At 39.4% G+C, this 72089-nt stretch overlaps 2 protein-coding genes across 2 annotated transcripts; both read left to right on the plus strand.

Annotated features, from left to right (window-relative positions):
* Positions 1–25860: 25860 nt before the first annotated feature.
* Positions 25861–26214, plus strand: LOC138901281 (uncharacterized). Its single transcript, XM_070189033.1, has one exon. It carries the CDS (start codon positions 25861–25863, stop codon positions 26212–26214), a length of 354 nt encoding a protein of 117 aa, XP_070045134.1.
* Positions 26215–58040: 31826 nt separating this feature from the next.
* Positions 58041–58697, plus strand: LOC138901282 (uncharacterized). The gene is made up of 2 exons (XM_070189034.1): positions 58041–58312; positions 58379–58697. Exons 1-2 carry the CDS (start codon positions 58041–58043, stop codon positions 58695–58697), a joined length of 591 nt encoding a protein of 196 aa, XP_070045135.1.
* Positions 58698–72089: the final 13392 nt, after the last annotated feature.

Here is a 72089-nt window from a genome sequence, read left to right on the forward strand (position 1 = left end):
AGAGTTAGCGACCTCACTGGCCACCATGTATGAAAGTTGGTGAAGGCATTAAAGCTAACAAATCGGTCCTCCTAAACCTCTTTCTTCATTGACCTTTCAAGGCTGGCAGCTGTAGCATCTCCCCCTCTACCATCATCGGGGATATCCTGAACTAGTGTATCCTGTGGCTCAATGACAGGTGTAGCCGATGGCTCAGAAGCTTGACTAGCACTCTCCGAGTTCTCAGAAGTTCTATGAGATGAGTATGGCTCGTCCCTGAGCTGGTATCTCCCTAGCGGCCTCGACTGTACGACCGACTGCTCCTGAACAGAGGCTGTGTTGCCCTCTGATGCTTCCCTAGACGAGACATATGAGCTCGTCTCTGAGGGATATGCACCTCCTCCTCTGCCGGCTATAGCTTTGATTGTAATTGTCTTTTGTTGGCCAAGGGGTAAGGCACTCTTGCCTCGACACTGAGAAGGTTCACCCCTCCCTTTAGATGTGTCGCGTCGTCCCCTAGATCGAACCATTGTCTATATCAACCAAAGGCAATTGTTAGTTGCAATTGAATGTTCAAACATACCAAGGAGATATGGAATTAAGATATAAACCAGAAGACACAGTGAGGGTACACAGTCAAAGCATGCTTGCAGGAAACCAGATCTGCGGTCCACAAAATTTTCTTGCAGACCGCACAATTTTGACTTGCGGCCGCAAAACTGAAGTGCGGTCCGCATAATTTAACTTGCGGCCACACCTACGAATCCTAAAAAGTGCCAACTCTCTGATGATAGAGAATTGGCTGATGTGCGACCGCAACCTATTTTCTGCGATCCGCACAATTAGACTTGCGGCCGCACATTTGAGTCAAAAGGTGTAGACTCTCTGATGACAGTAAAAGGATTGTTTTGCAGCCGCGATGGGAAATCTGTGGTCCGCATGTTTTATCTTGCAGCAACAAATCCCTTCTTTCACTGTGTTGCCCTAAAATCTCAATCTGCGGACTGCACAATTTCAGGTGCTGCCGTAGAATTCAAAAACTATGAACAATCCAAATTTTTCTATCTAGGTTTTGCAATTTTATGCAAATTTTGACATGTCAACAACATAGAGGCCTATGGCTATGACCATAACCTAGGTGTTTGCCTAATAGGATAAAGACGTTAATGCTTGTTTTGTTGATTGGGTATCTTATAGCTCTCAACTCTACGTTACCCACTCAAATCCAAATGGGTATCAACCAAAACAGTTGATACGAGCTCATGTCGGGTTATTACTATCTTTAGTTTGAACCCTTTAATTAGGTTAATCAATCTCTCAAATATCCCAATTCCTTGTTAGCTATGTTAGCCTAGACTAGGTCCCTCTTTCTCAAGTAAAGTCTAAGTCAAGTAGGCTTGAATCAATGTTTGAAATTATTAATTCTAAAATTGAAGCATGAACTAAGCTAAATAATCAACACCCAATCATAAACAAGTACTAAATTAGATACCCATAACCCTAGTAAAAATCTAGTTACTCATAATAGAAATTGCAGTTAATATAGAAGAAAAGCTAATTAAACTTATAATGGAAGATTAAAATGATGAAATCTGATGTTAAAATACCAAAATAATGTAAAACATCCTAAAATAGTAAAGAAAAACGGCTACAACAACTTCAGATGTTCAAACATGACCTAATTTTGTAAAACTCATCTATTTATACAGGGCCAAAAGTCGCGGACAAAAATGCCTCTCAGGAGGTTCTGTGGCCGCACAATTCCATGTGCGGTCCACAGATTTCTTCCGCTGGCAGGAAGTGGAGTTCTGCGGCTGCACATTTCTAAACTGTGGCTGCGAGGCAATCTTCTACGGCCACACATTTCTGGACTGCGGCCACGAGGCAATCTTCTACGGCCGCACAATTCTTGTGCGATCTGCAATTCACAAAGGCTCCTGGACTTGGTCTTTTTGCATACTCTCTCATCTTTGACTCTTAGCCCAGTTCTGCGGCAGCACAATTCATGTGCGGTCTGCACATTGTAAAAAGGTATGTTAGATTTTTCTTCTTGGTTTGTGGCCGCAGATGGAATACTGCGGTCGCAGAATTCCTTCTGTGGACCGCACATTTGTGCTTTTATGCCATTTATTGCCTTGTTCTTTGGAACACTCCTTTTTGAGTCGGATTTCATCTCGGGAGACCAAACTTACAACATTCCTGCTATTTTGCACAATTTTATTTATTTCGGGAAAATAATTCAATAATTTCGGACTAAAACAAAAGCTAAAAGTTGATAATAAGCAGTCAAAATCCCCACTTATCAACTCCCCCAAACTTATGTCTTTGCTTGTCCTCAAGCATAAAAATTAGTTTCCACCTCCAAAAGTTAAGGGTCATTTCAGCGAGTCAAAAGTGAGCCATCCACATATCAGTTGGGACCAATAATTACCCACACTACTCATGTATTATCAACAATGCGACAAGTTAAACATTCATGCACATATAGTTCTAATATGACATTTGAGCATCAAGAGTTGACTTTACTTATCAAGGACTCTTACGGGATGTAATGAAGTCTTTTGGATTAGGGTCGAATACAATATGGGTGAGTGGTTACACCTTTCCTTAAGCACTCCATCTTTCATTTCTCGGCTCTCACTTTGCCAATTCTTAGAGGAGCTTTCTTTTCATTGAGGACTAGAGAGACTTAACATCGCTTTTTCTTTATCATTTCATTCTTTTTTTCTTTTTGATTTCTGCATGTTTTGTATCGTTATCCCTTTTTGAATGCATTCAACCCTTCCATTTATTCACTTTTTACATTTTTCTTTTTGTTCTTTCTTTTTCTTGCCTTCTCTTCTCATTGAGATCATTTCTTTTCTTTTTTTTGTGCCTTGATACCTTTTTTCAGTTCCTCGCCTCTCCCCCAAACATACGGTTTAAGCCATTGGTTTGATGAGAGTGTTAAGGAATGCTCTGGTGCCAAGAGAGGGTCACGACCAAATGGGTAAAGGCTTGTAACATGGTTATCAAATGAGAAAGGCTAGAGGATCAAAGGGGTTGACTAGGGATAATGACATTGGTTAGCAATAGAAAACTCAAACGGGACAAGGAGAGCCTACAATCACTTCTCAAACCAAGCAAAACTTAGGATTTCGTGTTGAAACACATTCGCGGCAAGTTCCAGACCCGTCGCACGGATACTTGGACTAGCAATAATTCATATCACCCCTCACGTAACCATATTGTTAAAGAAGACAGTGTCGAGGGCCCACAACGACCACATTCAAGTTTAAAGATCACTATGGTCCAATTAAACCACTCGATGATTGCCAAAGTCAACACAAGAGTCACAAAGTCACTAACTAGAGCTATTTCTTCCAAAAATCTTGTCTCTAACCATAAGCATGTAGTTAAGTGTGTTGATACCAATTGAAGCACGGTTGACTCTTCAAGCATGACTTAATTAGGTATTTTTATTCATTACTACTACCATTATTACCTAAACACAAAAACAGACTCATTCCCTTAAGAAGGTTGTCACGCCATCCATCGTTGGTACGAGTCACCCGGTTCACACAATAACTACCTATGGAAAGAACTATGGAATTAAGAAAACCAAAGGCTTATTATCTACTAAAACATAAAAAGAAGCTACTAAATCAAATAAAGAAAGCTACTAACTCAAACAAAGAAGGTACTAACTCAAATAAAGAAGCTACTACATCAAACAAATAACTAATAAAGAAACAAAAATAAAGAAGATAATAAGCAAAAACTATTGAAGATAGAATGAATATACATAAAGAGAGAAAGAGAGAGAATATATACATAATAAGAAAAGAGAAAAGAATATCTAGTTATTATAGGCCAAATGTCTTAGAATGTATCCAATATAATCAATAAACTCCACCTCCCGAATAAAGATAAGCATTGTCCCAAATCCTTAACAAAATAAGAGTAAAAAAGGGGAAAGATTGAAGAAAACGCCCTATATATCCTTGGACATATCTGTGTCCCCAGCAATGTCATCGCCCTCCGGCTCAGCCAACTAGATCTCATCATCCTCAACTCTAGGTGTGGCCGGGTTGGCGAACATCTCGCGCACTGCCTCAGCAGTGTCGGCGGCAAGGTCTGGCTAGTCAGACTGGCCAGCTGGTGCTGCAGGATCTGGTGTCGACTGATGCGGGTCAAGTAACATGTCAAATGGAACATCTCCGGTTGTAGAAATTATGTGCACCTCTTTCCGATGCTTATCCACTGACTTCTTGCTGGCCTGGGATTTTCGCATCATCTTTACTTCCTTTCCCAGCTCTTCAATCACTGACCCGTGTTGTACCAAGGTAGCCATAATAGTGTTCTGGTTCTCTTGGAGCTTCTTCAATGACTCTTCAACTATCGGGGAAAACTGAGGTGCCAGAATAGAAGATTACGTTTCAACAGTAGTGGATAAGTCAGAAAGCTTTGCAGTGGCTGTATGCATCCAGTTTTTGAGGCTCGCCAATGTTTAGGAGACTCGCAGCGCAGAAAGTGGGATAGTAGGCATGGACACTGGCTTCAAAGATGAGGTGGGAGCTATGGCAGGAACTGCAGTAGGGGCTATAGATGATGGCAGAGGCATAGCTGCGGCACTGGAGGAAGGCTCTGCTGAAGTGGATAGAACATCATCTGCCTCAGCAACTACCATAGCTAGCTCATCAGACTGGCCCGTAGTGGTAGGAGGCTGAACTTTCTTCTTTGGATTGTTTGCATCCATCAATGAATACCAAGTAAAAGGCTTCATCGGCCTCACCTTTGTGTCATAATCCCTCGACTCTACCCTTGCATCTATGAGATATTCTATAATAGTGTTGGGATATGGGTAGGACGAGTCATCTTGCCGAGAAATCACTGAGATGTTGGCCTACATCATGACCCCCACATTGATAGGGTACCCGACCATAATAGAAGCAACCAGAACTGCCTAAGTCTCATTCTGGCTCGGGTCCAGTCTGCTACAAACAAAGGTTTGCCACCCCTTCGCCTCGAAACACAAAGTGCTCTAGTGGTTAGGAACCCCATCGGTAATCCATAGAGGTGGTGGCCCTGGTGCTGCTAGAATCTCCGCTATCCAAGGTCGGGCTGCGTCTCCTAATGCACACTTCTCCAAATATTCCCTTGGCTTAACATCTTCGAAGCGCAAGTACGTGTTGAGTGTATGCTGATCAAATCTCACTTTTAAGTTACATAGTTTAGTCACTTTTGTCCCCTTTTTGATGTGAACTACATTTGCATAGAATTCAGGGACCGGTACTCTTTGGCATCCACTATACTATGAGTGAACCACATCCACCCCTTGCATTCCCTGAACTGTCTCAATGATGTTGGGTTGTTCCTCTCCAAATCTTACAACTAAATCTGTCACTCAAGAGTTAGCGACCTCACTGGCCACCATGTACGAAAGTTGGTAAAGGCATTAAAGCTAACAAATCGGTCCTCCTAAACCTCTTTCTTCATTGACCTTTCAAGGCTGGCAGCTGTAGCATCTCCCCCTCTACCATCATCGGGGATATCCTGAACTAGTGTATCCTGTGGCTCAATGACAGGTGTAGCCGATGGCTCAGAAGCTTGACTAGCACTCTCCGAGTTCTCAGAAGTTCTATGAGATGAGTATGGCTCGTCCCTGAGCTGGTATCTCCCTAGCGGCCTCGACTGTACGACCGACTGCTCCTGAACAGAGGCTGTGTTGCCCTCTGATGCTTCCCTAGATGAGACATATGAGCTCGTCTCTGAGGGATATGCACCTCCTCCTCTGCCGGCTATAGCTTTGATTGTAATTGTCTTTTGTTGGCCAAGGGGTAAGGCACTCTTGCCTCGACACTGAGAAGGTTCACCCCTCCCTTTAGATGTGTCGCGTCGTCCCCTAGATCGAACCATTGTCTATATCAACCAAAGGCAATTGTTAGTTGCAATTGAATGTTCAAACATACCAAGGAGATATGGAATTAAGATATAAACCAGAAGACACAGTGAGGGTACACAGTCAAAGCATGCTTGCAAGAAACCAGATCTGCGGTCCACACAATTTTCTTGCGGACCGCACAATTTTGACTTGCGGCCGCAAAACTGAAGTGCGGTCCGCATAATTTAACTTGCGGCCACACCTACGAATCCTAAAAAGTTCCAACTCTCTGATGATAGAGAATTGGCTGATGTGCGACCGCAACCTATTTTCTGCGATCCGCACAATTAGACTTGCGGCCGCACATTTGAGTCAAAAGGTGTAGACTCTCTGATAACAGTAAAAGGATTGTTTTGCAGCCGCGATGGGAAATCCATGGTCCGCATATTTTATCTTGCAGCAACAAATCCCTTCTTTCACTGTGTTGCCCTAAAATCTCAATCTGCGGACTGCACAATTTCAGGTGCTGCCGTAGAATTCAAAAACTATGAACAATCCAAATTTTTCTATCTAGGTTTTGCAATTTTATGCAAATTTTGACATGTCAACAACATAGAGGCATGAAAATATGCTGATCTAGTCCCCATAGAGCACGTATTAGTTAACCCATTACAGATTTACCCCCGTATGAATGCACAATTGAATTCTATTGACAAATGGCCTAAAAATGACTAAAACTCTACAAACTAAAAGAAAAATATTAACAAGAAATCGAAGCCTACCAGATGAGTGTGACGAGTGACTGAACAAAGATGTGTGTGGAGAGATAGATTAACCAAGAATTTTCAAGAGAGTGCTATGTTTGTGCTCAGAGAGTGAAAACCGTAACCCTTTCCCCTGCCCTTCTATTTATACTTATGGTCTATGAAAGGGGAAGAAGGTTGAGTGTGGCCACACATTTTCATGCTCAGTCCGCACTCTGTTACTTGTGGCATTATCTTCATCATCTCATCTGCGATCTACACAATTTTGTGTGCGGTTGCACATCGACCTCTTCTCTGATAGGCCCAAACTTCAGAGAGTTTATATTTTCCATTTCTCATTTGTGCGGTCCACAAGGTAATTGTGCAGCCACATTGCTCTTTTGATATAACATTCCTAATTCTGCGATCTGCACAAATCAACTGCGGTCCGCACTTCCTTCAATACTTAACCACATTTTTGTCCACAGTTCCTGTAAGTCACACTCAGCCCTGTAGCACATATCAAATCTAGTTATAACAAAAATAACACCTAACTACCAAAGGAAAAAGACAAGAAACCTGGGTTGCTGTGACGCCCCGAACCTGGGGGGCGAGACCGGCACCCGGTGCCTCACCTATTCTTGCGTACCAACTTGAGACTAAGGGACTCTGAACATACAATGTCATAGTTTGGCCATGGGCCACATTGCAAGACAATTGCGAATGCTGACTAAATATCAATACAAAGCTGGGCCGACAAGGCCGTCATAAATACTACAGCTGGCAAACCAACAAAATATACATAAAAGGCCTACAAGCCCAACATACTGCATTAACTGACAGGATATGTCTACAAGCCTCTACTGATGGATATATTGTGATCAGAACAGGGCCCTGACCTACTCATGACATATAACACAAGATTTACATAAAGCTCTAGACCCGACAACTTCGAAGAACATGGAGCTTACCGATCAAGCTGGACTCGGGAAACACCTAATAAGGAGGTCGTCTATCCGTCTATCTATATGAACCTGCATGCATGAAATGCAGTGCCCCCAGAAAAGGGACGTCAGTACGAAATAATGTACCGAGTAAGTAAGGCATTATATTGAAAGCTGAAACTGAATTGATAATATAATAACTGAAAGTAACTTGGAGTCAAAGATAATCTGAAGATATGCTCACCTGCTGATACTGTCTCAACTCTCTCAATATAGTAAGTAAAATAGCTGTCCGGCCTTATAAGGCTCTGTATATATAACTGCGCTGCCATAATAGGCTCGCTCATAGGCGCTCGGCCATACTAGGCTCTGTATCTCGGCCAACTAGGCTCGCTCATAGGCGCTCGGCCACAGTAGGCTCGGTATATAACTTTCTATCTGATCAGAGGTTACCCAATAGGGGCCTGCCCACCGATTATAGCTCGATGGTGGTGAAAATACTGTATATATATATATAAACCCTCTGCTCTCTTGACTGGAAGAAGACAATACTCAATTGAATATGAAGTCTCGATAAGGGAGAATACTGTAACTTATGAGACTAGAAAAATGTACATAAATTCGGGAGTATGATCTTCTCTTTATGGCTCGTTATCAAACACATGTAATTACGAGATCATGCCAATATGAAGGAAGGGCTTAGCCTTAACATACCTGAGCCGATTCTCTTGACAATCCTTCCAACACACGTCTTTTGTGACAACTCACGTAATGGCGGATCGAAGTAGGGGAAAATCCATATGATATTCTTAAGAAATATTGCACCGTGCTCCCTTAGAATCGCAAAATCCCGTTGCTATTACCTTATGAAATCTCGTATGAATTTGTTGTAGCTTCATCCATAACTTAGTAAATATAAGCATTCCTCTTTGAAGTTTATGAACAATATTATGAATTTGAAATGGAACATTTGCTTACTACAAGCAAGGAAGTGATTAGTGGCCGTAACATTTCTTGGCTTTCTTGATAACTCTCTTTAACCAAATGAGGTGAAGTACCTATCTCATTAAAGTTTGCCATCTTGCACATTTAATTAAGAGGCACCTAATAGCTCTTATATGGCTGCCACGTTGGGGGATATTTCCCATTCAACAATTATCCACTTAATTAATTTGTTAATTTCCATTAACCAATAATTACCCGATTATCCACATAATTAGGAATTATCTCAAATTACTTAAAATAATACTCACTTTTAATACACTTCATACATCTTACTATCATGGTCATGTGGTACCTTGTATGTCACTAGTCCATAAATACCGGGTATTATAGCTCGGACCATATTTTATCCCAAATCGACAAACTTCGACAAAACTCACTTTCTTCGATTTGCTTACCCTCTCACCTTCACGAATTTACTTATCACTTGTTTGAAATATCATAATACTTATAATCTCAAATAATCTCATTCTCGAACTTACGTCGATTTACTTACGACGAAACTTTAACGTACGAAAATGCGGGATGTAACATCTCATTTCCGAGCTTATATCAATTTACTTATGGCGTACTTCCACGTACGAAAATATGGGGTGTAACATCATTCCCCCATTCGGAATATTCTTCCTCGAATATTGACTGATATACTTATCATTTTCATAACTTATTTCTTCCGAATACTCTAGTACTTTCCTTGCCATCTAGGCATGTGCTCGGCGAATAATTGCAAAGGCCAGGGCATTCCCCCCTTTTGGCCTCTTTCTCACACCACGACTTGTGGTCGGAATCCTTCCAATCTCATAATTGTTGCTACCTTCTGTCATGTAGCCTGTATGACTCTGACCTTGTAAATGCGCCTATGTGACTCTTCTCTCCTTTTTCCTCCAGCATTTTAGCCAATCTCGAGGCCTCGCTTTGTAAACATATACAGATCTTGATAAGATGTCTCTCTGGGCATCTATGGGTATACCGAAGTTCTTCGCTCGGTACTTTATAGAACTTACGACTATTGCTATATCTTGTTTCATAGGCTCGGTTATCCATCTGTGTGACTTTACTGCATCTAGGTAGGTCATATTATATCATAACTCTTACTTCGATTTATCATTACCGAGGCCTGCTACCAAACTCCAAGTTACTTTCGTTGCTTATCCCATATGTATAAATCTAAGTCCTTTAATGCTTCCTCATTACTATTCATCTTAAGAATGACGGCCTAATATCATCTCATACTTTTTAACTTTTATCGATCCATTGTTGACTCACCTTAATACCGATAACTTGACCTCTTATGTAACATTACCGCTAGGGCTCACGTCTTATCGGGAAACATCTGAAATGATTAGACTGATCCACCTGGGGTAATACCATGCTTCCATAATAGTATTTCATAGCATCCCAATGTGATTCACCTTACGTGGGTATTTTAGTTCTGTACAATTCATGAAATCCCCCCTTTTGTTTTTGTTTCTTCAAATCATTACTCGATCGAAGGCCCAAACGTCGTCCTTTATTTATCACAATTACACCCGCATTCTATTATCAGGGCAACATTCCATATTTTCTAAATGCTACTAGTCTTAGACTCCTTTGAGTTCATTCATGCTATATTGAGCTTCGTATAACTTAGAGAAACCATCAGCTCTTCTTATTTTCATGGGTTTAATCCAGAGGACTTATCCATTTTCGTCACCTTCTCACTTGCCTTCTCCCTTTTTTTATCCTTACTCCTGTCTTCCTAACACCTTGTCGCTCTACCATACTTTAGCTTGCGACCTACACATGACCTACACATATCTATTAATACTACTCGCAACCTTCCTTCAACTTGCTTGCACCATAGATTTCCTTATGTTATTCTAGAACATCAAGCGAGATATCACATTGTCTCTAACTCTTCTGGACTCTCTTAACTAGACCTCTATCATACCTAGAGACCATAGGCTGGAAGATATGCCACTGACGACATCGCAATCATTTCTGGATACTGAATCCCTACACTTTTAGCCTTCTATCGGAAGTATGGACTATTCACAACCTTCTGCATTTGAGTATCTCATACGTTGTTCACCTTTACCTTACTTACCTTAAAATCTCGCATCACATCTTCTATATCTTTCGTGACCTCCCTTTCACACAGGTATAATTCATATCCCCAACTTGAAGCTCTCTTATAATACTTGCACCTCTGGTGTATACATAATATGGTGGTAGCTCCATGCTGACTTTTTACAAGGCTGGTACTCTTCTAACTGGCTCTATCGTAAGGCCATCATAGAATATGGTGGTTTTGTTGTACTATCTCTCTTATGCCTCTGATATTAAGGATGATCCTGCAAGGTTCTCAATCACGATTTCTATAATTGTCTGGGCCAATAATCAGACTCCTGATTTACTTGGTTGTCGTCTTTAGTTTCCTCTTCCTTCTAATCCGCCTTTATGTAGGCTTAAGCTATCTTCTGATCTGGGCTCATGGCATTTAATTATTACTTTAGCCTTTCATGGAATCTATGGAATAACCATGATACAATCTTTTTAATAATTCAATCCTTTGTCTATGACCTGGACTCAATTCTTTCTTTCAACATATATGATGCATGGATAATATTCAAAAATGTTAAGTGCGTTCATAACGTAACTAACTCTGCATCATTGATCGAATAATTCCTTTCGTTCCTTCTCAACTTTCTTTAAATGTAAGTAATTATTTTTCCTGGTCGTTCTGCCTCTTAATGCATGAATACTTGGCTTATATTAGTGCCAACACATATTGGAATTCCGTACAACCCATATGATCTTGAATATCACCTTTTGAATTTTTTCTTCTTCCCGTTCATAGCCACGATAGGTGTCACTTTCTTATGGAGTACATACAATGTTGTTCCAAGACCATTTCTTCTTCAAGTTACTATGCTTAGGTTGAAGCCTTCTTCCTTATTTCCTCAGCTAGTCTTTCATTGTAGTACTTAGGGAGGATCCTATGACTCTTGTAAAGCTGCGAGCTTATTACACCGAATACTCGACGGAATATTTGATGTCCTACCTCGCCTATAATTATCCGTAGTTTACGCTCATGTGCTTGTAGGGTTGCTTCTGAACTTGATATTTTGACTTTCTTCCCAGTGTCATTCTTTTGCTTTTAGCTCCACTTGCTCCATCCACTGGCTCTTCGAATTGCCTAACATTCTTTCTCTACTAGGGACGGGAGCCACACTAAGGTAATATTTATCCCTTCAAGGCTTCCAGTGCCTATCTTTGTAGTACTCATATCTAGCTGTACTATTTTAGAGTGCATCATCTGGGTGTCTAACAAGGAGATCTATTAGCACCTTTGTAATATCCTTCGAAAATGTCAACTAATAATAAACAATCCATTCACCATTTTGGGTTACTCTAACCCCAGTCGGATCCTGATATCCCGTCCTTTTCTTAAACCATATCTGATAGCTCCCATAGGGCATAACTGAGATCGGTGTGGTTGATTATATATACATCTGTTACTGTTGAAGGTAACTCAAAATGCTTATATCTATCTTCTTGAATGATAAATAATGATAATCCTCATTAACTGGGTATGTCCTACCCTTCTTTACTTTGTTTCTTTTACTTGCTGAAACTTGTGTCTACCTTCTAATTCTCTTATTCATTTTTACCGTAAGCGTGGATAAATATTCTTGCCTTAAAGCTCCTTATCAAGAAGCTTATACACACATGATCTACTAAGACCTTACATTTACTCATCATAAGCATGATGCAAAACCGAGTTCCTCTGACTCAATTCTTCCACAACCATATTCAATCCCTTACCAACCGTCTTTCTAGATGTCGATATCGTTGTATTATGAACATAATAGAATTTAGGAATCTGAATTCTTATGAGTGAGCTCTACCACACGATCTAGAGTAAGAAGAAAGAGTAATATTCCTAAATGCCCTGTAGCTTCCTGCTTATAAGTGTGGTGCATGATACACCCATAAACAAGACTCTACTAGACACGACTTGTAGACTCCCTAGGATAAAACTACTCTGATACCACTTTTGTCACGCCCCGAACCTGGGGGGCGAGACCGGCACCCAATGCCTCACCTATTCTTGTGTACCAACTTGCGACTAAGGGACTCTAAACATACAATGTCATACTTTGGCCATGGGCCACATTGCAATACAATTGCTAATACTGACTAAATATCAATACAAAGCTGGGCCGACAAGGCCGTCATAACTACTATAGCTGGCAAACCAACAAAATATACATAAAAGGCCTACAAGCCCAACATACTGCATTAACTGATAGGATATGTCTACAAGCCTCTACTGATGGATATACTATGATCGGAACAGGGCCCTGACCTACTCATAACATATATATATATATATATATATATATATATATATATATATATATATATATATATATATATATATATATATACATACAAGATGTACATAAAGCTCTAGACCCGGCAATTCCGAAGGGCATGGAGCTTACCGATCAAGCTGAACTCGGGCAATACCTAATGTGGAGGTCGTCTACCCATCTGTCTGTATGAACCTGCACGCTTGAAATACAGCACCCCAAGAAAAGGGACGTCAGTACGAAATACTATACCGAGTATGTAAGGCAATATATTGAAAGCTGAAACTTAACTGATAATATAATAACTGAAAGTAACTGGGAGTCAAAGATAATCTGAAGATATGCTCACCTGCTTATACTGACTCAACTCTCTCAATATAGTAAGTAAAATAGCTATCCGGCCTTATAAGGCTATGTATATATAAATGCTCTGCTGTAGTAGGCTCGCTCATAGGCGCTCGGCCATACTAGGCTCTGTATCTCGGCCAACTGGGTTCGCTCATAGGCGCTCGACCACAGTAAGCTTGGTATATAACATACCATCTGATCAGAGGTTGCCCAATAGTTATAGCTCGATGGTGGTGAAAATACTGTAAAACTGTATATATATATATATATATATATATATATATATATATATATATATATATATATATATATATATATGTAGACCTTCTGCTCTCTTAACTGGAAGAAGACAATACTCAATTGAATATGATGTCCCAATAAGGGAGAATACTGTAACTTATGAGACTAGGAAAATGTACATAAATTCGGGAGTATGATCTTCTCTTTATGCCTCGTTATCAAACACATGTAATTACGAGATCATGCCAAAATGAAGGAAGGGCTTAGCCTTAACATACCTGAGCCGATTCTCTACACAATCCTTCCAACACACATCTTTTGCGACAATTCATGTAACGGCAGATCGAAGTAGGGAAAAATCCATATGATATTCTTGAGAAAGATTGCACCGTACTCCCTTAGAATCGCAAAATCCCATTGGTATTACCTTATGAAATATCGTATGAATTTGTTATAGCCTCATCCATAACTTAGTAAATATAAGCATTCCTCTTTGAAGCTTATGAACAATATTATGAATTTGAAATGGAACTTTGCTTACTACAAGCAAGGAAGTGATTAGTGGTCGTAACATTTCTTGGCTTGATAACTCTCTTTAACCAAATGAGGTGAAGTGCCTATCTCTTTAAAGTTTGCCATCTTGCACATTTAATTAAGAGTCACCTAATAGCTCTTATATGGCTGCCACATTGGGGGATATTTCCCATTCAACAATTATCCACTTAATTAATTTGTTAATTACCCATTAACCAATAATTACCCGATTATGCACATAATTAGGAATTATCTCAAATTACTTAAAATAATACTCACTTCTAACACATTTCATGCATCTTACTATCATGGTCATGTGGTACCTTATATGGCAATAGTCCATAAATACCGGGTATTATAGCTCAAACCGTATTTTATCCCAAATCAACAAACTTTGACGAAACTCGCTTTCTTCGATTTGCTTACCCTCTCACCTTCACGAATTTACTTATCACTTGTTTGAAATATCATAATACTTATAATCCCAAAATAATCTCATTCCTGAACTCACGTCGATTTACTTAGGATGAAACTTTAACGTACGAAAATGCGGTATGTAACATCTCATTTCCAATCTTATATCAATTTACTTATGGCGTACTTCCACGTACGAAAACATGGGGTGTAACAGTTGCCTCTCAAGAAACACCTGATTTAATGTCGCGGCACGACGCAGAACACCATTAATTGAAATGAATAACCACCAAGACGTGGCTATCTCCAACTTTTCCTAAGTAGTGCTTCACCCGGTAACTATTGACTTGGAATACTTTATTGTTTTTGTTCTTCGAGTCCAATGCACCAAAAGGTGTTACACCCACAGTTTCAAATGGACCACTCCATTTAGACTTTAGCTTCCTGGGAAACATCCTCAACCTTGAGTTAAAACAATAATAGAAGATTGCCCTCCTTGAACTCTTTGTTCCAAATATATTTGTCATGAAGCTATTTCATCTTTTCTTTGTACAAGGATGAACTTGCATAAGCATGGTACCAGAACTCATCAAATGTGCAACCCTCAAGTTAGCGGCTACATCCCAATCAAGATTCAACATTTTTAGAGCCCACGTGGCCTCGTGCTCAAGTTCCACCGAAAGGTGACAAGCTTTCCTAAACACCAACCAGTATGGTGGCATTCTGATAGGTGTTTTGTTAGCCGTCCGATAAGCCCATAGTGCATCATCATGTTTCTTGGCTCAATCCGTCCGATTAGCATTCACCGTTCTGGACAAAATACTCTTTATCTTTCGGTTGGAAACTTCCACTTGACCGCTAGCTTGTGGGTGATAGGGAGTCTTGATTTTATGAGTAACACCATACTTGCTAAGTAAAGCGTCAAAATTCTTGTTGCAAGAATGTGACCCCCATCACTTATAATTTCCCGCGGAGTACCAAACCTTGTGAAAATATTCTTCTTCAAGAACGCGACCACACTTCTCGCCTCATTGTTGGGTCGACCCACAACCTCAACCCATCTGGACACATAATCCACCGCGACCAAGATGTAGGTGTTTCCACAAGAACTCACAAAAGGACACATGAAGTAAATACCCCACACATCAAAAATATCAATCTCCAAAATGGTAGTGAGAGGCATTTCATTTTTCTTTGAGATTCCACCACCCCGTTAACATTCATCACATCTTTTCACTAGCTCACTAGCATCCTTGTAAAGAGTGGGCCAATAGAAACCGTAACATAGCACTTTGCCGTCCGTTCTTGCTCCACCATGATGACCACTATATGGCAAAGAATGACATGCCTCAAGAATTTCACCTTGCTCTTCTTCCGGTACACATCTTCTAATCATCCCATTCTTACAAATTCGGAAGAGGTACAGTTCATCAAAATAATAATCTCGACAATCCCGTTTGAGCTTCTTCCTTTGGTTTGAAGAGAACTCATCCGAGATGATTCCACACACAAGGAAATTTGCTAGATCAACGAACCATGGCACCTCTTTCATTGAAATAGACAAGAGTTGCTCATCAGGGAAGGAGTCATTGATTTCAAGGCCATCATGCAACATCCCCTCCTCCTCCAAACGAGACAAGTGGTCTGCCACTTGGTTTTCACTCCCTTTTCAATCTTGGATATCAATATCAAACTCTTGCAACAAAAGAACCCATCTCATCAACCGAGCTTTGGAGTCCTTCTTGCTCATAAAATAATAAAGCGCCGCATGATCCGTGTAGACAATGACCTTTGCACCCATCAAGTACGGGCAGAACTTCTCAATTGCAAACACAATGGCAAGGAGCTCTTTCTCCGTAATGGTGTAGTTGACTTGGGAACCATATATGGTCTTACTAGCATAGTAGACCGGATGAAAAATCTTGTTGATGTGTTTCCCCAAAACAGCCCCAACCGCTACGTCACTTGCATCACACGTGAGTTCAAAGGGAACACTCCAATTTGGAGCAGTGATGATGGTAGTAGTTTTCAACTTGAAATTCAACAATTCAAAAGCTCTCATGCAATCATCATTGAAGTTGAACTTAGCATCCTTCTCAAGAAGCTTGCACAATGGATTCACCACCTTAAAGAAATCTTTGATGAAGTGCCAGTAGAAACTCGCGTGGCCTAAGAAACTCTGCACACCCTTTACCGAAGTTGTAGGTGAAAGTTTAGAAATCACCTCAATCTTTGCCTTGTCAACTTCGATTCCATTCTTTGAGATTTTGTGGCCAAGGACAATGCCTTCCTCGACCATGAAATGACACTTCTCCCAATTGAGCACCAAATTTATTTCTTCACATCTTGCCAACACTTTATCCAAATTGGTAAGACAATCATCAAAAGACTCTCCAACCACCGAGAAGTCATCCATGAAAACTTTAAGGTAGTCCTCCACCATGTCCGTGAAAATAGCCATCATACACCTTTGAAAAGTTGCCAGTTCATTGCACAAACCAAATGGCATCCGATTGAAGGCGAAAGTACCATAGGGACATGTAAAGGTTGTTTTCTCTTGATCCTACGGAGCAATAAGAATTATGTTGTAGCCCGAATACCCATCAAGAAATCAATAGAAAGTAAGACCAAACAATCTATCAAGAATTTGATCTAAGAAAGGAAGTGGGAAACGATCCTTTCTTATGACTTTATTAAGCTTGTGATAGTCCATAGACACCCTCCATCTGGTCACCGTTCTTTTAGAAATCAACTGATTCTTGTCATTGGTGACTACCGTCATGCCCCCTTTCTTTTGGACACATTGAACCGGAGAAGTCCACAAACTATCGGAGATGGCGTAGACAACCCCGACATCCAATCACTTGATAATATCCTTCTTGACAACTTCTTGCATAGCCTCATTGATTCTCCTTTGATGTTCAATAGATGGTTTGGCACCTTCCCGAATATTTGCCAAAGTCCACCCAATAGCCTTCTTTCTCTTTTGTAGCACCGCCAAACTGTAGTCTACCTGCACGTTAGTCAAACAAGAGGAACGAATAACCGGTAAAATAAGACAAGGACCAAGAAATTACTGAAAATGTGGAGGAAATGGCTTCAACTCCAAGGTAGGAGGCTCTTCAATAGAAGGCTGTATAGGAAGGCTGTATAGGAAGGCTGTATAGGAGGAGTTGTCCTATTTTCAAGATCTAAGCACAATTTTTGGGGTGCATAGTTATACGACCCCATTCCTTGAAAAAAGTTCACACATTCCATGAAGCCACCCATCTCGTCATCATCAAAGTTGAGCAAGACGGCCTCCAACATATCACCAACATTGATCATAGCACTTGATTCATCAACAATAATATCAGTCACCAAGTCCACAAAAGATCACACCTCGTTGCTATTTGGTTGCCGCATGGACTTAAACACATGGAAGACCACTTTTTCATCACCAACCCGGAATGTACGTTCTCTGGCTTCAACATCACAAAGAGCCTTCTCCATAGAAAGGAAAGTCCTCCTAAGAATACTTGGCACCTCATAATCAACTTCAAAATCTAGAATGACAAAATCTGTTGGAACAATGAATTTATCAACACGAACCAAGGCATCTTCAATCACTCTCAAATATCTCTTCATAGTATGATCGGCCATTTGCAATCTCGTAGAGGTGGGTCATGGTTTCCCAATTCCCAAGGCATTGAAGACCGAATAGGGTATCAAATTGATACTTGTCCCAAGATCACAAAGACCTTTTGCATACTCGACACTTCCAATTGTACATGGAATCATGAAAGCGTCGGGATCCTCCAACTTAGGAGCCATTGAATGCACAATTGCACTCACTTGATGAGTGACTTTGATGGTTTCAAAATTCATTGACCGCTTCTTTGTCACGAGATCCTTCATAAACATTGCATAGCTGGGCATTTGTTCCAAATATTCAACTAATGGCACATTGATTTAGAGTCTCTTCATCATTTGAATGAACTTCTTGAATTGATTCTCGCCATTTTTCTTGGCAAGCCTTTGAGGGTATGGAGGTTGAGGCTTAGGCAATGGTGTTGTAGCCTTTTATACTACTGGCTCTGGTATGTAAATAATGTGATCCCTAGATGGGTTTGCCTCCTCTTGAGTCCCTTGCACACTATCATTAATATCAATCCGAACTTCATCCTTTGATTGCACCACATTGTTCGGGACCTCTTCTTCTTGTACCACTTGCTCATCATCCATAAGTTGCCTTTGACATGAGGTAGGTGTATTCCCACCTCTTCCACTTGTTGTAATAACTGACATGGCATGCCCCGTGTTGTTTCCACCCTTTGGGTTTACTACTGTGTCACTTTGTAGTGCCTCATTAGGACGAGAATTTAGAATTTGAGAGATTTGCCCCATTTGCATTTCTATGTTGCGGATCAATGTGTTGTATGAGGCAAGTTGGGCATCCGAATCGGCATTATTTTCTATGATTTGCTTGAACATATTCTCAATATGCTCCATATCATTTTTTGAAGAACTTGGACCATAGGAAGGATAAGGAGGCGGGTTGCTCAGTTGTTGATACATCGAGGACCTTTGAAAACCCGACCCCGGTTGTCTTGATTGTTGTTCCATCCGCCTTGATTGTTATCCCCCCCCCCAATTTCCTTGATTATTTTGACTCTAATTTCCTTGATTGTTGTTTTTATGCCAATTTCTTTGATTGTTTCCACCACTCCAATTTGTTTGGTTGTTAGAATTACAATTGCCTTTATTATTTTGAGGTCGCCATTGTTGTTGGTTTGGGCGTTGGAAGTTGTTTCTTTGCCCTTGAAAGTTGTTCACATATTGCACCTCCTCTTCTTTTTTATAATAAGAATCATCTTTATCAAAACCACTATCTTCTTGCATATAATTCTCCACTCGATTTTGCACTTGTGGACCTTTCGTCTTCCTCTTGTTCACCATCATGTTCACCCCCTCCATGTCATTGACTTGCTTGTGATTTTGCACTTGATTTAGTTAGGCCTTTGCTATTTGCGTCATGGTGGTTGTCAACTCGGAAACGACATGACCATGGTCTTGCAATTCTTTGTGAATGTGAATCATGTTTGGGTCACCTTGTGGAACATTGTCCCATAATTTCCAAGCCGATGACATTTACGCCATCTAATAAAAAATCTCACACGCTTCCGCATAAGGCATAGTAATGAAATTCCCACAGGCAATTTGATTCACTACACATGGGTTGGTTTTGTTAATCCCACGATAGAAAGTTTGTTGAATCATATTCTTTGTCATATCGTTGTTGGGACATTCCTTAACCATAGTTCTATAGCATTCCCATATCTCGTGTAGTGGCTCGTTTGGCTCTTGTTTGAATGCCAAAATCTCATCCAGAAGTGTAGCCATGTGCTCCGTAGAGAAGAACTTAGAAATAAACATTTCCGCCAACTCATCCCAAGTGTGAATGGAATGGTTTTGCAATCGTTCCAACCAATTTATAGCTTTCCCCTGTAAAGAGAAGGGAAAAAGCCTTAGCCTCAATGCATCCTCAGAGACATTTGTTTGGTTACTCCACCAACAGGTGTCCACAAACCCCTTCAAATGTTTGTATGCATTTTGAGTTGGCGCACAAGTGAAGAAACCCCGTTTCTCAAGCAAAGTGAGCATGACATTGGTGATTTAAATGTTGCCCACCCTAATATGGGGAGGGACTATTGCACTTGCATATCATTCATTGGGTAATATCCGATGTGGAGCCGCTCGTGGTGGAGGTGGGGGTGGAGCAGGGACATTGTCATGAGGTACTCAACCTCTTCTATTGGCTTGAGGTTCAAGAGGAACCTCATCAACTTGATCATCCTCGACGTCCACATCCCTCAAAGGTAAATTTTCAAGCTCATTGTTTGCCATGATTGTACCTACAATTTCTCAAACAAGTTAGTAACATGGAAGGAAAAGAAGATATTCTAAAAACAAACTCAAATATATGCTAACACCATTTTAACTCCCTAGCAACGACGCCAAATATTGATCACGTCCATAACACCCTCAATAAGAGATATGACATGGTCGTATGCAATAATAATTAACCAACTAATAGTCAGGGTCGAATCCACTGGGAGTTATGATGGGAGTTAGGATTATATATTTGAAGCAAGCAAATGGGTTATCTAAGATTGCACTTCCACGATAAGGTTTTGTTTTCTTTTTTTACTGTTACTCTAATGAATGCAAGATAAAGAAAATACATTATAAATACATGTTTTTGAAGTTTTTCCAATTGGATTAAAGGCTTAGGGTTGTGACCATAATCTTGGTATTTGCTTAATGGGATAAAGACGTTAATGCTTGTTTTATTGATTAGAGTGTCTTATAGCTCTCAACTTTACGTTATCCACTCAATACCTCTCGGTCAGAGAGTGAGTTTGCCCAATTTGGCTTTCTAGAGTCCAAATGGGTATCAACCAAAACAACTGATAAAAGCTCAAGTCAGGTTATTACTATCTCTACTTTGAACTCTTTAATTAGGTTAATCAATCTCTCAATTAATCTAATTCCTTGTTAGCTAAGTTAGCCTAGACTAGGTCCCTCTTTCTCAAGTAGAGACTAAGTCAAATAGGCATGAATCAATATTTGCAACCATTAATTTTTAAATTGAAGTACGAACTAAGCTAAATAATCAACATCAAATCATAAACAAACACTAAATTAGATACACATAAGGTTTACACACAAGGGTTGGGTCACAACCCTAGTAAAAGCCTAGCTACTCATAATAGAAATTGCAGAAAATAGAGAAGAAAAGCTAATTAAATGCATAATGGAAGATTAAAATGATGAAATCTAATGTTAAACACCAAAATAATGTAAAACCTCTTAAAATAGCAAAGAAAAATGGCTACAACAGTTTCAGATGATCAAACTTGACCTAATTTTGTGAAACTCATCTATTTATACAGGGCCAAATATCATGGACAAAAATGTCCCTCGGGAGGTTCTGCGGCCGCACAATTCCATGTGCGGCCCGTAGATTTCTTCAGCTGGAAGGAAGTGGACTTTTGCGACCGCACATTTCTGAGCTGCGGCCTCGAGGCAATCTTCTACAGCCGCACAATTCTTGTGTGGTCCGCAATTCACAAAGGCTCATGGACTTGGTCTTTTTGCATACTCTCTGATCTTTGACTCTTAGCTCAATTCTGCGGCCGTACAGTTCATGTGCGGTCCGCACATTGCTGAAAGTTCTGTTAAAAATTTCTTCTTGGTTTGCGGCCGCAGATGGAATTCTGTGGCCCGCAATTTCTTCTGCGGATCGCATATTTGTGCTTATGCGCCCTTTATTGCAATGTGCTTCGGAACACTCCTTTTTAGTCGGATTTCATCTCGGGAGACCAAACTTCTAGCATTCCTGCAATTTTGCACAATTTTCTTAGTTTCGGGAACACAATTCAATACTTTCGGACTAAAATAAAATCTAAAAGGTTATAATAAGAAGTCAAAATCCCCACTTATCATATGCCCTAAACATGGCTAAATAAAGTTATATTGAATTCAGTATATAGTCTCCATGACTAGCTTAACCCTTCATAAAGCTTGTATACTTTTAAGTCTATAGCTCTACAATACCCAGGTTGAAATCATGCCCTCATATCTCTTATGATATATCTCTAATTTATATTTTTAAACTTAAATACTCAGTATATTCTTCATACAGACGCCCTTCTCTTTGGTTGGTGTATTCATGCCCACAGGTGCAGATAGACCCGGTGATACCCCTCCCCAGTTGGTGTGAATAATTCAGCTGTTGGTTGTTGCTCTCCACTTCTTCAGAGTAGTTATTTAAAGGTCGATAGGTACTGAAGCCTGTGTTCTAACTATTTTGGGTACGGTGGGGCCCTTTCCCAGCTAAGTTGTGTATATGTTTTAACTCTTTTGATCCTGTTAGAGGCTTGTAGACTAGAATGTGGTTGTATGTAGAGAGGTGAAAGTATTACTGTTACAGTTGTAAATATGTATGAAATGTCAATGTTTCTTTTGCTAATCAGTTGTACGTATTATAAATCTCGAATTGTTACTTGGAGGCCTCAGTTGCCCATGATTGGATGAATACAAAGATGTAATAATAGACGTCGATTCGCATGGACCTATGGGCATCCTTTTCCCATCGTACCTCCCAAGGTTGGGGTGTGACAAATACTACATACTATGAGTCTCCTCAGGGATCAACCCCCTCAAACTGTCAACTCTAGCAACACAAGTCCGACCTTGAAGCCTCAATTCACCATTATTTCTAATGACAGCCTCCTAAGCACCACCTTGCGACACTGTGTCCCTAAGTACAAGCAAATAAAGATAATCATGCTGACGAGACTGAATACGCTTAGACAAGTATGACTGCGCAATCTTACAAATAAGAATTATATGGAGCTCAAAATATCCAATCTAGAAAATCTATTAGCCAAGTCTTGAACATCCATAGCCAAATGGCTCCCTCTCCGCCCGAGCAAATGCCAAACTCCAAATCATGAACTAAATAATCCTTCTCAGGGGCTTCAACAGATGCAACACATAAGTAATTACCCTAGCATTCTGCACCGACGCCGGGCAAAGGTTAATGCGTGAAGCATCAAAATACACTGTATATAGCCCTGAACTTGCAGAAAACACCAACACTGGGCTGAAATAATTAAAAACCCCTCCACAAGGCAAAGATAGTAGTCTACCCTCATAATATAGGGGAATAACACTTGACCACACATCTATAGCATCATCACACCCATCAGTGCCCAACTAATATCGAGTACTCAATATTACATGCGAATGAATAGGAAGGAATTGGAGATATAGGCTTCAAGCCAAAATAAAGTTGCACGATAACAAATCAAGAAAGGAAAGTTTTGTAAAGCGCTATAGTCTCTCGCAGATCGATAGTGACACCTCTGTATCGACCCACAAGACTGAACAAGGCTTGCTCGTGATTAGTGAGGCTCTTAGAACCTAGAGCTCTTATGCCAACTTGTCAGGACTAAAAATCCAAAAAAGTGCGTGATGGATCCTAATCCGCTTGCTAGGAATGCCAACACGTAATAACTATAAGAGAATCCAATTACTAAACCATTAACTATTTCATGATATAAATAAAAATGCGAAATAAATCATAATTCAACACTTTAATTATATAATCAATTATAAGGTCTAATCACGACCTCAACCATCTACAATGCCCAAAAATTATTATCACTATATCACGAGCATCTAATAAGAGCAACTAGAATCAACTGAACCAATACATCTATCCGGAAATAAATGCTTAGATAAAAATAGATAAGTAGGGAAAGGGAACTCCATGTACTGCGAATCAGGTCATGCCAAGCAGCTCACCATGAAGTCTCCAATAGCAGTCCTACTCATCTTAAGGGTACCGCAAATACCAGTCTCATAACATACACAAAAATATACAGAAGTATAGCATGAGTACAAATCACGCTGCCCAGTAAGTATCAAATCTAGCCTCAACGAAGTAGTGGGGTGAGGGGTCGACGCCTTCACCGACTAACAACTCAATGAGCATATGAAGTATGAATAGATCATGAAATAAAGCATGATATCATCAATCAGGTCTGTTAACAAAATCAAAGTAGACAAATATTTAGACATGCTTTTCAGGAATATCAAACAAGGCATCAACTTTTCCATAGAAATTACTTAGATAGAGATTTATCTAGGTAAACTATGATTTCAAGCTCTAAACATATAGTACAGACACAAATTACCAATTATTATTAGGAAAATACAACTCTATGCCTGCATTTCAAATATACTTACCAAAACAACAATTGTACAGTCTAATCAACAAGTATACACAATCCCAACACTTTTATAGTGCCTGGCACAAGTACCCCTTAATCACACTCTCTGCACTCTCATGGTGCCTAGCCAAATGCTCCTGAATCATCACAAATACACACACATAGATAATTGTGGGAACATGTCCAGATAAGCAAATGCTAATAGTCCCTGGTATGAGTATCCATTTTCGAGAAGAGCGTAAGGAAGCTTAATTCAAAAGGAGATAATAAGAGAAGCATAGCGCATTTCTAGATATACATTAAAAAGATGAGACTTCCCTTCCAAGATACCTTCTTCAAATGGGGAATCAAAAGTTGAATGGGACAAAAATGTCAGCAAGTTAGTACTGCTACATCTACGAGGGTAGATATAATCCACAACATAGTTTAAGTTTTACTAAGAAGGATGCTAATTTGAATTTTTTGCAAGTTTTCAGTCACATGCTAGTTGGTGCATGCTCCTAAGTGGGTCACTTTCAAAGCGTAACTACTACTAAAGGAATGTTAAACACTAATGATTAAGATATAAGAAGGGTGGTAAATTGAAATTGTTGCAAGTTTTTAGTGTGACGATCAGATAGGTCATTTTGAGTACTAGCCTTAATTTTCATGTTCCAAGAAATCTCATATGTTCATTTGATATTTCTTAATTTGCGTGCATAGTCCGTGTCACTTCTCGGAAAATTTTATGTGAAATTTTGAATAAAATAAAAATTTTAACTAAAAATGAGGATAGAGTTGACCACGGTCAACATTATAGGTAAACGATCCCGGATCGGTGTTTTGATAATTTTGGCAGGTTCGTATGATGGTTTTTTGACTTGTACGCACGTTTGGTTAGGGTTCGGGGTGACCTGGACACATTTCAGGCATTTTGTGTGAAATTGTGAAAATTGCATTTAAGTTGAAACAAATTGAGTTTTGATGATCAATTCTTGTTATTTGATGTTATTTTTATGATTTGAGGTAGCGAGAAAGTTTGTATAATGTTATTACACTTGTGTGCATATTCGTCTTGCATCCCGAGGGACTCAGGTGAATTTCGAATGTGTTATAGAAGAGTTTAGTTGATTTTTGAACCGCTGGTGCATTCTAGTTCTGGTGTTCAGCCGAAGATCTTGAATTTACAAGGACTGACTTGCATTTGCAAGCCTTTATTTTGAGGTCAAGAGATTGTATTTGCGAGCATAGGCCAGGCTAGGTGACCTCGCATTTGCGAGGAAAATGTTCGCTTTTGCGAAGGATGGACAACCGCTTTTGCGAACATCTTGGTCGCTTTTGCGAAAATATTGGTCACACTTTTCAGATCTTGGAGTACATGTTACGCTCCTGTGTTATGGATTTCGGAGGTTCACGGGACAAGTTTTTACCTCTAGCACAACTTGCCTACAACAACAACTTCCAGTCAAGCATCTAGATGGCTCTGTACGAGGCCTTTTATGGAAGGATATGTCATTCGCCGATTAGTTGGTTTGAGCCCGATGAGGCTAGTTTGTTGGACATTGATTTTGTCTGTGATGCCTTGGAAAAGGTTAAGGTGATTTAGGAGCGACTTCGTACAGCCCAGTCCATACAAAAATGTTATACGGACCGTAGGTTTGAGATGTGGCATACATGGCGGGTGAGAGCGTTCTTCTTCGGGTGTCGCCTATGAAGTGCGTGATGCGGTTTGGGAAGAAGGGAAAGTTTACCCCGAAGTGTATTGGACCATTTGAGATCTTAGTGAGAGTTGGGGAGGTTGTTTATCAGCTTGGATTGCCTCCTAGCTTAGCAAGGTTACATCCGGTATTTCATGTGTCTATGCTTCAGAAGTACCATGAGGACAACTCACATGTTTTGGACTTCAGCAAGGTGCAACTTGATGAAAATTTGGCTTATGAGGAAGAGCATGTGCCTATTCTAGAGCGGCAGGTTCGTAAGTTGATATATAAGAGTTTTCCTTCTATTGAAAGTGCAATGGAGAAGTGAACCTATCGAGGAGGCTGCATGGGATTCCGAGTCCGATATATGGGGTAGATACCCCCATCATTTTTCCAGTCCACGTACTTTTCTATGTCCGTTCGAGGACGAACGTTTCTTTTAGAGGTGGAGAATGTGAAGACCCGATAAGTCAGTTTGAGTATTTCCCTTAATTTTCGTGTTCCGAGACCTCCTATAGCTTCGTTTGATATATTTTGATATACGTACATTGTCTGTGTCGCATTTTGGAAACTTTTATGTGAAATGTTAAAAAAAATGAAAGTTTTGACTAAAATAAGGCTAGAGTTGACCACTGTCATCATTTTGGGTAAACGACCCCATATCGGTGTTTTAAATATTTTGGTAGGTTCGTATGATGATTTTTAACTTGTATGAACGCCTAGTTGGGGTCCGGGGTGACCAGAATGCGTTTTGACGCATTATAGTGTGAAATTGTGAAAGTTGAGTTTAAGTTAAACATTTTTGAGTTTTGATGATCGATTCTTGTTATTTGATGTTATTTTGATGATTTGAGGTAGCGATCTAGTTTTTATAATGTTATCACAATTGTTTTTGTGTTCGGTTTGGAGCCAGAGGGGCTAGGGTGAGTTTCAGATGTGTTACTGAAGAGTTTGGTTGATTTTTGAACTTCTGATGCATTCTAGTTCTAGTGTTCAGTCGCAGATCTCACATTTGCAAGGTCTGGCTCACATTTTGAGCATCTCCTTTGCGGTCAAGAGATCGCATTTGCGAGCATGGGCCCGAGCTGAGTGACCTCGCATTTGTGAGGAAAATGTTCGCTTTTGCAAACATAATTGTTAGCTTTGCATTTGCGAGCGAAATGTTGCATTTGCGATTTCACTAGTCCTGATGCACTGATCACTATTGCGATCAGTGTGCTGCATTTGCGGGCATCGCATTTGTGAAAAAGAGTTCGCAAATGTGATACCCGCATCTAGGTAAAAGATAGGAAAAACGAGATTTATCTCATTTTATACCATCTATAATCCACAAATACTCTAGAGGTGATTTTTGAAGAACTTTTTCTTGTTAAAATCATTGGTAGGCAACTCTAATTAATTTTCTATCACTTCCCCAATACATTACATGAGATTTTACCAACAAATCTTTGAATATTATGGTAGAAATTAGGGATTTTGTAAAATTGATATTTAAACCTCAAACTGAAGTCGGTTTTTGAAACAAATCACATAACCGGGATCGGAGATGAATGGGTAAGGTTTTTGTCTGAATCTCGAGTTTTGACCAAGCGAGCTTGGGGTTGACTTTTGTTGACTCTTTTAAAAATGATCAATTGAATCTTTTTCATTTGTGGGAAGTTTCTAAAGCTTATTTTGAATTGTTTGATTGATAACTGGCTAGATTCGGTTAGTTTGGAAACTTGTTCGAAAGGCAAGGTTGTGGTCGATTGATTTATTTAGTTGCAGAATGAGATAAGTGTCATGTTTAACTTTGACTTAAGAGAAATAGTACCTGATGGTCTATTTGCTATGTGAATTACGTGTGGGGACGACGTATATGCAAGGTGACGAGTATATATGAATCGTCAAGGGTTAAAGCAGGCGGGTGAAAATTTATATATTGTACCATGTTGCTTCTTTTACCATGCCTTCTATGCTTTAGTTAGATTGTTATTCTTTGATAGTTCGCTTTGTGCTTATTGATTTATTTGAAGTTATTGGAATATCGGAAGTTCAATTTGTTTATCATAACGCCATGATTGAAGTTGAATTTGATTTCCCACCTTGCTTGATATTTTGTATTATTGTTATTGCTTGGTAAGGAAGAGTGAAAAGCACGAAAGGTGTTGCCGTGCCATATTTGCATATTGTTATCATTGAATGAGCGAATGTGAGGATTAAAGAACAAAGGGTAATGTCGTGCACTTGAATGTTTTACTATCATTTATTATATCACGTGTGGATGAGAGTAAAGCACAAAGGGTGATGCCTTGCCATTTAATTTATCACATCATTATTGTATGGTGAGGATGAAATTAAAAGAAGGGTGATGCGGTTCTATCTGATGATTTCATTGCTTTACTTGATTTCCGGATTTGTGAATTATTTGGCTGCATTGTTGTTTATATTGGAAAGAGGCTACTTGGTGATTTTGTACTTACCGTTTACTATCTTTTTACATGTTCTCTCCCCGTTATTATTTTAAATGATCTACTTGTTATTTGTGTTTGTTACACCCCGTACTTTCATGTTAGAATTCATCTTAAGTAAATCAATATAAGCCGGAGAGTTGAAGGACCTTTACAAAGATAATGATGGGTTAAGACAAGTTTTAAGGAAGTATCGTGAGGGTTGGAAGGTTATGACGCTAATCAAATCGAAAAATATAAGTTTCGTCGAAATTCGGCAAGTTGGGAGTGTTATAACCCGTACTTGTGACATGATACTAGGGTGAAACAAAAGTCGGCGAAAGTCGTCACATGTTTCGTACATATATTTTTATGAAGTTTAGATCAAATATCACTAAGCTTTTCTCTCAATGTACTTTAATTTACGGGTTATCTACTCGCCATATTGAAGATCTATGAGTCTAGTTTCCAACGCACTAAATCGTTCGTTGATACGATGTAGGAGCAGAGAGATATTCATGTTTTTCCGAGACTGCGCAAGTAGCTCCTTTTGGGACCCACTTGAGACGGCCACCGACCTTACTTCTTTTACAAGATGTTTCAACCTCATTTCAGGTCATTTCTCTCCCAAAATTCGTCCAAAAGCTCTCCAAAACCCTCTCTAACATATCCCAAGATTCCAAGAACCAAACCTAAGGGAAATCAACTCAATGCATCATCAAAATTGTTAAAGACTACAAGAGAATGCTTCTATGATGTTGTGATGTGATTGAGGACTATTGTGAGCTAAGATGAGATGGTGTTTCGAGTTGAAGCTGCTGTCCAAGGTATGTATAACATCTTCTTGATTGTTCCTAAGGTTAATCTTGTGTTGGTTGTGTTGTTTGAGTGAAAATCCGTAAGATAGCACTTGAAAGAACATGGGACATGGTTATCTTTTTGGTTGGACTGTTTTTTGGCCACATATATGGTTTGTGGTGGATGTAAATTATGAGAAATGATTTAATAATTTTGTGGCTGCTGTTGTTAAGTTTTTCTAGGTGTTAACTAAGTTTATTGAAGAAGAAAACATGAAACACAAGTGATTGACAATAAAATATAGGGTGCTAGGCATATGAGGCTGTTTTGGAAGTCATTCTGTGGATGTATTAAACTAGGAATCATATAGTACGTATAAGTATGATGTTATGAAGGTTGTGAACCATTTTATGGAATATGAGTTGGAATCAATTTATCTTTTGTTATTAGTAAAAACGAGCTTGCCGCTCAATATGATTGTTAAGATAATCGGGGAAGCTCATATTGGATTATATTATTGTTGTTGTTATTGTTGGTTATTGTTGTTGTTGTTGGGCTGTTGATGACCCTTGATGATCTTTGGTAGTACGACATTATAGGTTGACGACATTATAGGTTGACGACAATATCATTTCACTTGTTATAGATGCAAGAAGTTGTGTTGATCTTGGTTGAGGAATAAGTAAGAGATCATAGAGGTATATTACGGCACTTCCTTCTTTCTTTTGGCATGATCTAAAATAAAATGAACGTAAACGATATGCTATTTCATAACGATTCTATTCCTAGCAACTAAGGTTGCCCATGTTCTTCTTTCCTTATAAAGTTAATCTAAGCATGTATGTATGATCCTTGAATCCTATTGAGGTCCATATTGATGGTATGGATGCCCATAACGTTAATCGAAGGTCCAACAACTCTACGTCACTCCGAAAGGTTTAGAATGTGATTCCATAAGTCTAGTATGCATTATATATATGTATCTATTTTACTATATTGAGCCGCACTATAGTAGGCTAGGTACGACACCTATTGTGCAACCACTAGTCAGTTGGGTTTTACCGAGCTCCACGTGGACGGGTACAATTCTACCGAGCCTGATGCTGGCCGGGTACGTTTTTACCGAGCCTATTACGGCGGGGTACGATACGATGATGATGATGCCCACATAGGCGACTATTTTGAAAGCTTTTATATATATATATATATGTATCATGCATTTCATGTAAGTAGCCCTTAGAGGTACTCAGATGTTACGGGTTGTATCTTCCCAATCTCTCTTTACACTACTATTCTTATTGATGCTTTCCATCCTTACATACTTGGAACTTAATTCGTACTGATGTCCTTTTGCCTGGGGATGCTGCGTTTCATGCCTAGAGGTTCCCATAGACAGGTTGACAGTCCTCCTAGTAGTCTATCAGCTCAGCGGAAGGTATTGGTGCACTCAACTTGCTAAGGAGTGGCCTATTTGGTCAGCATGCCTTGGATATGTATTGATTGGTATGACGGGGCCCTGTCATGAGCCTTATGACGTTTATGTCCTATTGGAGGCTTGTAGACAAATGTCATATATATGGACGTTGGTATGTCTTTATCGGCATATGTTTTGAGCGTAGAAATGGTCATGTCAGCCTTATAGGCCCGTATGTCACATGTAAAAGTTTGTATATCATGTTGGGCTGTCCTATGTTGGGTTTTCCCTTATGTTTTATTATGGTTATCTCATGACGGCCTTCTGGCTCATTTATGCATGATAGTATGATAAGAAAGATATGTTATGTTGGTACTCGGTTGAGTAAGGTACCGGATGCCCGTCGCGACCCTTCTGTTTGGGTCGTGACACTGTTGCTTTATGTATATATCTGCACAAGATTTTAGTAGGTGTCTTGTCATAGACTCGTCACTACCTTGTTGGGCGTTAGTCTCGATACTTAAGAAGTACATTGGATTGGTTGTACTCATACTATACTTCTGTACTTTTTGTGTAGATTCTGGTGTTTGTCCCGGCGGTGTCTAGCAAAGTTTCTGCTCGAATTTTATGGTAGACTTGAGGTAGACTTGCACGATGATTGCAGTCATCAGAGTCCCCTTCCTTATCTAGTTTTGCTGTTTATTTTGCTTCGAACAGTTGTACTTTCATTCAGACATTTGGTTGTAGCCCTTTTAGTTTGCTCATGTACTTGTGACACCAGATTCCGGATTTCTGGCTAGTCAGTGTTGGAGTTATTATATCTACTTTGAAATTATACATCCTTAGTTATAAAAAATTATTAGTTGTGTACTAATATTGGCTTGCCTAGCAAGTGGACGTTAGGCGCCATCACAGCCTCGCGGTTGGGATTTCAGGTCGTAACATTTAGTCACATGCTAGTCGGTAGAGTGCCAAAGCTTAACTACTACTATAAAAATGTTTTCTTTCTTTGGATTTACTACGACAAGTCATATAAATGCACATATTTTACACGATGGGTAATTGCGAAGATAATTTATTTCTTTTTGGAGTAAAAAAATTTAATTTGAACAAAACTAAGGGAGAAAACACATTTAATGCAAATATATCTTGCAAGACAAGAGGCAAAGTTAATTTCTAAAATAAACCTAATTGAAAGAGGAAACTTAGACATGCATTACAAAGCCTCGAAAATAGATATTTCTTGTCTAATTCGAAATAAGAAACCCATTATATTATGGGTCGCAAGTCGCTCCATGTGGGTAGACATGTCTGGTTAGGAGAGATAAGTAAGTAGAGTGGTTAAGAAAAGTTAGTATTGAATGTGTAAGCGAGTGAGAGTTATATTCCTTAATTGCTTCTACCCGGTTTATAGAAACACATAACACTCAACAAGAAAAAGGGTGAGATTTATATTCCTTAATTGCTTCTGATAGATCTTATTCTCACTTATCCTCTCAACAAGAAAAAAGGCACACATATCAGGGTATTTAGTTGGTGAATGATTGACTATGTCTCCTAGAAAAACATATTTGGATATCTATACTTTTAAAGAATGGTGGAAACATGTATGGATAAACAAATGCTAATTGTCCTTGGCATGGGGATCTATTTTCGAGTAGAGCATAAGGAATACTTAATAGAAAATGAGTAAATAAGAGAAGCAAAGCATATTTCTAGAAACACATTAAAAATGGAGACTTACCCTTCTAGTGTACCTCCTTCTTATGGAGAAGCAAAAGTTTAATGGGATAAAATTTCAGCAAGTTAGTACTACAAAGAATCTGATGACATCGGTCCAGAAAATCTTGAGCATCCTCTTACTCTCCTCCACTGAACTATTGCGGATCAAGCTTCCTAAACCGCTCCAACCTTTTCTGCTCTTCATCAGTCATAGGTGGGCCAACTTCAACCCAAGCAGCAATAACTAGCTGAACTGGTAACACCCCTAGTGTATGATGACCCTGAGCTAGCTGCTCTTGAGTTCGGCAGTAGGAGTGTAGGCACCTCCCCCAGCTTGTGAGGTAGCTAGTGCAACTAGTATAATAACCGCCTTAGCCAAAGATTATGCACACACTCAAGTTTATGAGACAAAGCCACCTGAGGACCAGGTATAACAATAGGTACCATCATTGTCTGAGCTTGTCCTACCACCTCAACAGTATCTGGAACCTGTTCCTCAGCTGGAGCAACTGGTGCCTCCACAGTGTAATGATCCGACCGGTCGTTTTAAGCATTTGCACTTCGCTCGGTAGTTTACGGGCATGAGTAGCTCCATATGATGCATTATGACTTATGTGAATAGACGGTTTTGATTTTCAGGTTATTCAGAATCGAATTGGAAGAATGGATTTCATTGTCGAAGCTTTAAATTGGGAGAGTTGACCAAGTTTGATTTTTTATGAATTTAAACCCGAAACAGAATTTTGATGGTTCCGTTAGCTCCGTTGGGTGAATTTTGACTTAGGAATTTGGCTTGAAATGGCGAAAGTTAAAATTTTGGAAAGTTTGACCGGGAGTGGACTTTTTGATATCGGATTCGAATTGTGATTTCAGGAATTGGAAAAGCTTTGTTATGTTATTCGAGACTTGGGCACAAAATGTGAAGTCATTCCGGATTGATTTGCTATATTTCGGCATGAGTTATTGAATTTGAAAGTTCAAAGTTCATAGATTTCGATTTGAGGTGTGATTCGTCGTTTGGATATTGTTATGTGTGTTTTGAGGCCTCGAGTAGGTCCGTATTGTGTTATGGAACTTTTTGGTATATTCGGACGGGGTCTCGAGAGGCTCGGGTGAGTTTTGGACGAGGTTCAGATCATTTCATTGCATTTTGGAGTTTTCCTAAGATTGTTGGTTCTGGTATGACAGCACCTGCTGCTGGTTTGCGTAGGTGCGAGGGTCACAGAAGTGACGAAGGGGTTGCAGGAGCGGAAATATTGCTGGGAGCAGGGTTCCGAAGAAGCGGAGATTTCTTCGCATCTGCGAAGCCGCAGATGAGGTGAGTTGAGTGCAGAAGCGGATTGGAAGCGTAGAAGTGACAAGAGGGCGCACACCTGCGAGTGCGCAAATGCGGGTATTTTACCACAGGTGCGAAGGCATACCTCCGGTGCTTCTCCGAAGAAGCGTGTTTTTGGTCGCAAATACGACGTCGCAGAAGCGGCTAGTGTGCCGCAGGTGCGGAAGTGCTGGGCAGAATGATAAATACAAGGGTTCGCGATTTTGGCTTTATTTTAACATTTCCAAGCTCGGATTGAGGCGATTCTTGGAGCAATTTTCATCTTGTGGACTGGGGTAAGTGTTCTCTACTCATTTTGGATCTTATATCACGAATCTACCTTCGTTTTGGTAATTGGATTGTGAATTTTATAGAGGAAATTGGGGGTTTTGGCCTAAAGTTTCATAATATGAATTTTTGAGTTTTGAACATCAAATTGGAGTCGGATTTGAGTTAAACTAGTATGCTTGGACTCGTAATTGAATGGGTTGTTGAATTTTATAAAAAATTTCAAGTTTCGAGGTGCGGGCCCGGGTTGAGGTTTTGGCCGATTTTGGGCTTTTGATTCAAGATTTGATCTTTTTCGGTCGGGATTGGTTCCTTTAGCATTGTTTGATGTACTTGAGTTATTTTTGGTTAGTTTCGAGCTGTTTAGAGGTCGGAACGCACGGGATTTCATCTTTGGAGCACCGTTTGGCTTTCTCGGCATTGGTATTGGCTTGTTCGAGGTAAGTAACTCTCCTAATCTTAGTGCTGAGGGTATGAAACCCTGAAATACTTGTTTTGTGATTGGTATAGAGGTGACGCACATGATAGGTGACGGGCGTGTGGGCGTGCACCATGTGAATTGGGACTCTGTTGTTTCCATGGCACTGTATAGTGGTCCTACTTTGTTGATATTCGTGTTTTCACTATGTGATAAAGTAGTTAAGCTATCAATCATGCTAGATATCATGTTTAGGCATTACGCCGATGCTGTTTGGACCCATAGTGGTCGTTTCTTACTGTCACCTCACTGATTTCATTGATATTTCATACTCAGTCATATCCATGGATTCATGCCATATCTCAGTCTTAGTTATTATTTATTGATACATCATATCATTATTGCCGGGCTAGTTTCATGACATTGTGAGCCCGTGAGTGAGATTGGAGAGATTGATGACTGGGTAAGTCTGAGGGCCTGAGTGAGAGTGATAATTTGGGATCGAGCTGCACGCCGCAACATGATATGTTTATTACATTTATGGGACCGTGTTGCACGCCGCAACGAGCCTTAGCACTGTATATGTATATGGACCGGGTTGCACACCGCAACGAGCCTTATGGATATTTATATATTATGGGATCGGGCTGCACGCCGCAGCAATATAGCGCTTGGGCTGAAAGGAGCCCCTCCAGGAATCTGCACCCCCCCTAGTGAGCGCAGTCGACTATAAACAAGGATCGGGCTGCACGTCATAGCGGCTATTGTACACCGCTGAGTGATTGAGTGTATTGAGCGTAGTGAGAGAGAATGCAAGACAGTGAGATTGAGTACTCTGAGAGTGTGAGTACATGAGCTCATAATCAAGATGCATTGCCTTTGACATGCGTACTTGAGATACATGCATAGAGGTGCATTTCCTTCTGCTACCCAGTTTTGGGGACATTTATGATTCTACCTGTATCTTGACATGTAGGCATAGAGAAGAACTTTCCTCATGCTAAATGAAAATGAAACATCTTACTATTTGTTGAAAGGAATTTTGGGGAAAAAAACTACAGTTTTCAAACTTACTCGTATTTTGGTTTTTCCGGTAAAAGATTTCGGTTTTCACCGAGATACTTGAAAAGAAATGCATATTTTTCTGGAACTGTGAACAGACTGAGCCTTTTAAATTATGAGATACTCTTTTGTTACGTGTACTATGTTGTTATGAACTGTTGGGGAATGTTTATGTTGGACCCGACCTTTATGTTAGCTCGTCACTACTTTCAACCTAAGGTTAGGGTCAATTGTACTCATACAACACTTCTGTACCTTGCGTGCAGATGTTGGCTGTTGATGTTGCTGTGTTCGATAGGAGCTAGATTTGAAGATGTACCTGTGTCCCGGCGGTAGCTGCCTCTTGTTCGTGGTAGCTTTAGATCTGTAAAACTCTGTTTATATACTATTCAAATAGATTATGTATTTATTCCATTTCCGCTTTGTAAACTCTATTCTTAGAAGCTCATGATTTGTACTACCAGTTCTTGGGAAATGTATAAGATTAAGATATTTCATTACTTAATTGTTTTATAAATTGTTATTGGAATTGGTTAGTGGTTAATTAGCTTACCTAGCGGGTTGGGTTAGGTTCCATCGCAACTAGTCGAATTTTGGGTCGTGACACACAGGTGCTGCTCTAGGTGTAGTGCGAGCCCCACCTCGACCTTTACCTCAGCCCCGACCTCTCACGGATCTGCCTGGTGGTACTGATGCTCATCCCCTTGATCCGGCTGCATATGTCCTCACCGTCTATGAGATAATAGAAGAGCAAAGGTTTAAACTTCAGAGATAACAAATCCGCACGACAAGGATCCAAGAATATGAAGTTTTTCCTAAAAATTTGGTAGACGTCTCTGTGTCGATCCGCAAGACTCTACTAAACTTGCTCATGACCTGTAATACCTATGAACCTAGGGCTATGATTCTAACTTGTCACGACCCAAAACCACCAATTGGCCGTGATGGCGCCTAACACACTTGCTAGCAAGACAAACATATAAAGATTAAACATAATAGCAGAATGTACAAAGTGATACAAGTCTAAAGCCTTCAATATAACATAAAAACTCCAATACATGACAAATCCCCCAGAAATGGTAAATACAGAGTCATAAGCTCTAAAATGAAAATACAGGTTTGATAATCTAAATAACAATATTGTCCGAAGTAAAGACAATAGTACAAATGGAAAGAGACACCAAGACTACGATCTAGATGGAGCTCTACCTCGTCTCTCAGACAACTCACCAAGCAAACTCAGCTACCGATGGCTCGGTCCAGCATTTGGATCCGCACAATTAAGTGCAGATTGTAATATGAGTACAACGAACCCCATGTACTCAGCAAGTATCCTAACTAACCTCAGCGAGGTAATAGAAGCAAGAATTATAAATGATACTCGCTATAACCTGTACAATTCATAAATTCAACAAGTACAGAATAATAATGTGATCAAGTCATAAAGCACATAAAGAACCATCTTGGTGCACACAACTACTAAAGTAATCTGCTCAATCAATGATCCATCATATAAAGATGATATGTAAGTAAATCATGTAGATAACCATGGAAATTTCAAGTAAATATGAAATGCAATAACCAAGTAATACTAGCCAGATTTTCCTCAGAATTTCCATACCGAACCATTGATCAGTTTTCTACAAATCCGTGTGTACACCATCAAGAAGACATATGAGAGGGTGACCCTAGGGGGATAGATCCATATCCACACACTGTACGAACAACTCATGTGCTGCATGGACAACTCACATGCCAATAATATCAATATCTAGATCTGCATGGACAACTCATATGCTACAGGGATAACTCACGCGCCAATAATACCAACCGCATAGACAACTCACGTGCCAGTAAATCACAAACTGGCTGACGTGGTCACAGGTTCAATATTTCATTCTGCCCAGCATGGTCACAAGCTGACTATTACAAATTCGCTCGGTGTGGTCACGGGCTACCAGTGCAAACCAAATCACACATAAAGCAGATATGCACTATTACGTGTACATGATCAAAAAACATCAAATTTCGTAAATTATGGACTAGTATAAGTGACACGCTAAGGTGTATGCATGCGCATGTGTGATATCATAGCTCAAATTAGGCGAATACATCACAAAATAGCAGTTATCAGGATTAATAAAGAGATTAACCTCTATGCAACCTCAAATATGGCTCAAATAGCTCACACTGGGGTACACGTATAAGAAACATCATAACATGAAGCTTAGAAATCAATTCAAGGCATATCATAGTCTAAGCACAAACCCGGGCATGAAACAATATCCCGGTGCATGCATATGGGCTCAACCCCGCACATGTGCGCCACTCATAGCACGTAGCTATCACAAATAATTCAGGCAAATAGTGCCTCAACCAAGTTTAGGCAAGATACTTACTTCAAGCAAGCCAAATCAATCCTCTAACAAGCCATTCCCGCGGAAATCAACCTCCGGGCGGCTTTAATCTAACAAAAATAACTTAATATCATCGATAAAAGCCATAGGAAATGGTTCCAAATGATAAAGCTAAGATCTTTAATCAAAATAAAAAAAAGTCAACCCAAAAAGTCATACCTGGGCCCGTACCCCAAAACCCAACCAAATTCACAAATTCCGAACACACACTCAAATACGAGTCCAACCATACCAATTTCTTCTAATTCCAACAACAAATCAACCCTCAAATCATCAAATCTCACTCTCCAATAATACTTTACTGGAAAATGGGCCTATGGCAATGCTAGGAAGACCATTGCAACAACTAGGTAAACCATTGTCATAGAGCTATTACAGCGATTTAGCGCTCGTTCCATCAGCCCGCATGCCAAAAGGAACGGTTCTTGTAACGATTCACATAATCGTTGTTATAGTTGTAACGACCCAATCAGCCATTTTGTGCTTTAGCATTCCATTCGGTGGTTTGAAACTTTGAGTAGCTTAATATTATGTATTATGACTTGTGTGTATGGTTGATTTCGGTTTTTGAGCAGTTCGGGATTTATTTGGAAGAATGATTCTCATTTTAGAAGCTTTAAGTTGGAAGAGTTGACCAAGGTTTGACTTTTGGGTAAACGGACTCGGAATCGGCTTTTAATTATTCCAATAGGTTGTATGATGATTTTGGACATTTCCACAAAGTTTGGTTAAATTTAGCTGAGTTTTGGATAAGTTTGGGTTGTGTGGTGATTGCTTTCGGTTTCGACGTCGATTTGAGCATCAAGGTTACTATATTGAGCAAACGGCCTTTGATTCAATTTGCAACTAGGACAAAATATCGAGGGTTTGTTCAGAAGCAATTTTCAGAATAGTTTGGCCTAAGAAACGAGCAGAAAAGCTCGGCAGAAGCATATAATATTGAGGGTTTGTTCATTTGGTCATATTTTGAGTTGGGGAGCTCGGATTTTGGCGATTGTGGAGGTGGTTTTCATCACATGGATTGGAGTAATTGTTCTATACACGATTTTGGTAATATTTCATAAATCCATCTTCATATTTGGCATTTGATTGATGATTTTAAAGTGAAATTTGGGGGTTGTCTAAAATTTCATAAAGTACATTTTTGAGTTTTCAACATTGATTCGGAGTCGGATTTGAGTGAAACTAGTATGGTTGGACTCGTAATTGAATGGGTTATCAAATTTTGTGAGTTTTGTCAGATTTCTAGGTACGGGCCCGAGTTTGACTTTTTAGTTGACTTTGGGCTTTTGATTAAAGATTTCACTTTTATCGATTAGGTTTGTTTTCTTTAGCATTATTTGGTATGCTTGAGTTACTTTTGTATAGTTTCGAGCCGTTTGGAGGTTGGTACGTGTGGGATGGCATTTCTAGAGTATTGTTTGCTTGCTCGATATTGGATTCGCCTTGTTGGGTAAGTAACACTTCTAAACTTGGTGCTGAGGGTATGAATCTCTGAACATAGTGTTATGCGTTTGGTGTTGAGGTGACGCACATAATAGGTGACGAGCTTGTGGGCGTGCACTGTGTGATTTTGTGGTATTGTGTAGTTAACAAATCTTGTTTCTATCCATGAAATTTCTACGTGCTAGAGTAAGTGAGTTGTGATCCATGTTAGAAACCATGTGTAGGATATATGCTTATTCTGTTGGGACCCACTGAGGTCATTTCTGCTATTGAGTTATTTGCTTAAATTGCAATTTCATACTCAGTCATATTCATTCATTTGCATATCATATCTCAGGCTATGTTATCATTTATTATTACATCATGTATCATTGTTTAGGCTGATTGGCATGACATTTGTGAGCCAGAGAGACTGGAGAGATTGATGACTGAGTGAGGCCGAGGGACTGATTATGAGTGATATTTAGTGGATCGGGCTGCACGTCGTAGCAGGTTTTATTGATTCATGATGGGATCGGACTGCATGCTGTAGCATGCCGTGATTGGCTTATATTAGTGCTTGGACAAGATCCGCCCCTCCGGAGTCTAAACATACCAGCAATGAGTGCAAGTATCGATAAGTGTGAGTGCGAGTGATTGAGAGTGTTGAGTGATTGGGATGTGATGAGTGATTGAGCATGTGAGTGAGATTGAATACTCCGAGATCATAAGAACATGAGTTTATCACTGTGGTGCAATACATTTGACATGCATACTTTGCATGTAGGCATAGAGTTGTATTTCCTTATGCTATACAATATTGTGATATTTATGACTTGTCATATATATTTACATATAGGCATAAAGGTGTAATTTCCTCATGCTATTTGATAATAGACCATCTTATCTGTTGTTGAATGTTTTTGGAAAAAATCATAGTTTTCTGATATACTCTTACTTTGGCGAACTCGGTGAAAGATTTGGGGTTTTATTGTTGTACCTAAAAAGCATGCAGATTTTTCTGTAACTGTGAACTATCTGAGCATCATATCTTTGAGTTAGTACTTGTGTTGCTTTTATTATAGCGTTACGAATTGTTCTTGGCTATTGGTGCTGGACTTTGAACATTGTCGAAGCTTGTCACTGCTTTCAACCTAAGGTTAGGTTTGTTACTTATTAAGTACATGAGGTCGGTTGTACTCATACTACACTTCTGCACCTTGCGTGCAGATTTTGGAGCTGATGTTGTTGTGTATGGCAGGAGCTGGCATTGAATATGTACCTGTGTTCCGATTATAGCTACTTTTGTTTTTGGTAGCTTTAGATTTATAAATCTGTTTATGTATGTTTCGAATAGATGATATATTTATTTCATATCAGCTTTGTAAACTATAAGTCTTAGAAGCTCATGATTTGTACTACCAGTCCTTGGGGAGTCGTATAAAATTCAGTTATTTCATTTTTGACTCTTATCATTATCATTATATTGTGGTTTATTGTTAATTGGCTTACCTAGCAGGTTGGGTTAGGTGCCATCACAACTAGTGTGATTTCGGGTCATGACAAGTTGGTATCAGAGCTCTAGGTTCATAGGTTTTATGAGTTATGAGTAAGTGTCTAGTAGAGTCTTTTGGATTGGTATGATGACGTCCATGCCTATCTTCGAGAGGCTACAAGGCATTTAGGATAAACTTCCCATCTTTCTTTTCTTATCGTACAACATTGATTCGGCTTGAAGCGTATCTCTTTAAAAATTTTCCACTTACTCGTATGCGCATGTGAGCACTCGGTATCAGCTGTAAATTGATGGCTTGTGCAATTCCATGGATGAGGTGCGAGATGTGTCTTCTGTATTTTGGTGATGGGCCAGTCTAGAGGGCTTGAGGTCGGGTTTGGACCGCATCTTAGGCTCGGTAATTTCAGTATTGTGAGCATGTGTTTTGGACTTCTATGTCCACTGGTGTCCCTATGAGTGGGACTGGTGGCTCGGTGAGTGGTTGGATGGCTATTTTGTAAGGCCCCGTAAAATTTCAAAAAGGAAAAATAATGTTTCATGGTGCCGGATTAGGCTTCTATGTACAGTTGATGTTAAGGGTGTTCTTTCGTCCTAACAATATAATGCTTATGAAGCCACGGTTGGTGTTGTTCTTATGTTATATTGCCTTATCGGATTATGCATATGTTGTTAGAATTGGTTTCTAGGATTCTCTGACAGATGGATAGTCCCAGTTACAGGGGAGATTCTGGTGAAAATTTTGGAAATTTAGGGAGTTAGTAAAATTTTGAAACTACTAGTGTGTGTGAATTAACAATTGAGTCACATTGAATGCTAATGACAGATTTTGACCCTTATTCGAGGACGAATGATCCTAAGTGGGGGAGAATGTAAGGCCCCGTAAAATTTTGCAAAGGAAAAATAATGTTTCATGGTGTCGTCCTAGGCTGACGTGTTTGGGTTGAACAATGCACTGGAAAGTAAAGGAAAACTTTTGGCAGCGAAATGCATTTATGCGGTCCATTATGCGATAACAGAATCACTCTGCGGGCCGCATAATGGACGCAGAGTGAGGCAGACAACTAGGGAGTTTTGAAGTCATTTCGTGGTCCATTATGCGACCGCAAATCCATTTTACGGGCCGCACTGTGATCGCATAATTAGTCTTGGGATTTTGCGGAGGGAGTTTCTGCGGCGCGTTATGCGACCGCAGAACAGGTCTGCGGCGCATTATGCGACCGTAGAACTGGTCTGCGGACCGCATGACGGTCGCAAAGTGAGGCAGGCCAGCCGAGTTTCGGAGGGCCATTACGCGGCCTATTCTTCGGACCGCATATCAATTATGCGATCGCAGAACCTGTTCCGGGGCTTCATTTTTGGGTTTTTATAACCCGACCCTACTTCGTTAAATAGACGATTTGTACCATTTTTGACCAAAAATCTGACACTTTTAGAGTGAGAGAGTGCCCTAGAGTGAGAAGGTGTTCTTCAACAACTTACTCTTCAATTCTTGCTCGAATCTTGGAAGATTAACAAGTAAAACTCACTAGGTCTTTATCCTAAAGGTAAGATTCTATACCCTAACCCTCAATTTCGAATTTTATCTATAATATTTGGGCATGGGAGTTGTCCATCTTGCATGCATGTGTTATCAAATGGTGTAGGAAGATTGTTGACTTAAAAATGGTAAAGAATGGGTTGTGCGATGATGGAACCCTCCATAAAAGGACCTTGAAACCTTAATGCACACCTAGTGTATGATAAAATGCTCAAATGAGCTAGAACCATGATCATCTTCCTAATTTTGGTTCAATTTGTTATATTTCTAAAATAGATTGAAGTTGCTAAGAATTCCGGAACATTTTAGAGTTTAAGGAAGCACCATTGAGGTATGTTGGCTAAACTCTTCTCTTAGAATTGAATCCCACGATATTCATGTAATTTATGTAAGACCCGAGTGGTACATGATAAAATCGGCTATTCCGAGTAAGTTTGTGTTAAAAGATATATGTTCAATAAGTATCCTAAATGCTTTATTCATGTTATGTTATCAATGAAGGATGTGTTCAAGTATGGGCTGTGCATTAATAATGTTTTGACTTCAAGTCAAGTTCAAACGAAGGCTATTATGCCAAATTTTGTGAAATATCTCTATGTGCCTTAGACTTTTAATTGCTTACATGTGTACTACACACCTTGATTTGAATTGTTGTTATTGGTGATGATGATGTTGATGTTTGAAAGTAAAAAGGTGAGCATGAAATACTAAATGCGGCCAACGTGCCAAGAATAATTTTATAATTATGGCCATTAGTGCCGATGAAATGAAAATATGTGAAAGAAGTATGAAATGCGATGATTGATATAAAAGGTTGATGTCTCGAACAAGACAGCCTTGCCGATCGGGTCGTAATCAGACATCATGTCGCACATATGGTGGTGATTGTGCTAGAAATTGTAATTGAAATTGTGATTGTGGTCGATGTCTCTAAAGAGATAGCCTAGCCGATCGGGTCGTGATCGGACTCCGTGTTAAAGGTACAGTGGTATTGATATTGAGAGAGATTGTGGTTGATGTCTCTAATGAGATAGCCTAGCCGATCGGGTCATGATAGGACTCCGTGCTAAGAGTACGGTGGTATTATTGTTGTGAATAATGGTATTGTGAATGATGGTATATCGGTACTAAGAATCTCCTGCTTAAAGATATGGAAATTAATTTGAACATTGTCTTGATCCTAAATTGAGGTTTGATGTTGTTTAAGGCTTCCATTGATATTATGATATTCTTGTTTGTGTTATTTATCATTCTATTGAGAGGGTGTTTTGTCATTCATACTAGTACTATTCCATATGTACTAACGTTCCTTTTGACAGGGGCGCTGCATCTTCAATCAATGTATGTGGTTCCACATCAGGAGACATTGATTATTGATAGCGGTACATCCTCTTCCCAGCTGACTTGATGAGCCCCACTTCATTTCGGGGTAATGTATCTTTTGTTCCTCGTGTATTGTGTTTGAGGTATAGCCGGGGCCTTGTTGCCAGCATTATCATAGTACTCTTTTGTATCTATCAGAGGTTCCGTAGATATAGTGTGGGTTGTATATTGGTGCTAGGGAAGTCAAACTAGTTATGTTATGTTTGAATTACTATTTCTATTTCAGACTATGGAATATGTGTGTGAAATTTGAGACTTTAAAATGAAGTAACTAAGGGTAAGAATTGGTATTGCAAACATGATCACTTTATTGTTTGATTCATGAAAATATATATTCTCTTCTTCATGAATGAGTTTGGGTAGAAGGAAATCTAATAGGCTTGCTCGACCGGGTTCGCTCGGTTGAGCGTCGGTCGCGCTCCTCGGTTTTGGGGCGTGACATATATGATGAGTAGGATGTGACAGAAAGATGTGTTCAGATGGTTTGAAGGTGACGAGAAGAGTTTGCTTGAGATGTGAAAGGACTATTGGATGCTCAATTTCTGTGGATGTGCCATACAATCTTGAGTTATGAAGGTTTTTGAGAGATTTTTTTTGTGTTATTTCACTTTTGGAATGATGTAGATTTTCATGTCTTGTTGATGAGTTCAGACTCAAGAAGATTAAGTGATTGCGTAGTAGTTTTGGAAGTGAAAGGGTATAGAGAGATATCAGTTTGAGGCTAAGCAGGTGGGTTGTCACCTGCGGGGTAATCTACGGATGTGTGATCTTTATGATGTTGTGTGAAGGGTTTATTTTCTACCAGTGAGTTATATGTTTTGTGATTTTAGTTTGGATCGATTGAGAAAGTTGACCTGATTGTCACGAGGATGAATGCGGGCTTAGCGGATGATTTGAGGTATTTTATTGGATGTGTTGAAGAAGCTTGTGAAGGATTTAGTTAAATCTCACTACGGGATTATGGCAGTAATAGAGTATGAGTATTGTGAGTTATCAGATGTTTGATTCTATGGTGTTGAGCTAAGTGGGGGAGCCTGCCATCGGTGATTTTATTGCATGGTTATGTGTTGTATTGGTTTCGGTCTGAGGTATAGATGTGGATCGATTATGACTTGAAGAGGTTGGTTTTGAGGATGACTTGAGTAAGGAATTTCTGTATGCATGATGTATTACACCTTATAGATATATAGGAGTGTTAGAAATGGTCTTGGGTTGCTGTTTGTGATGGATGTAATGTGTCTATAAAAGGATTCACTTGGTTGCTTAGATGTGTGGATTACTTCTTTGGGTATTGTTGTGCTAATGGGGCATAGGTCGTTCGGCCCGCTTGGATGGTGCAATGAGATTTGAGCAGAGTGGATGACGCTTGAGTGGGTTCTAATGGATTCAAGATTTATATGTGGCAATTGAGAAATTTTTGGATTTGTATATGGCTAGAATCTGAGATTTACATTAGATGGTGTCGACACTCGCGATATTTTGATATCATTATGGATTCTACATTTCAATATCAGGAAGTTAAACGAAACGATTTTAGATTCACATAAGGCCTCTACATACTGGGTATCTCGGGTGCGGTAATTTGAGTGTTTAAATGGAAATACAATGGTTATGGGCCTTAGGACGATGTGATTTTATGCTAGGATCTCTGGTGGTAAGTGTTGAGTTAAGGTTCGTAGTGTGCTAGCAAATAGAAATGTTAACTTGAAGGCAATTCGGAAGAAACTCGGAGGAAATCGGCAGCTTGGTAGCTGGTTGGATCAGTATGGTAGTGGTATGCTTCATTCTTTTGGTTCATATGATGTGATGAGGCTTTACAGGTGTTTTGTGGTAATACTCTTGGGTTTGGCGACCTGTGTGACATGGTTATGTTAGAAGAATTCAATTCTGATGGCTTGGTTATGAGCAAATGGGTTTCGTAGAGTTCTCGATGATTTCTACCACGACTTGGGATGGATCTTTTCTCTGACATGGGGAGTTTGTGGTGCATTGCGATTTTCTCCTAGATGGGATCAAGTGAAAGGTTTCTAGCTATTTGAGTATGTATTCTGCTTGTGATTCAGAGTTGGTAATGAGGTTCTCATGTTTTCATATGATGGCCTGATAGAGGTTGCGCGTCGTGTGAGATTGAGATTTGCACGTGCAAGTATACGGTTCAGTTTTAAATGGGAGGTCATGAGTTACAGACGGCATAGACAGTTTTAGATATTCAGAAGAATGATGGCACTATCTGGTATCCCTGAGAAAATTGCGCATTTCAAAGGGGCACCTTATGTTTTGACTTACAGATGTTTCATTGGTATTGCGGTACTCGCCTGGTTGATCGACTACTGATGTTCGTATTTTTTTATGTGGCACGGAAGAATTATGGAAGTATTTATCGTAGAATGATTATGTATGAAGGATGTTTCAGTCACTTGAGTGGTGGAGATGGGATCAGATCTAGTGATTCTCTTGTATTCTGGTGATTTGGAGATTGGGAGTCTCGGAGGCAGATTGTTGCTTGGTTACGGACTGTGAATGTATGGCCAAAGTTAGATATCTAATAGTAGGTGTTATGGTTAGGCCATTGAGGAATTTTGGAGGGTTACTTATCTATGACTCAATATAATCAACGTTGTCGTTGAATATTTTGAACCTCTTTGCCTTCTCTGCATCATCTCTGTACACACGTCCGAAGCGAGCCACCCAGTGCTCGTATTTCTGGACCATTGAGGCTTCGTTCAAGTCACGAGATGTGGTTTGAGAAGCCCACATTCCTAACACTAGTAGAGCTAGAAAAGCAAGCTTCCAATTGGATATCAAAGCCATTTTTCACTACCTAAATTTTTCTGTTGAATCTAATATGTCTGTGTTTGAATGTTGTGGATGAAATGCTTGGAGTGACTACGCTATTTATAGTAGTACTAACATTGTGGTTGTATTAAGGTAACATCAATTTTTTTTTATCATTTTTACTTGCTGATTGAATTCAAAATAGTTTAACATTGTAAAAATATAAAAAAAATGCTACTTTAGCATAAACAATGTAATAAATGTAATTAGGTACAGAATATAGGCTATTATTACAAAATTGTGTAAATAGCTTAAAATACAAATGTAATTATATATAATAAAGTAAAAAATGTTATAAAACATACATGTTGGTATAAATAATAAATTTGGATTATTAAATCATCCCAAAATAATTTGAAGGGATAATCACTAAATATTTGAATAATTTAAATGCGAGAAAATCAATTTTAAAGCTTTAAAAATTATAGAAAATAATAAAAAATACTTATATGACTCTTGTAAATCGGGTAATAATGCAAAATGATATTTTTAAAGCATATAGAATATTTTATAAAATATGAGAGCAAAACTAGGTATCATCAGGTATGTTAGATTCCGGAGGGGCAGATCCTGCCCAAGCGCTAATATAAGCCAATCATGGCATGTTGCGGCGTACAGTCCGATGCCATCACGAATCAATAAAGCATGCTGCGGCATGCAGCCTGATCCACTAATATCACTCATAATCAGGCCCTCAGCCTCACTTAGTCATCAATCTCTCCAGTCTTTTGGGCTCACAAATCTCATGCCAATCAGCCCAAACAATGATACATGATGTAATAATAAATGATAACAGAGACTGAGATATGATATGCAAATGAACAAATATGACTGAGTATGAAATTACAATTTAAGCAAAAACCTCAACAGCAGAAATGACCTCAGTGGGTCCCAAGAGAATAAGCATATAGCGTAAACATGATTTCTAACATGGATCATAGCTCAATTACTCTAGCACATAGAAATTTTATGGATAGAAACAAGATTTTGTAACTACAAGTACCATAGCATCCACCGAGTCATAATTCATACCATGCACGCAGACATGCCTGTCACCTAGCAAGTGCGTCATCTCAACACCAAACACATGACACGTATGTTCAGGGATTCATACCCTCAACACCAAGTTTAGAAGTGCTAGTTACCTCGAACAAGTTGAATCCAATATCGAGCAACCCAAACAATACTCCAAAAATGCCATCCCGCTCATATCAACCTATGAACGGCTTGAAAGTAATTCAAAAGCAACTTAAGAACATCAAATAATGCCAAAGTAAATAAACCCAATCGATAAAAATGGAATCTTTAATTAAAAGCCCTATGTCCACCAAAAAGTCAAACCCGGGTCCGCACCCCGTAATCCAATGAAACTCACCAAAATCTAATAACCCATTCAATTACGAGTCCAACCATACTATTATCATTCAAATCCGACTCTTAATCGATGTTCAAAACTCAAAAATTCACTTCATAAAATTTTAGATAAAACCCCCCAAATTTCACTTTAAAATCATCAATCAAATTCCAAAAATGAAGATAGATTTATGAAATATAACCAAAACCGAGTATAGAACACTCACCCCAATCCTTGTGGTGAAAATCACCTCCAAAAGCGCCCATATCCGAGATCCCCTACTCAAAATATGACCAAATGAACAAACCCTCGATATTATATGCTTCTGCCCAGCTCATCTGCCTTGTTTCTTGTGCCAAACAATCCTGAAACACACTTTTGATTTCTTCAATAGATTCCTCGTGACATTCTAGTCAATTTAGGCTTTTGAATCATTCCATTTGACTTTATATTTAAGGAGATATGTTGGTTTCAATATTTGAAAATAGTATAGATTTTTAAATACGAATTCAGTGGCAATTGGGTAATTAATCTGACAAATCTTGCAACCTAATTCTTAGTAAAATGACCACAAATTCCTCATACAATGTCGAAACTTGATGATTCTAGCTTCTATGATTCCAAAATTACGATACGGATATAATAGTTTAGTCAAAACCCAAATCAAAAGGCTGTTTGATCAATATGGTAAGCTTTATACTCAAATCGACGTCGAAACCGAAAGCAATCACCATACAACCCAAACTTATCCAAAACTCATCGAAATTTAACCAAAAATTGTGGACATGTCCAAAATCATCATACAACCCTATTGAAATAATTAAAACCCGATTCCGAGTTCGTTTACCCAAAACTCAAACCTTGGTCAACTCTTCCAACTTAAAGCTTCTAAAACGAGAATCATTCTTCCAAATCAATCATCAACCGCTCGAAAGCCAAAACCAACCATACACGCTAGTAATAATACATAATATGAAGCTACTCAAAGTCACAAACCACCGAATGGAATGTTAATGCCTAAAACGACCGGTCGGGTCGTTACATTCTACCCCACTTAAACATGCATTCATCCTCCAACGTGCCAAGAGTCGTTCCAAAGCCATCAAATTGCCATATACCCTCACCATACACATAACCATGGGTGATCTCATGTCACCCCAATCCATATAAGCCCGACAACACCACCTAACCGAGGATCCTTACTTCAACCTTAGTCTATAAACTTTAAAACCTAATTTCCAATATCTGGAATTCCTTGCAAGACCCGAATCTCAGACATACACATTGTATAAGTTTGAAAAAGCTGTATCAAGTCATAACCATAACCCAAGATGTAATCACATGATATATCACATAACTCAGATGCTCACAGCAATAACTTCTGACCATAATAGCTTCCCATTCTAGGTCCAATGACCTCATCTCATCAAAAACAGCTATTCTACGGACATGCCTGACGAATACAACCTAAAGCCACAAATCGTACAATTCGTGCACCAATAAGCAACAATTCCAATGTACTTAAGCATAAAAAAAATGAATCAAATGAGAGACATGTCTCACAGGCTCAACAAGTACTACCACAAACGCAATGCTATAAACCCATCACACGTAGTAGAACCAAGACACGCAAATCTAACACAAAAAATCATATCTCAACATACTTCGCTGCAACGCGTGACCCTATCCAAACACCGGTCTATATGAAATACCTTAAGCCCCAGTGCTCAAAATCAATCAAAAACAACCACACAAAGTGCATGACCATAATCATAAAGTAACGGATAACACGATATACCATCAATAGGAAAGACCATAATCATGGCGCAACCATCCAATCAACACCTCAATAACCATCTCGCTTGAAGCAGAAATGCATCTAGTGTGCGCATAACCAACAAATCACACCCCATTATAGCATAGAATACTAACATATTGAACATATCTGAATACGAAAAATCTCAACTCCAACTTAATGACACACCCCTCAACAACATTAGTGTTGAGTCAACAAATCCGACTCAGTGTAGAATACACATCCTCATTGGCCTACCAATAGGCCCCCAAATCGACTCCATCCATACTGCATAAGTAATATTTGTATTATTTATTAATTATTTTAAACAAATTTTGTATATTTAATTTTATATCCAAAACAGGGCTAATTTCGGACCAAAATATGGCCCAAAATGATTTGGCCCACCCCAACTCACCCTTTACCAGCCCAAAATCAAACAACCCTTTAATAAACCCGGTCGGTACCCGTATTATATGACCCGCCCTACACTTCCTTTCATCCCAACCGTTGTTCTCAGAGACCAATAGCTCACAGCCCGTCTCCCATCGTTAATTAATCTGCCCCAGGCCCTAATGCCTGTTTTCCCTGAGACGCAGCCCCCAAACACTCCTTATCCTCTTCTTCTCCCCTCAAACTCTAGTAGCCGCCTCTTTTATCCTCCCTAACTCTGACTCTAATATGGAGTCTCTCCGTGATTTTCCTTCCATATATGCTAGATCTCTCCGTTACTTACACGATTTTGGTATCACATTATACTTGCCTATCTTTGGCAAGTACCAGGTCTTGAATCAAGTACAATCATCTCCAGATCTTCAAGATTTGGACGGGTTTTCGTCAATATGCATCATAGCAAGGTTATATAAGTCCAGTTTAGTGATATTCTTTGGCTATTGTGAGAAAAAACTCCATCTGGAACTAGGGTTTACAAGATTTTTACCTAAATTCATTATGAACTTATTTTTGCATGTTTCCCTTTCCTTATTTACGTTTGATTGATTATATTTCCTTTTTTGTTCATTAAATGTTCTACTACTATATAAATCCCTTCCCCGTTCCCCTTATAGGCAAGAACAACGACCACTTGACTACTGTTACTGTCACTCCCTCACTCAATCACTCACTCTATTTTGAAAATTTTGGTTCTTGGCCAGCTGAAAGCCAAGGCCACCGGAGTTCATTTTATTGTCCTTCCTAGTGCGAGCATTGCTCGGGTCTCATCTGAATCCCTTGTGAACTTTCACGCACTGGGTTTGGGGTTCTACTACTCTCTTCTGCTATTGATTATTGGAGTGCTGCTAAAAGTATTCTTCTTATTTACTTGTTCGTTAATCTGTAATTAGTAAGCACATTTTGGCCCTTGCAATTTCCTTCTCTTTTCGTTTGAGTTCATGCTTTGTATATCTATGCCACTAAAACTTTTATGAATCAACATGCTATTATTTGCATCCCTATCTGCTTTGAAGTTATTCTTGAGGCTCTATACTTCTCTAGTATCTAAACTTTCCTAAATGTTAACCTTGATTCTTGCTTTCTTAAGCATGTTTACCCTAGTGTGTTTGCGTGTGTTTGAATGCTTATTGTTGCTGTTTATTATGAGTTTATCTCTTTGCCTTGTTCTGGATTATTGTGATAAACCAATTCATGCCCAAAATGTGTTCCAATTCCTGCTGAATCATTCAAGTATAACATAATGCTTTCTTAGAGTTAATTATTGAACATGTTATTAGCCAAAAGTGTTTTTCCGCTACTTGCAAATTCTAATGTGTGTTCCCTACCCTGTTTAATCTTGTGTTCTTCAATACTGCCTAAGAATTCTATGATGAGATTCAATACCTGGCCTCTTTTTCCATATGTAGTGAAGCCGTAGTGCATGCTAGTCCTGTTAACCTGGATTTGATATACACTTGTCTATTATGAATTGTAGTGTTGTTTAGACCTTGGTGTTATAATTGATAATGTTAAAATTTCTTATTAAGTGAATTGTTACAGACCATGTTCACCAGCCAGTTTGTTGTGCTATTTTTTATCATACTTGCACTAGGCTCTCATGCTAGGAACTTCCACATAAAAACTACTATTTCACTTGCTCTTGTCTGAGATTTTGCAAGGTTCTTCTGTTAAAATCTTATGTCTAAAGTTATTTAAGCTGGTCCTGGATCATATTTTATTTTGAAACCCTACCTGGGATTGTTTGTTAGCTTGTGATTTCCACCCCATCATTTGAACTTATTCCTAAAACATAGCATGAGGCCATCTTATGTATATAACTCCATGTGATCTTGTCTATATGCTTTGGTTTAAACTACTGTTAGTTGCCGTCCTAAGAACTAAGTATGTGGACTTTAAACATTGTTTAATTAATTCAACGTGTAGTTTGTTGCTTGTATGGTTAAGTTTGAATCTAATTGGGGAGGTAAGTCATTCATTTGGGCCTGGTGTTGGGCCATATATGTTGTTAGACTTGGGCGTTGGATTCATGCATGCTCTATTGTTCTTATAATCCTGGGATTTGGGGTCTACTGATCGTGCGAAAAGAAAGGCTATTGAAGGACCAGAAACATGCACTGGGTTATTTCGTGTTGGGCATGTCACTGTTCTATTGGGCCTATAGTTGTTTCATTCTCTAATTATTCATATTTGAGTTTTTAGTATTGCATTTGGGCCTGTAATAACTTGTAATAATGAATAATAGGGAAATTCATAAAAGGGGGGATGGGGTATACTCTATTTTGCATAAAGGGTAGAAAACATGCCTATAGGATCTATGTGCTTTATTTGCTATTTCGTTTATCATGCTTTATTTATGTGAAATAATAGAATCATGCCTATAAGAAATCACACACTTCAGTTAACTTGTCAAGTAGTGTACAGTATTCAAAGCATGCTAGTTTAAGTAATTGCTATACTTGTTTCCATGTCTATTACTGTGAGCTCTTAGGAAGCATGCTTATAGGGATCAAATGCCTTGCTGAATTATTAGACAACATACCTATAGGATGCAATAATACATGCCTATACTCATCTAGATATCATGTCTATAGCACTCTAACTAATAAATTGATCAGTTGCTTCTATCTATACTCTGGATATCATGCCTATACTTTAAATGTTCCAAAATTCTTAGCAACTTCAATCTATTGTAGAAATATAACAAATTGAATCAAAATTATGAAGGTGATCATGGTTCGAGCTCATTTGAGCATTTTATCAAACACTAAGTGTCCATTAAGGTTCCAAAGTCCCTTTTATGGAGAATTCCATCATCCTACAACCCAATCTTTACCATTTTTAGCTCAACAATCTTCCTACACCACTTGATAACACATGCATGTAAAATAAACAACTCTCATGCCCAAAAATTATCTTGCTAGTTACCCATTTTCAAAAAAATTCGAAATTAGGGTTTAGGGTGTAGAATCTTACCTCTAGGATGAAGGCCTAGTGAGCTTCCCTTCTTAATCTTCCAAAACTTGAGCAAGAATTGAAGAAAAATTATTGAAGAACACCTTCTCACTCTAGGGAACTCTGTCTCACTCTAAAATATCATATTATGTCTCAATAATGGCCCAAAGAATGTATTTAACAAAATAGGGTCAGGTTTTAAAAATCCAAAAATGGAGCTCCGAAACAAGGTATACGATCGCATAACCGATATGCGGACCGTATATCGGTCGCATAATTGGTTACAAAATAGCCAAAAGAACTGTCTGTGTATGCGGTCACTATGCGGTCCGCATAACTGTTATGCGGTCGCATAATGCATCGCATAATAGTTATGCGGTCGCATAGTCAACCGCATAGTTGCTTCCAACTAACCCAATTAAGTGCCTCACTCTGCGACCATTATGCAGTCCGTAGAGTGGTTCTGCGGTCGCATAATGGACCGCAAAAATGAACTTTTTCACCAAAAAGTTTCCTTTACTTTCCGGTGCATTGTTCAGCCCAAACAATCCTCAAACACGTAAGCCTAGTCTGGCACCATGAAATATTATTTTTTTTGCAAACTTTACCGGGCTTTACACTTAAGTACTTCAAAACTTTCCGGGGTGTTACAGTTTGCAATACCTTTAATCTACCAATTCATTAGTATGAAGTTGCATTACTATTGTAAATCAAAATCATATGGAAACCATGCCTATAGGACTTAACGACTCTAATGTGTCTCAAATCTAAAAACTGTCTACTACCTAATCTGCCCGCATGCATTGGTTGCCTATATATGGAGGCCAACTTGAGCCGTTTATTGTCTTTATATGAAGTCCTACATGTTATGAATGTACGCTTAGTTTTATCTGTGGGCACCCTAAGTAAAGTCTAAAACCATCCAAATAGTAGGTCCAAAGCCTCCTGGACCATAGGCATGGGACGGGAAGTGCATGCATAGGATACGACCTAGAATTGAATTAGAGTGCTTTTAGGTAAACAATTTTAACATAGTAATCGGGTAGCAGGAGATGATAGTTTGTGCTCGCTGAATATTACGAGCAACCCCTACCCTAAGGGAGTTGCGAAGTATTATTTATGTTGCACGGGATGATCCTTTAGGCTACAAAACTTAGGATCCCCCCCCCCCCTTTATATATTTATTGTTAGCATTTCATATTATGAACTTAGAACAATTAAGTTGTACCTTGTAACTTCTAAAGACTTGTACTAAATATATATATATATATATATATATATATATATATATATATATAGTTAAATTGTTGTCCGATTTTCTTCAGACTTGTGCATTATAGAATCTGTAAATTGCTTGCTTCCCCTCGCCTATCTGATCATATAGGACAGTTATAGTCCAATAATCCCACATAGCATAAACTTCGGTCGGGACGCACAATTGTGGACCTCGAAGACTTCCTAACACCTTCTCTTTGAGGTAATTTGAGCTCTTACTCGATCTTTGGTGACGTAGACTAATTAAACAAAGTTATTCGCAGTTAGGTGCCCTAACACACCTTAAAAATTATTAGGTGGCGACTCTTCTCTTTTAATACCCACTTAAAAGAGTTGTCACATGTCAAAACTCGCTTTCGAGAGAAAAAAGAGCATGACAGCATGCCGACTTTGCTGGGGATTTACACTTAGGCTCTTACCATAATGAAGTTGACTTATGTGGATTAATGGATATATTTGATGACATGTACATCCCTTCCCTTATTTTCCTTTATTTGTTTAAATTGCTATGACATGTACATCATCTCTCTTATTTCCCTTTATTTGCTTAAATTGTTATGACATGTACATCTTCCCTCCGTTTTCTCCATCTTGTTTAAGGATGCTATATCATGTCTCTCCTGTCCCTATCTCCCTTATTGCTTCATTTAATTCTTGCACATTTTTTATGAGTTAAGCTGACTTCTCTTTTTGTCTTTCCTTTTTCTGTTCTTTCTCCCGTTCATGTTATTTACACACTTTCATCATGCAAGTATGCATGTTTTCCACATCATCCTCCACTCGTGCTTATTATCAACATAGATGCGCTTGATGAGTGTCTGCGCTTTCCTAAAAAATACCCTTTTAAACCGGAAAGGCTTTTTAGCGGCAGACTAGTCGATCAATGGTGCAGTCGACAGTCCCGTGCCTTTCCCTCTCAAGTTATCCACTTGAGAGTACCAGTCTAGACCTGTCTAGAAACCACACTTTGATTTAAAATGTACATGCGTCATGCTAAACCTAGTAGGGATTGAGACGTCATCGACGCATCAACCCACTTAGATAAACCTTGTCCAAAGTCCAATGGGGTTTCCATAATCCCAAAAGACGCCATCATATTATGTGCATTACTTGGAGAAAACGTGCCAACATGTTGATCATTATTGTGTAAATAGTTGAATCTGTAGGGGGAAATGGACTAACTTTTATTTGTTTGCAGAAAATGAAGCACGAAATCCCTAGGTTTGGTATGGTCCAAAATATCCTACCTCTGTTAATTGACTGGTGGAACGACCTTGCACCTTGTGACAGAAATCATGTGAGGAGAGTACTGGGTAACTTGCCATCTTTGCTAAATATCCAACCCAACAGGGGACTAATTGAGGCAACCACCATGTTCTGGGATAAAAAAATGAGTTGTTTTCCGATTTGGCAATATAGAAATGACTCCTCTCCGGGAAGAAATAGGGGGCATCACCAAGTTACATGGGATAGTCCGGGTCTATTAGTGCCAGAAAATCGCACCACACGCGGGTTTCTGAAGATGTTGGGTTTTAAGAAGAACGATGAACTGGTATGCCTGAAGAAATCATACATCCCTCTTGAATTCCTCTACGAGTGGTATGGGCATAAAAATCATATTGCCTGCATCATGACAAGCTATCCATTACTTCTTTGGGATGGGTACATTGCCGGATCTATGTCTTCATCGTCTGCTTCTTGGGTTTATTAATCTTTCCAATGTAAGGGGGAAGAATTCACAATCGCTTAGCCATGGTCGCCAGGATCTTAATGGAAAGTATCGAGGGGCAGAAATATAATTTCATCCCGATGATCTTAGCTAAGATGTATCGTGCTGGATCGGTGCAAGCATAGGTTCGGACACTTCGAGGGTTGTAATCTCTTACTACAAGTTTGGCTACTGGAGCACTTTCAAAGAGGTGATTATTGCACGGAGCTTATGCGAAGGCCATTGAAAGACTACATAGCCAGTCATTATCAAAAGAAGATGATATTCATTCCAGACAGGTTTGCAAAGCCTAGAAATATTTCAGGTTGGGTGCGTTTCTTCAATAATCTGATAGACGAGCAAGTGCATTGGATGTTTGAGTGGTTTCCTAGTAGCGAGTTCATTATCAGGTCAAAAGGACTTACTCATCTAGTGCTGATCATACTGCGAGTCATCTACCCTTACGCTTCCCTAAGGGTAACAAGGCAAGCTGGCAGGAAGCAAGTCATACCTCAGGTTTCCAACATAGTTCAATACAAAGCAGATTTCAAAGGAGATGTCATCCCATTCAAATTTGAAGACCAACACATGTGGAATCAAAAGATCATCGTGGAGGGAGAAACTATTGAGCCTGACAGGTATCACGGCGATCAGATATACTACTATCTCTCATGGTTGGACGACGACATAGCCAGGATAAACTAGGAGTCAATCTGAAAGATAGGATCATAGATGAAGTGGTTGAGGCACGGGTGAAGTACAAGAGGCTACGTAAAAGGGTATTCAAATCTGAAGCCAAGAATCTAGAACAACATAAGGTGGATATGGAGGCGATCAGAGAATGGAAGGAGATTGCAAACGAGTCGATAGAGAGGTTGGAGCATCTAGAGCAAGGACTGATGGAGCTAGAAGGGAAGATGAGAAATAGGCTTTGGGATTGTCAAGACATGGATCTTGATGAAGAAGGGAAGCTGGCAATGGCTTACTTGCTACTTGACATCCGCGATCTGGGAAATGTGATTGATGGAGCCAAGAGAGACAGGCATGGAGAAGGTCCTTTGGGGGCCAAGTAAACTAGGATATGATATTCTTTACTGTTTTCTAGATTAGATTTCATTAGATTTTGATGTAATAAGGCTTAATGCCATTAGTGACTTTATAATTATTATTTTGATTTAGTGAGAGGTTGATTTAGCTTATTTTCACATTAATAGAATGAGGCAACGTTGGGATGAATTTTCTCCAAATATATGTGTCGCTAAGGCCTACCTCAGGCACAATGAGGTCCCCAAATTAGGATGCAAATTATTGCATGACCTTATGTGTTGTCTGCTCAAATATTGCAAACGCCTCTTCATTTCGTCTTACTAACTTGGTTACATTTTGTTTTTCTTACTTTAATTTATTCCCATTCCCAAAAGGTTGGTTCGAGCATTCTGGTGTCATCAGCATACCACACCAGATCTAGAGGTCCTCCACCTCCTCCAACACCTAGCGACCCAAAAAGTAAAGGCAAAGCCAAAGGGAAGATGCACGTTCTAAGTGGCAATCGAAAAGACAATGTTACCATAGCAGAAAATGTTGAAACCTCGGATGGAAGGAGTATGCTAGGTCAGAACGAGTTGGTCCTACGTTTGGAACAGAAAATCTTGGAGCTGTAGAACATACTCTATATGTTCCTGACATCCTCTAGGAAAACACAACAACTCAGAAACACCACCGCAAAACACCCAAAACCAGAACCCACCACCCATAGCTACGCAAAATTCTCCCACCACGCACCATGCAACTCCTCAAAACCTTAACCCGCCGCCAGTGCAAACACCTCAATAACACCAACATCATCCAAACCAATACCTGTAAACCACCACTTATCACAACCCTCAAAATGCACCACAATTCACCCCCGATCCCCAAACTTTAATCAATGATCACCCATATACTCAAGTTCCATGATCACACCAAGGCAACCCGATATACAAGGAAACCTTACCCCATATCCCGTAACAAACCCTATACATACCTGAACCAACTGAGAAAGACATGCTCATCCGAAACATGGTAGAGGGACTAAAGAAACTGGCAGGGAGAGTCCAAAGTGTTGAAGAAGGGAAGTGTATTAAAGGTTTGAGCTACGAAGACTTGTGTATCCATCCAGATGTAGAACTGCCAGAGGGTTACAAATCCTCTATGTTCGAGATATTCAGTGACACCGGTGATCCTAAGGTGCATCTGAGAACTTACTGTGAGAAGCTTGTGGGAGTAGGCAAAAATGAACAAATCCACATGAAATTATTCATGCAAAGTCTTACAAGAGATGCATTATGTTGGTATATCAGTCAAAATCCGAATAAGTGGGTAAATTAGGTGAGCATGGCATCTTATTTTATGGATAGGTTCAGGTTTAACACAGAAAATGTGCCAGATATTTTCTATATCCATAATCTCAAGAAGAAGCTGACAGAAACCTTCCATGAGTATGCTACTCGTTGGAAATCATATGCCGCCAAGGTAAGGCCACCACTTGAAGAAGAACAAATGAACAAGTTCTTTGTTAGAGCTCAGGATCCGCAGTATTATGAAAGATTGATGGTTATAAAGAACCATAAGTTCTCAGATATCATCAAGTTAGGGGAAAGGATAGAAGAAGGAATCAAGAGCGGAATTGTGCCCAATTTTGTGGTGCTGCAAGCTACCAACAAAGCCTTGCAATAAGGAGGTATCTAGAAGAATAAAGAAGTGGGTGTCATGATTGTATCCCAAGGCACTAAGTCTCCCCTTACATACCATACACCTCCATCCACATATCAGCCCTCACCTCCAAAATACCAATACCCTGCCCCCACCTATCATACCTATAATACCCAACCTGCATATTACCATTCACCTACTCCCGTCTACCAAAACTACCCAAAGCCACGACCAATCTTTAACCGCAGAGATCCAAGACAATACACCCCAATCGCTGAACCCATAGCCCAACCGCAGAGATCCAAGACAATACACCCCAATCGCTCAACCCCATTCCTGCTATTGCTGTTAAGAATCCTTCTCAGTGGGTTATACCCAATAAAACCTGTGCCTACCATTCAGGCATGCAGGGTCATACCATTGAGGAATGTTGCATAATGAAAGACATGATCCAGACACTGATCAACACCAAAGTTATACAAGCCAAGGAGGTCGCGCCAAATGTTCGTATTAACCCTCTTCCTAATCATAGGAGCGAGGGAGTGAATGTGATAGAAACAGATGAAAATTGGGTTCAGGAGGGATCCATCGGACTTATTCAAGAGGGTGATGCTCCTTAAACATCTCATGTCACCCTCTCGCCAATTGTGGTGCAAACCCAGGCACCATTTGAAGTCTACACTTTTCACTGTGATGGTAGCTCTAATACCGTCTTATAAGTTTGTAGCTGTCCCATAGGATTATGTGGCAGAGGAGAGAAGAAAAAAAAAAGCCAAGATAGAGGAGACAGGTGCTGTGCAAGGAATGAACAGAACTCGTAGAGTTTATACACCTGAGAATTTAGAGAAATAAGCAAAGAGAACACATCTAAGCCGCCTGTCATGGAAATATACACTGATGATATTTTGAGGAAGGTATAGGTGAGGGAATACTCTGTCGTTGATCACCTGAACAAGAATCCTGCCCAGTGGAAAAACTTAGATACACACAAGAATGCCTTGATGAATGTATTAAGGGAAGCTTATGTGCCTACCGGTATCACTAGTGAGGAGATGGCCAATATTGTAGGACATATATTGGAGAGCCACAAGATCAATTTCCACAAAGATGAGCTACCACCGGAGGGGTTGAGTCACAATAAAGCATTGCACATCACTGTACAATATGAAGACAAGTTCATCGCCAGGGTTCTAATAGATGGAGGTTCGAGCCTGAACATATGCTCGTTGACTACTCTAAAAAGATTGGGTAAAGACTTGCATGAGATACATATGGGAAACTTGAATGTGAAGGTGTTATATGGATCTCAGAGAGCCACTATCGGAGAAATCAACTTTGATCTACAGATGGGACCGACCAAGTTCGATGACGAATTCCAAATGCTAAATATATCTGCCACCTACAACTTGTTATTAGGACGACCATGGATACATATAGGTGAGGCAGTCGCTTCTACTCTGCACCAGGCTGTGAAGTTCGAGTGGAATTATCAAGAGGTGATTATTCACAGATATGGAAGCAACCCTATCTACACCGACAAAATTATGCCAGCTATTGAGAACCAAAGGAAATTGGGAGGATAAACATACTATCACATTGAGCGAGTAAAAGCAATTAAGAAGGGTCGATGGTGGAGCAATAAGATAGAACGCATATTGATGTGGTTGGGGTATGAGACCGACAAGGGTATTGGCCAAAAACTTCAAAGGATCACGAAACTGGTACGACCACAATATCATGGCAAGACCTTTGCTCTCGGGTATGAATTTACCGTGCAAAAATATCAGGATTGGATGCCACAGTGTCGTGCCGCCTACTATCTATTAGAACAACCCATACCACCACTGAACCAGACGTTCCGCCAGACGAATATGATATGGGGATCCGAGGAAGACAAGGTTTTGGGTGGTATGAGGAAGCTGTTTTTGGACGAGAAAGATATGGACTGTAGTGTAATCTTAGAGGAGGAGGAAGAGCTTACTACTCAGATGGTGGGAGAAGGAGTTATTCTCAAGAACTGGACTGCTGCACCATCTCGGGCTCGCCGAGTACCTGGGTAGCCTTGGCAGAATTAGCATGATTTATTTTGAAATTGTTTTTGGGCATTTAAGACATTTTCAGTATTTTGGTTTAAAATAATTACTCGAGAAAGCGAGTCGTACTTGTTGACAATTTAAAGTTTTCTTAATGCGATATTTCTTTTATTTTTTTATTATTATCTTTCTACATTCTTTTCAGCATAAATATTACATATCCTGATGAACTTACCACTGTGACATGTAATTAGACAACGCAACCTAAGGAAAGTGAGTCGGAAGATCCGGAGGATGATATAATACCTGAGGAAATTGTCAAAGAGGTAGGGAATTTTTAAAACAACCCAATGTTCAATTTGGAAGAAACTGGGGCAGTTAACTTATGGGATTCTAAAACAGTCAAAGAAACTCGCATTAGTGTTCATCTATCGCCATCAAAGAAGGAAGAGTATATCGGGTTTCTAAAGGAATATGAGGATATTTGCGCATGGTGCTACGACGATATGACTGGGTTAAGCACGTCCATAGTGGCTCACAAGCTACCTACTAACCCTATGTGTCCGCCGGTAAAATAGAAGCTCAGGAAATTCAAGCCAGATATGAGTCTGAAGATAAAGGAAAATGTTACTAAGCAAATCAAAGCCAAGGTCCTTCAAGTGGTCGAGTACCTAAACTGGCTAGCCAACATTGTGTCGGTTCTAAAGAAGGATGGAAAAGTTAAAGTGTGCTTTGACTATCGAGATGTGAACAGAGCAAGTCCTAAGGATGAATTTCTGTTGCCCAACATACACATATTGATCGATAACTACGCCAAGCATGAACTCCAATCCTTAGTGGATTGCTTCGTAGTATACCACCAGATTTGGATGGACGAAGAGGACGCCGAAGAGATAGCTTTCATCATGTCAGGGGGGATATATTGGTAAATAATGATGCCATTCAGTCTGAAGAACGCTGGGGGTACCTACATGAGGGCCATGATGACTCTTTTCCACGACATGATACACAAGTAAATAGAGGTGTACGTGGATGATGTTATCATCAAATCTAAGAAAGGTTCGGATCATATAGTAGACTTGCGGAAGTATTTCGACCAGCTTCGAAAGTACAATCTAAAGCTAAATCATGCAAAATGTGCTTTCGGAGTCCCTGCTGGGAAGTTGCTGGGTTTCATCGTCAGCCGTCGTGGTATTGAGCTAGACCCATCAAAAATCAAAGCTATTCAGGATTTTCCACCGCCAAAGAACAAGAAGGATGTGATAAGTTTTCTTGGACGCCTCAATTATATCAGCCATTTTATAGCACAGTCAACAGTGATATGTGAGCAATCTTCAAAATGTTGAGGAAAGATGTTGCGATGAGCTGGACCGAAGAATGTCAAAAGGCGTTCGACAAAATCAAAGAGTACTTGTCTAAGCCACCCGTGTTGGTTCCCTCAGAGCCAGGAAGACCTTTTCTAATATATTTGTCCATGGTGGATGGAGCCTTTGGTTGTGCCTTGGGCCAACATGATGAAATCGGGAGAAAAAAACAAGCGATATATTATCTGAGAAAGAAGTTCACACCTTATGAAGCCCGTTCCTCTTTGTTGGAACGCACCTATTATGTTTTGTCATGGATAGCCCAAACGTTTAGACAGTATTTCTATGCATTTACAACATATCTTATATCAATGATGGATCCACTAAAATACATCTTTCAAAAACCCATACCTACGGGTAAGTTAGCAAAGTGGTAGATATTGCTGAGTGAGTTCGACATCATCTATGTAACTCTGAAGGTGGTCAAGGGGCAAACGTTGGCCGATAACATGGAAAACACCCCGTGGATGGAGAATACAAACCATTGAAGATGTATTTTCCCGACGAGGAAGTGTCGTTTGTGGTGGAAGACATTATCAAAACATACGATGGTTGGAGGATGTTTTTTGACGGAACCGCAAACTTCAAAGGAGTGGGCATCAGAGCTTCTTAAGTATCAGAAACCGGTCAACACTACCCGGTATCCGCCAAGCTCAGGTTCCCATGCACCAACAATATGGCATAATACGAGGCTTGTATCTTTGGGCTCAAATTGGCCATTGACATGAATATTCAGGAGTTGCTTGTAATCAGAGATTCAGATATGTTGGTACATCAAGTATTAGGAGAATGGGCCTCTAAGAAAACCAAAATATTGTCATATTTGCATTGTGTATAAGATTTGATCAAGAGGTTCACGAAGATAGAATTCAAACACGTCTCTAGAGTTTAGAACGAGTTCGCAGATGCACGGGCTACCTTGTCTTCCATGATACAACATCAAGACAAAAATTTCATTGATCCTATCCCGATAGAGATTCGTAAGCAGCCAGCTTATTGTGATCATGTTGAAGAGGAGTTTGACGGAAATCCATGGTTACACGATATGAAGGAATATTTGGAGAAAGGGGAATACCTAGAGAATGCTACACACACACAGAAGTGCACGCTTCAAAGATTGTCCAACCACTTCTTTTAGATCGGAGGAATTCAGTATAGAAGGACTCCTGACTTGGGGTTACTGCGATGTGTCAATACCAAGGAGGCTTCTAGATTGCTTGAAGAAATACACGTCGGAACCTATGGACCTCATATGAACGGGTTCGTATGGCCAAGAAGATACTAAGGGCAGGGTATTTCTGGATGATTTTGGAGACAGACTGCATCAAGTATGTACATAAGTGCCACCAATGCCAGGTGCATACTGATATGATACGAGTGCCACCTAATGAACTCAATGCAATGAGTTCACCCTGGCCTTTCTCTAACTGGGGCATGGACGTCATTGGACCAATTGAACCCGCTGCTTCGAACACACATTTGTTCATTTTGGTAGCTATAGATTACTTCACAAAATAAGTTGAAGCCTCTTCTTATAATGTTGTGACTAAGAAGGTCGTTGCAAACTTCGTTTGGAATCATATCATTTGTCGATTTGGAGTACCTGAGTCAATCATTATCGACAATGCCGGAATATCTCAATAGTGATCTGATGAAAGCCATGTGTGAAACATTCAAGATCAAACACCAAAATTCTACAACATACTGGTCATAGATGAATGGAGTCGTGTAAGCTGCCAATAAGAACATCAAGAAGATATTAAGGAAGATGATAGACAACTATAAGCAATGGCATGAGAAGCTATTGTTTGCTTTACCACAGTTCGTACGTCAATAGGGGCAACCTCCTATCTACTGGTCTACGATACTGAAGTTGTTATACCTGCCAAAGTGGAGATTCCCTCCCTAAGAATCATTGTAAGGCCACGTAAACTTTCGCAAAGGAATTTAAGGTTTCGTGGTGCCGAAGTAGGCTTACGTGTTTGAGGATTGTAGAAATTGTTCACGGCGAGCAAGCTTACCGCGGCTCGAACTTTTTGGGCTGAACAAAGAACTATGGAGTAAAGGAACTGTTCTGTGCGCAAGCTTGTCGCAGAGTGAATCAGAGGCGGGCCGTCTTGGATGCCATTTTGCGATCAACTATGCGACCACAGAACAGGTCTGCGGGCCGCATAGTGACCACAGATCGAGGTAGGTGTCATCAGCTTTGGGGGCCAAATTGTGCGGCCAATATGCACCGCATATCAATTATGCAATTGCATATCCAATCGCAGACCCTGTTCCGTAGCTTCATTTTTGGGTTTTTACAACCCAACCCTACTTCGTTAAATAGACGCAATGGACCATTTGGGAGCTAAAATCTGACATTTTGAGAGTGAGAGAGTGCCCTGGAATGAGAGAGTGATCTTCAACAAATTGTCCTTCAATTCTTGCTCAATTCTTTGAAGATCAACAAGGAAAACTCACTAGGTCTTCATATTAGAGGTAAGATTCTACACCCTAGCCCTTAATTTCGAAATTTATCTAATAATGGGTAATTAGCAAGACAATTCTTGGGTATGAGAGTTGGTTGTTTTGCATGTATGTATTATCAAGGGGTGTAGGGTGATTGTTGAGCTAAAAATGATAAGGAATGGGTTGTGGGCTGATGGAGTCCTCCATAAAAGAACCTTGAAACCTTAATGCACACCTAGTGTTTGATAAAATGCTCGAATGAGCTAGAACCATGATCATCTTCCTAATTTTGGTTCATTTGTTACATTTCTAATATAGATTGAAGTTGCTAAGATTTCCAGAACATTTTAGAGTTTAAGGAAGCTAAACTGAGGTATGTTGTCTAAACTCTTCTTTAAAAATTGGATTCCCCATTACCCTTGTAAGTTCCAAGATGTTGATTTCAAATCGAGTCTTCCGAATAAGTTTTGTGACAAAGATATATGTTTAATTTGTGTTCAAATGCTCTTTTCATATTGCATTATAAAGTGAGAATGTGTTCCAAACTATGGATTGTGTATTTACATGTTATAATTCCAAGTCGTGATTTATGTGGAAATTATTATGTCAAATTGTGTAGAGATTGAGATTGGGACTACACCTCCACCCGCATACATTGGGGTGAGGCGGCAACGCCGCTTTGTGTATGGTTTTGGTACTGTTGTTGAACCGCCACCCGCATATATATATATATATATATATATATATATATATATATATATTGGGGTGAGGTGGTATAGCATCTTTGTGTAGGTATTGGCATCATTGATGCATTTCCACCCGCATACATTGGGGTGAGGCGGCATGGCCGCTCTGTGTAGGTTCTTGGTACTGTGGTTATACCTCCAACCGCATACACTGGGGTCAGGAGGTAGGGCCGCTTGAGTAGAGTTGTGGTATTGTGCTTACACCTCCACCTGCATATATTGGGGTGAGGCGGCGGGGCTACTTTGTGTAAAGATGGTTACAGAGGATCTCATCTTAAACTCTTTAAATGTTATTGACAGCTCTTAATAAGCTTGCTCTGGCTTAAACGGTTATCTATGCTATTCTATTGCTGCCCTGATTCATCATATTCATACTTTACATCTGATTTCTTTAATTGGTGTTTAGTTTTCATACTAGTGCTATTCGATGGAACTAACGTCCCTTTTTCCGGGGGCGCTTCATATTTAATGGATGCAGGTGGTTCCATAGCAGGAGACATCGATTAGTGATTGCGGTACACTCTCTTCCCAGCTGACTTGGTGAGCCCCACTTCATTCCGGGGTCATGTATCTTTTGTTCTTTGTGTACTGTGTTTGAGGTATAGCCGGGGCCTTATTGCTGGCATTATCGTAGTACTCTTCTTTATCTATAGAGGCACCGTAGACATAGTGTGGGTTGTATAATGGTGCTGGAAAAGTTAAACTATGTTATGTTATGGTTGTATTATCTGTTCCATTGGAGACTTTAAAATGATGAAACTATTTGTAATGAATTGGTATTGTAGACATGATCACCATACTGTCTTATTAAAGAAAATATGTATTATCGTTATTCATGGATGAGTTTGGGTAGAAGTAAATCTAACAGGCTTGCTCGGCCGGGTTCACTCGGTTGAGCGCCAGTCACGTTTCCTGATTCTGGGGCGTGACAATCATACAGGAGGATGGGCTCAGTGATGTGTAATGGATACGAAGTCGGTATGAGCAATTATCTCTAATTGATGGTAAGAGGATGAACGCAGTATGTCATGGTCAACTCTACCAGAATAGAATGGCAAGGGCTTTCAACAAAAAGGTTGGATCGAGGCAATTGGTGTTGAAATAGATCTTCCCACACCAGGGCGAAGCAAAAGGGAAATTCTCATCTAATTGGAAAGTCCCTTACATGGTTTACCGAGTACTAACAGGAGGAGCGCTTATACTTGCAGGGATGGATGGAGAAATATGGCCAAAACGTATCAATTCAGACACAGTGAAGAGATATTATGTTTATGATTGTATTTGCACTTTCTTTTGATGTAACATGAATTACGTTTGACCTGATTTTCATTTAAGAGGGTACATGTAGGCAGCCCTGTGGATTCGATCACATCATAATAAAATCTTCATTCCCCTCTACGGTCATGAACCGGGTCAAGGTTTCGAGTTTGTCAATTTCATTAAGTCAAGGATCACCAAAGAAGGGTATTGCCGAAAGTATGTATTTAAACTGGGGTAGAATTTTGAGGAGGATCCTCAAAATTCCAAGTCGAGAAGGTTGTAATGTCTCAAAACGTGTCACAGTCTATAGTTCAACAAATATTATTTGTTTTATGCGTCATAACACATTTTGAAAACTGCATTTCTTATAAATATTTTATTGCAAACGCATATTTTAAAAAATTTCATTTCAGTAATAGCCAAATGTTACCCAGGGTGACTCAAACAAGGAGTCAAGACAAGGAGCTAAGGCGAAATGAGGCACGAACCAACCTTCCCCAAAACTCACGTTTTTACTTTGGATGCAGGCATAACAAACATGGCAAACACATGCAACGAGATCACTATCTTCACACTAACAGAAGTCACCAAACGTAAAGCGTCAAGCTAAGAACCACTTTGCTTCTTCATATTTTATCATCACTTTCTTTGCATCAGGTTAAGCATTGCCCTCATCACTACACAGGGCTAAGCATTGCCCTGATTTCTCTGCATATGGCTAAGCACTACGCTCCTTATTCTGCATAAGTCTAAGCATTGCCTCCCTTATTGCATAACGCTAAACTCTGTCTTTCCTTGCATGAGATTAGGCTTTATCTCCACTACATTGTATGAGGCTAAGCATTACCTTCATTATTTCATAATGCTAAACTATACCTTCCCTTTCATGAGGCTAAGCATTGGCTCCATTACATTGCATGAGGATAAGCATTTCCTACAATATTGCATAAGCCTAAACTCCGCCTTTACTTGCACGAGACTAAACACTATCTCGACTACATTGCATGAGGCTAAGCATTGCCTCCATTATTTCATAATACTGAACTCTGCCTTCCATTGCATGAGGCTAAACTCTGCCTTTCCATGGATGAGACTAAGCACTGTTTCCACCACATTGCATGAGGCTAAGCATTTCCTCCATTATTGCATAAGGTTAAACACTGCATTCCTTTGCATGAGACTAAGCACTATCTCTGTAAGATTTGCATGAGGCTAATCACTGTCTCCATTACTGCATAACACTAAACGATGCCTTTCTCTATATAGGGCTAAGAACTGCCCATATCACATACAAGGCTATGCGCAGCCTTGTTTTGTTCTCGCATATGATTAAGCATAACATGTTCCTTCTATCAAACGATCGATATCGTCGCATCTTTGAATTTCATGGGCAGAACATCGCCATATTCTCCAAAGGCATCATAGTCTGAAGGCATCATCCTCATAGCTGACGAACGCAAAACACACACTTAAATTATGCTCGCTAATCAAATATAGTATAGTATAATATCGTATCCACATGGATTGGATTTAAATAGTATTCTCATAGTTTCTAGCTTGATTGCTATCCAAGTTGATCAGCAATTGAGATTTATGTGATTTCTAACTAAAATTAACTAAGAGTCTAAAGCTATTAACTAATGACAATCAAAACAAGGAATAAGCAAAGAAAGTTATCAGTGGGAGAAGATATGATTTTGATATGATAGGTGCAAGATAATTGTTCAGGATATAAATCTAGATAATTCACTTCTAATGTTGAAGTGAGTCTCTCGAATTCACTTAATTATTACTTCAAAATTTAAGCAGAAAGTCCTCTCTCGATTAAGTCTCAACCTCGCAAGATGAACAAATTTAAGTTCTATGAAGATATGCAAGATTTCATAGTGGATTGGTGTTTAGAAAACCTCTTTTGATTATTCTCCTTACTAGATTTAATCAATAATTCAACTAGCCTCTTTCGATTACTTAGAAGAATCTATGAACTCAACCAACAATATAGTGCAAATATATCACAAGTTATGCCTCTCTCGATTACATGAACAAGTGAATATAGATGCAATAATTAAATCATCCAAAAACGATTCACTATATAAAACTAGAGTTATAATCCACAAACAATCATCAATACACCAAATTCATCAAACCCTAAAAGGAACTACTCTATAATCATGGAGAAATTCATCACAAATATAATTAAAGTATACGAAAACATAAATTCGATCCAAACTCGAGTCTTGAGTGATGAAGGAATGATGAAATCCTTGTGCTTGTGTTATTCCAACTCCTCCTTAGCTTCCTTAGGTCAAAAGTATATCAAATGTCTAGAAAATAACATTTTTTCATCTATTTATACCAAGTAGGGTCGAGTCCAAATGAAATCACCCTTTCCTAGCCGAAGTGGGAAACCTGCAAACTTATTCTTTTTCATATGTCATCGGCTGCGTCGTAGCAGTGATTTTTCTTTTCAAACCATGAAAACCTAGCCTCTGAACTTTGCCAAATTTCTGACACAAAAATTCACTATTGTGTCGCACTATGCGTCGCATTAGTGCAATTCTTTAGCTGTTGCTTCTTCCTTGATTTTTGACGTCCAGAAGTGATCCTCGACCCCCGAACATGATCCCAACTTAATCCTTTGGGCTTTTACTCATACTTCAAAGCTCCAAATATCTCGAATTAGTTCCATAATATCTACATAACTCGGAATCACTCCTACAAGGCATACGACACACAATAAGTGAAAAACACTACCAATTAAAGCTCAAACTCAAGTGAAGTGCAGTGAATTAGAGTGCAATAAGAGATTAAAACACAAAATTATAGACTACCATCAACATCCCACACTGAAACCATTGCTCGTCCTCCAGCAATCAAACTACACTTCATATAAGTACGGCCTTTTTAAATAACTCTCCTAACTAATCACACCAAGAATAATTAAAATAGATTAAGCACTCTAACGTAACATCCTTGCCTCAAGATTTGACTCAAAAGCACCACACATTTTTCACAAGCCGTTCACTTACTCTAACATAGAGGTCAACGACATTACCTTTCATTTGTGAATTAAGTGCCTTCACATAACAATAAAGAGTAGTTCCACACACAATAAAATTTAAGAACAATTAGGAACTCAAGATAGAAAGAATTCGCTCACCCTCAGAAACAACATTCATGTGCCACAAAAGACGTACCATAAGCTTGCCCGTAGTGTACTACTCTACTAATTGAGCTCATTCAGTCAAGGATCAAGTAGGACTTTAATTGGTTGTAATATAGGCTACGGGATGGGTAGGATACATTTGGATATAATAGTGACTACACCTCCCTAAGCACTTTAATACATACGATTAACCGTTCAAAATCCCACACTTATTTCAAACCATAACTCCACCTTCACATTAATATAAATTAACTCCCTACTTCTTTAAGCACAAATACATCAAGAATTACCACTATCAAGGAATATTTTTCACAATAATAGAACCATTTTTCTTTTTATTTTCTTATTCAATTCAAGTGGATCTTACTTTTTTTAAAACAATGCACCTTTCTCCTCTTTCAATAGTTCCACTCAAAAGCCAAACCAACACCCCACACTTTAACTTTTACAAAGTTCATAACAAATTCAAGTGCTCACGAGAGGTACAAGGTTCAAATAGATGGTCAATCCAACAAATGGGTTAGGCTTGTAACATGGTTGCCAATGAAATAGGATTACAGGCTCAAAAGGGTTAACTACGATACATAACAATTTGGTGGGTAGTAGCATATATTTGGCTCAGCAAATAAATGCCTATATCACTTCCAAGACTGAATAAAACTACTATTTTTCTTTGCAAACACACGGGGAAAGTTCTAGACATCAAATGCAATATATAGAATACACAAAACCTCACACACACATGAAACATAACTCACTCATGATCGGACTATCAAGACACTCTAGTCAAAGCAGCTAAGCAAAGTTAATATCATACAATTTAAGGTACTTGTACAAGAGTCAAATACTATGCCTAAGCGTCACAACTAAAGCACTCACTATTCTCAAGGCATAATAAAGTCATGAGATATTGCCTTCAATTCAAATCACAACACAAGGTTTCCTACTCCTAAAACAAAAAAACTAATTACACCCGGTTCAAAAAAAACCTTTGGAAAAGAACTGCGGCACAAAGAAAATCAAAGGGGACTTATTACACTACCTACAAAACAAAATCTTTTTTTCTTTTTCCTTCGACTTAAATCCCTCAAGAAACCTGTCGATGATATCCATCGTCGGGAAAAAGCAAAAATTTTAAAATTTTTAATTTTTTTTAATCTCTAACTACTACAACGACCAAAAAGAAATACATACAAACATACATAAAAATATTCCCCGCCCCACACTTAAAGTTGTGGCATGTCCCCATGACACACAATTAAAAGAATAAGGTAAAGAAAACTTCCCTGAACATCTAGTCGGGGTCTGAATCAAAGTCGGGGTCCATTCCTCGCGCCCGAACTAATGCACATATCCATGCGGGTAGCTTCTTCTCATCCTTATTCGGATACACCCCACACTTATCTTTCTCACTCACCGCAGCCTTCTCTTTCAATCCCTTCACTTTCCACTCAACACCTGTAGCTGGTTTTTCTTTTTGCACCCCCTTTTCTATATCCACCTTGAAAGTCACAGTCTCCTCACCCACTCTAAGAATGTGTTTTCTCTCATGCATATCTAATATTGCTCTGCTCGTTGCTAAGAATGGTCTTCCTAAGATGAGGGGGACCTCCTTGTTTTCCTCCATATTAACCACTATAAAATTCATAGAAAATACAAACTTATCCACCCGAACTAACATATCTTCTACTATCCCTTCGGGTATTAAAGTCGTTTGGTCTGCCAGCTACAAAGATATTGGTGCAGACCTTATCTCTACAACCTCCTTCTCCACTTTCCTGTAAATAGACAGAGACATTAAATTAATTGAGACACCAGAATCACATAAAGACTTATCGAAATTAATAGTTCCTAAAGAGCAAGGTATAGTAAAACTTCCTGGATCTCCACACGTTTGTGGGAGTTTATTTTACAATATCGCACTGCAATGCTCTGTGAGCTTGACCACTGAAGTCTCCTTTATTTTCCTCCTCTTTGTAAGGATCTCCTTCAAGAATTTAGCATAAGAATGCATTTGTGAGAGCACTTTTGTGAATGATAAGTTTACATGAACTTGTGTCAACATATCCATAAATCTCTCAAACTACTTGTCCAGCTTTTCTCTACATAGCTTTTGAGGGAAAGGTAAAGCAGGCATATGCTTGCTCTCCTCAAGTTCTACCCTTCTCGATTTTTCTTCCTTCTTCTTTTTCTCAGCTTTCATCGGGGATTTCTTCTTCTTGTCATCATTACTTTTCAGTTGCTCCCCACTTTCTTTTTCATGTATCATATCTTTTTGGATCGGTGTGGGATCTTTCAACACTTGCACACTTCTCAAGGTTACAGTATTCACTGTTTCTTTGGGATTTCTTCCAGTATTAGCAGGGAGTGTGGCTGGAACCCTCTCGGACAAT

This window comes from Nicotiana tomentosiformis, chromosome 11, assembly GCF_000390325.3.
Source record: "Nicotiana tomentosiformis chromosome 11, ASM39032v3, whole genome shotgun sequence".
NCBI classification, from domain to species: domain Eukaryota; kingdom Viridiplantae; phylum Streptophyta; class Magnoliopsida; order Solanales; family Solanaceae; genus Nicotiana; species Nicotiana tomentosiformis.

What these genes read in the sequence shown, in the direction of transcription:
- LOC138901281 (XM_070189033.1), top strand. Translation starts at nt 25,861, where the DNA reads ATGGCGGGTGAGAGCGTTCTTCTTCGGGTGTCGCCTATGAAGTGCGTG.
- LOC138901282 (XM_070189034.1), top strand. Translation starts at nt 58,041, where the DNA reads ATGGTAGAGGGACTAAAGAAACTGGCAGGGAGAGTCCAAAGTGTTGAA. An exon ending in ACAAGAGATGCATTATGTTG is followed by an intron (nt 58,313 to 58,378) that starts GTATATCAGTCA and finishes TTTTATGGATAG; the next exon opens with GTTCAGGTTTAACACAGAAA.